The 72,089-nt window shown below is 36.8% G+C and overlaps 4 protein-coding genes across 11 annotated transcripts; 1 reads left to right on the top strand and 3 right to left on the bottom strand.

Moving 5' to 3' along the window:
• Positions 1-16,352: 16,352 nt before the first annotated feature.
• Positions 16,353-18,235, bottom strand: LOC145111947 (uncharacterized). The gene is made up of 3 exons (XM_079048183.1): positions 17,768-18,235; positions 16,551-16,985; positions 16,353-16,502 (listed from the first exon to the last, which is right to left on the bottom strand). The coding sequence occupies exons 1-3, from the start codon at positions 18,233-18,235 to the stop codon at positions 16,353-16,355; spliced, it is 1,053 nt and encodes a 350-aa protein (XP_078904309.1).
• Positions 18,236-32,616: 14,381 nt separating this feature from the next.
• LOC145111946 (protein FAR-RED ELONGATED HYPOCOTYL 3-like) lies at positions 32,617-34,039 on the bottom strand. Its single transcript, XM_079048182.1, has 3 exons — positions 33,539-34,039; positions 32,980-33,243; positions 32,617-32,931 (listed from the first exon to the last, which is right to left on the bottom strand). The coding sequence occupies exons 1-3, from the start codon at positions 34,037-34,039 to the stop codon at positions 32,617-32,619; spliced, it is 1,080 nt and encodes a 359-aa protein (XP_078904308.1).
• Positions 34,040-34,092: 53 nt separating this feature from the next.
• Positions 34,093-35,996, bottom strand: LOC145111945 (protein FAR1-RELATED SEQUENCE 5-like). Its single transcript, XM_079048181.1, has 5 exons — positions 35,909-35,996; positions 35,419-35,545; positions 34,739-35,365; positions 34,286-34,544; positions 34,093-34,107 (listed from the first exon to the last, which is right to left on the bottom strand). Exons 1-5 carry the CDS (start codon positions 35,994-35,996, stop codon positions 34,093-34,095), a joined length of 1,116 nt encoding a protein of 371 aa, XP_078904307.1.
• Positions 35,997-36,862: 866 nt separating this feature from the next.
• Positions 36,863-40,155, top strand: LOC145111231 (uncharacterized). Of its 8 annotated transcripts, none has more exons than XM_079047527.1 (10): positions 36,863-37,442; positions 37,524-37,678; positions 37,846-38,102; positions 38,199-38,419; positions 38,547-38,622; positions 39,175-39,234; positions 39,353-39,413; positions 39,508-39,573; positions 39,652-39,720; positions 39,838-40,155. In XM_079047527.1, the coding sequence occupies exons 6-10, from the start codon at positions 39,219-39,221 to the stop codon at positions 39,941-39,943; spliced, it is 318 nt and encodes a 105-aa protein (XP_078903653.1). In that variant the 5' UTR covers positions 36,863-37,442; positions 37,524-37,678; positions 37,846-38,102; positions 38,199-38,419; positions 38,547-38,622; positions 39,175-39,218; the 3' UTR covers positions 39,944-40,155. The 8 variants fall into 8 exon arrangements, 4 of the variants coding, with proteins under 4 accessions (XP_078903653.1, XP_078903654.1, XP_078903651.1 ...); XM_079047528.1 differs by having other exon boundaries at positions 38,188-38,415; XM_079047525.1 differs by having other exon boundaries at positions 38,188-38,419.
• Positions 40,156-72,089: the final 31,934 nt, after the last annotated feature.

The following is a 72,089-nucleotide window of genomic DNA, read 5'->3' as shown; positions in this document are numbered from 1 at the left end:
TCAAGTTTGTGACTGGGATGCCGAGGATCACAAACAAGGTGTGAATAACCATACAAATTGACTTGGTACCCTCAACAATATTACCTAATCGATGTGCCGGTTAACCACACACGCTCCACCGATCTATAATAAAGTCAAGTTACCCTTTGCCACACTTACTAGTCCATGTTAGTGTGCCGGTTAACCACACACGCTCCACTAACGACTTGGTAAGGTACAAAGTGTAATTTTATGGGCTAGCACCAATTTCACATTTTCCTAAAGTAACTAAGATTGGGAATTTATAATGTATAGTTACTTTATAATTCATTATACTTTTAATGAGTATTTAAAGTCGTATCCTACCCGTTCGGCTAACGACCCTCCACCGATCAAGGAAGCGGTGGGTGAGAGTGGACACCCATTAAGTCACCATTTTATAGGCAACAACCTTATACCCCCCTTATAGACCGGCTTCATGAATGAGGCATACTAACGGTAAGAATGACATATTCTTATACATATCTATATAATAAAATTATAATAATAGTATAAGTGTTGATTTTTAAACTTTTTAAAAATCTAAGGTTCAATTTGGAATTAAAGTATTAAAGTGTAAGACTTTTCAAATTCCAAAACTTGAGGGCAAGATTTGAAACTATTCCAAGTGTCTTCAATTTGTAACTTATGAGTTTTTAATGGTTCATAAAATGAAGACTCTTCATTTTATGAAACCTCTTTAGTTCTTTAATCACAATTTAAAGAAGTGACTTTTGGTTATCCATAACTTGAGGACAAGTTATGGACACCATCATTGCCATTAAGATCATGAATTAAACACACATGGAGGTTACACATAATTCCTATGATCTTCTAAAACTCATAAGAACACAAATTCATGTCAAGCAATTTCAAGAAATCATATAAACATATACAATACTTGAAAATTGATAAAAGTCATGTAAAATGGGTTAACATAATCATTATCCTTTTGAAAAACAGATTTTACAAATCCAAAACAGATTGGGATAATGATTTTAATCCATTTCCAGCAACAAAACTCGAAAAAAAAAACTGCCCAGCACGCTCCTACTCGTCGAGTGCGTGATCCTACTCGACGAGTAGGACGAATTTGTTCATGGACTCAGCGAGTCCTCCCCATGAACTCGGCGAGTCCAGTCGTCAGAGTGTAGAATTTTCGATTTTTAAGCAGTTTTGCATCAAGTATACAGAAAACAATCCTAGGCTCTGATACCACTGATGGGTTTTGAGCATTCTAACACTTCCTAAGTGTACATGCAACCCTAATAACCTTGAATCTATGTTTTCTCTATATACATGCAAATTTCGTTTTCAAGGTTATTTCCTAACTAGCATGGCATGGGGATTACATAAAACATAATACTAGTAGAAATACATACCTTGTTGTTGCTTGGATTCCTTCAAGACTTTTGAGCCTAGTCCATGGACTAACCATGGAGCTCCATATGGTTATAACCAAACCCATAAACCATGGATCATTAATCCACCATAAAAGAATTGATGATTGTCATAATCAACCCTATATATTTAATTAGTCTCACTTTGATCACCAAATTAATACTAGATTAATACTTGATCAATACTAATTAAATAATACTATTATTAATATATTAGAACTTATAATATATTAATAATCACAAGTGTACTTTCTCTCATTTTGTCTATCCAAGTATTGCAATGCCATGCAACCCAAATAGACCATGCCGGGTCGGGTCAAGTACATACCAAATAAAGTTATGGACTTAGACACTATATCACCTAGCCCAATCTTCTCATTCACACTTCAGTCCACATGTACAACTATTGGTAGCCCAATTATGTTATTCCAAAGACTCCAATGATGGTCCAATGCTTCTTTAATCCTCCTCAACTCGAGTCTTCGTCCAAAATAAAATCTAACGTGCATCCCGCTTGTACTGACACCGAGGCCAATCGCCACACTTCAAGTCCACGAAAAAATTGCAAGCCTCTAATATTCCCGCACTCCTTCCATACCTCCAATGACAAATAGTCTTCGATAAATCCTGCAAATAAGCTCAAAAGACTGGAAAGCACCCGGTAAAGGAGAAAAATAACAAAAAGAGAAAATATGCAAGAAGATTAACTAAAATGAGATGGAATGTGCTAAAATAAACTATAAAAAGAAGTAAATAAAATGAAACTATCAAATCACCCCAAGCTTAAACCTTACTTGTCCTCAAGTAAGACAAGACTAAAATGAACTTGGGATGAACTATCCTAGAAAGAAAAAAAAAGAATGAACATCTTAGGTGGAAATCCACAACACGCCCTTAAAATAAAAAAATATAATCCATTTTTAGGGATAAGAATCACTTTGAGGGACGAGCCTTTGTTACCTTTCTAGCAAGGGATACATGTTGATCAAGATGCAAAACGAGCATGCATACTTCACTAGTATGGTTTATGTGACATTGTTTCGTGGTCCGATCTAGCCCACTAGCCATAAGAAAGTGTCCCTCGGTTAGAATGTTCCTCACTCCTCACAACTTCAACCCCATGTCAAGAAATAAAACCTAGAAAAAAGATAACTCGGGCCAAAAATGGCAAGAAGCGAGCTATGTACAAAAGTTGGCAAACTACAATCATCTAGAAGAGTAAGTGCTTCCACCAAAATATGATCCATGTAGAGCAAAGAGTCGAGCACGTGATGAGTGAAGGGCGCCATCGTAGTTGCCAACAAAAAATGATATCTAACTAGAAAAACATCAAACTAGAAACTAATTACATGAGCTAGAATCCGAAAAACTAAACATTTACAAAAGCAAACAAATAGATACAACTCCGTGGCCCAGCCATTTTTTTTATTATTTTATTATTTTATTATTATTTTTATTATTTTTATTATTATTTTTTTTGGACAACAAAACCCCAAAGACATGTTACAAAAACAAATACAAATACTTAAGACACAAAGAGGAAAACACTAAAAATATATAACTACACTCGCATTTTATGATTGCAATAATATCCGACTTTTCAAAACTATATATATATATATATATATATATATATATATATATATATATATATATATATATATATATATATATATATATATATATATATATATATATATATATATATATATATATATATATATATATATATATATATATATATATATTAGACTTCTAAAGACTAGAACCAACAAACATAAGGTTCAAATTTCACGAAATATCAAAAATTTGACTTCTCCAAACAACTTGGTTACATATGAAATTTCAAGTGCACAAACTAAATACTAGACTTTATTCTCAATTTTTTTTATTTTTTTTTTATTATTTTTTTTAGTAAATTGACGCAAAACTTTTTGAACGATACTTTTGAAACAGTTTACTTTTGACTCATAAAACAAAACAAAACTGGAAAAGGGGGTAGTTGTCTCTCCTTTTTTTATTATTTTTTATTATTTTTTATTATTTTTAGGCTCACTTTTTTGGTTTACCACAGGAGTTTTACAAGAATAGCCTGAAAGTAAAAATACAAAACTATATACAACTATAAGTAGAATCTAAGTCTAACCCAAACAAGAGGCCAAACGAGCACAACTATACTAAGGCTAATTCGAGATCAAGTGGGAAAAATGTGTCTAAATCATAAAGTAATGAGATATGATATGAATTTTAGCTGTTAGACACTAAGGATCTCAAAATAGCATAATCTAGTTTTTATTCCTTTCTTTGGGGTTTGATTGTCGCTTGTGAGAAAAATGCAAGTGAGGGACTAGTCGGCTCGAGGCTAAGTTGTCCCCCTACTTATGCCACACTTGACATGAGTCGATTTATATGCATAACTACATGCACTCTCTCCCCACATATATATAAGAGAAGAAGCAACAAGTGAAAGTCCCTAAGAACGATTCTTATTTGTTATGTGAGTTTCCAAAAGAATTGTATTTAAGGTGTGTCGTGTCTTTCAAGTAAAGATGTTCGGAGATGAGAACAAAGAGATAACAAAAATTCATGAATGCTTATGCCCTAGACTAAATGCCATGCAAAAATAAAAGTGGAAAAGAAGAAAATAAAATCTTTTTGGAATTTTTATAAAAATAAAAAAAATGAATGCAAGTTAGGGCTAAAATGCTATGCAACCTAATTAAAATGCATGAGAAATCAAAAAGAAAAAGGGAATACCCCACCCCAAGCTTAGAAATAAGCATTGTCCTCAATGTTTGGGGCGAGGCGAAAGTACCTAAACCGGGGGATCTGGAGGAGTGTATGGGTATTGGGGGTAAGGGTAGGGGTAAGGTGGAGGTGGATAAGGGTGGGTGGGTGGTGGCTATGGTTAGGGAGGAGGAAGTGGGACGTTCTGGAAATGGTTTTGGGATTAGTGCCACCCCCACATATGGTGCATCTGCTGGGACATGATTTGGTTGGAGACGCAAAGAGTCTCGAACCGTTCGGCAAAATTGGAGGGAAGCGGGTAATATCCGGGTGGTGCTTGGGGCTGGGCGTGCTGTGGACCATGGGTGGGCTCATCGTCGGGCTCGTCATCCATATGTATCTCGTCATCATCTTGATCCTGGAGCGCATCCTCATTGACTGACTGAGTGATGGTCCTCGCGAGTTTCCACTGAGTGCGACCCCTTGAGGACAATACCATGTGAAACTGCTCCTGTTCCTACGACGGATGTGATGCATGTTTGTGAGAACACGCTCATCCAAAAGAGTTTTATTGTCAACAGGTTGGTATTCGTCTGGGAGCTCGATGTCAAGACTGCGGGCTAAAAGGGTGACAAATCCACCAACGCAAATATCACCGGACGCTTTGGTTCTCATGAATGCACATTTATGGAAAAAGAACGAAGCAAAGTCCGGGATTGGTGGGTTTTCACGTCGTGTCATGCACCAAAGGAAGAAAAGCTCATTTTTTGTGACCTGACCGGCTTCTTTTCGGGCAAAGACAGTGCACACCAAGATGCGATGGGCAATACGGAGGCACGGATGAATGATGGATGTTGCTTTATCCTGACCGGCACATGAAAAGATACCCCCAATGATCTCCGTACAAAAGGTCTCATGTTTGAACTCGGCAGGTAAGATGTCGAAAACCGTGGATGTGTTCGAAGAAGGCAAGCCCAAGATGTCGTTTATTGTTACGAAATCAATCTACCTTCGGTCCCCCAGAAGTTGGAATGCGACTTTTTTCTTTTCGCTATAGTACCCGCAATCGGCAAGAAACTCTCTGGTTAGGAGCTCGTAAGTGTGCGCCATGAGATTGAGAAGGTTTTCCCACCCGATGTTACAGAACAATTAGGTGACCCCCTCAAGAACCCCTAATGAGATAAGCGTGGATTTGCACAAAAATTTGGTGGATGCAACCTTTCTAGGCAGGCTTTTCATGTAGTTTTCGGCCGCCTTGGCATCCCGAAATCTTGGAATGTCGGGTGCATCATTTTGATTTCTATCTGGGGCTTTGCCTCGGGCGGCAGCCGGACGTTTTCTAGACGTGGACATGGCCTACCTTCAAGAAGAACAACAACTACATGAATCTAATCCCAACAAAAGATGTTTTCAATTCAATTTTCCAACCGACTCCCTATAGACTTCTAAAACAATTCAAGAAAAATCAATGCAAGAAACATTTCCTAGACTCAATAGATGCAATACCATACAAATTGTTGTTCTAAAACATGCATATAAGTCAAGGAAAGAATGTACCCGTGTTGGGTCAAAAATATGGTTTATACTTTACTTTTCTAGGCATTAATAGTTTTTAGTCGTGTAATATATTTTTGCAGTTGTATTTACGGCCCAATGGGTGTTTACGGCCGTAAACCCATTTACGGTCGTAAACCCTTTTATGGCCCATATTCCCCAAGTATATATATAGGTGCTAGGTGGTTGAGGAGGGATTGATGAACAGGAAAGAATAGAGGAGCTTAAGTGTGTGCATTTGAAGGTGTTCTAGAGAGAGAGAAAAGAGAGTGTGTGTTAGTGTGTGTGAATCTTGTATCCGGATCTTCATTCATATCAATACATACAAGATTCATCATCTTCTTCTTCTCCTTCTCTTCTATTTGATCTCGCATCATCCGTTTGATTGGGATTCCGCACCATCAAACGGATCTGATTGATACACAAGCAGATTAGGACCTTACAATTGGTATCAGAGCAAAAACCGGTGTCAAAGCTTCATTCAATCGAGTTTTCGGTTGTTTAGACAGACATTCTCTATTGTTCGAGATTGGTTTTAGTGTTTTCGTGGTTAAAGGGATTGAATCTACTCCAAAAACGTGTTTTTGAAGAACTTCTGGGAGTTTACTGCCGACCGTAAACTCAGTTTACGGCTGTAAACTCAAGAACTTAATCAACCGTAAACTGTGAATCTTCATTAACCGTAAACACTTAAACCGTAAACATCCAAACCGTAAACACAGTTTACGGTCGTAAACACTTCAACCGTAAACCTAGTTTACGGTCGTAAACACTTCAACCATAAATCCAGTTTACGGTCGTAAACTCATTAACCGTAAACGCAGTTTACGGTCGTAATCTCATCAACCGTAAACTCTTTTCTGACTTTATTTCGCTTTAATTTCTAATGGAATCTCAAAGTCAAACTCATTTTCACGAACTTGATACTGTCATGGGCACTACTACGCGTATTCCACGATTAATGTCTGCAGATGGTTTTCCTGAGTGGAAATACAGGATTGAAAAATATATTAAAATGAAGGACTTTAAAGTCTGGAGAAACATTCTTAGAGGCCCTGTTAGAATCACTATGACGGTTGGAGGACAAGTGATTGACAAAGCTGTTGAAAACTACACAGATGAAGAGTTTGAAAAGGTGGAAGAACAGGAAAGGGCTTTACCCACTCTAACCATGGCATTATCTCCTGATATTGCTCAAGGTTTCCGAGAGTACACTTCAGCTAAGGATTTGTGGGAAGCCCTAATTGAGGTATATGAAGGCAATGAAGATATGAAGGAGAGTCGCCAGGACATGTTGCGACAAAAGTTCAATATGTTCAACTACATTCCCGGAGAGACTCTTGAGGCGCAGCTGCAGCGGTTCACAACTCTCACCACTGACATGAATATATCTGGGATTTTCTTGACCAAGTCAGAGATTAACAAGAAGCTTCTGAATGCTCTTCCTAGATCATGGGACATGAATGTTGCTGTGATTAAGAAGACCAAGGATCTAAATCGCCTCACTCTTGCTGAAATCATGGCGATCATCAAAGCTTGTGATATTGATGAAAAACAGAGAGAAATTAACCATGTGAACTCGTACTCTACTGAAAATCTTGGAATCTCATCCAACAATGCTCTCTCATCAATCATGACTTCCTCAGGTCAAGTATTTGCTGCTCAACAACCTCAGATTCAGACCTTCGCTGCTGCATCATCCATTCCTCATTCTCAAAGCCAGCCATTTGTCACTCCACAAGCTGTTCCCCCTTCAAATGTGCCAGTTGTAGCCTCTTCCTCAAACACAAAAGACACTGATGAAAATCTGGCTCTAGCCACTGGACTTGTTAACTGCTACAATGTTTTTGTAGCTGGAGAGCTTCCACCTAAGCTGTCATTTGCTGACCTGGATCAGATTCATCCAGAAGACGTGGCAAAGATGGACATTACATGGCAGATTGCTATGGTTGTTTTCAGGGCCAAGCAGTTTGCTAAGAAGACAGTGAAGAACAACTGGGGCATGAATGCTGACAAGAAGGTGGGATTCAACAAGGGCATGCTGCGATGTTTCAACTGCCAAGAGCCGGGTCACTTTGCTCGTGAGTGTCCAAAACTAGATCGTAGGACGAACAACAACAGGACAATGGTTGCGGTGGGAAACAACCGTGCAGGTGCTGCGGTTAATGGTGAGACTGCTATGGTCGCTCAGTTATTTGACTGGGAGGACCAGATTCAGGCGCTGAATATTTCAGGGCCAGAAAACGCTCACCTAGCTCAAATTGATGATGCTCCTCTGAAGAATGATGCAACTGATCCTGAAGCAGAAATGATGGAGCTGCAGTTTGCTCTGATGGTGTCTTCTACTTCCGAGCCTAGGAAGAATGAGGTAAATCTACCTTCTTGCTCTCAGGCATGTAATGAATATGTTAAACTTCTTCATGATGAAATTCAATTATTATGTAGAGAAGTAGAGGACCTTAGATATGAGGGCTATCAGCTTAGTAAAGGACAAAAACCCCTTAAAGGCCCAGTTAGAAACAAAAATAAAGGACTTTAAGAGAATTCAGACAGAATACAATGAAAAATGTGAACTTTATGATTATATTAAGAGACAGAATGATGAGTTAATTACTGAGCTTGATACATTAAAGAGACAATATGAAACTGCAAATTTTGATTTTAGAAAATTTGATGGATCAAGCAAGGTAGTTGCCAATATGATTGACCATTGCCTGCAGTTCAAACGAAACCAGCAAAAGGGTTTAGGATACGATAGTGTACCTCCTCCTTTTAATCATACATATCAGTATCAACCCTTGTCTAAAGAGGAGATTGCCAACGAACCATTCATGGTTTATGGCAAGCCATCTGGTTTTGTTTCAGGAGGATTTATTAATGTTGAAAGTTCTAACCCTTCTACTTCCCCTGTAGAGCAATCCTTAGATCAGTCAAAGTACGATGTTGAAGGATCTGTTTCTGATAACAAAACTGAGTCTGAACCTGATGTTTCTGTTTCAAATGATAACTCTTTTGTTTCCGATGTTAAAATTGATGATACATCTTGTGATGCTTATGCATCGGATCATGTTGAGTTAAATTTTTTTGACATATTTGATGATTTGTTTGAAGATACTGATGTTCCTGTTTCTAGAACATCTACTTCATGTGCATGTAAAGTAGTAAAGGATGAGGATAAGGAGAACAGAACTAATTCTAGTTCTGCAAATTCTGATGATTCTGTGTCAAAGACTGATAACTCAAATTTCTTTGATGTGTTTGATTTTTTGTTTGACAATTCTGATGTTCCTGATTCAAGCACATCCACTTCACCTCCACCCTCACCAGTCACACAACCTGCTGTTGGTAAATACAGGCCACCAAAACAAGCAAATCAGAGTGCATGTTGCAAGTGTGCTTGTGGGAACAACAAGCGACAAGGCAAGGATACGCCACCCGGGGCAGGAAGAAACAACTCCTACGTGAAGAAGCATACGTGCTTTCACTGTGGAACACCTGGACACATTGGCAGAAATTGTCCTAATCGCGCATACGTTCCCTACTATGCACAAGGCTGGCAGAACGTGCCAAGAGGGAGATACTCCAAAAGAAACCCCTCAAGGTCACGTTCAGACCATGGTGACTGGAATGCGCAGAAGGCCAAGAATCAAACCCACAAGGCCAAGAATCCGAATCCCAAGGGCAAGAAGGGAATGTCGGCCAAGAAGCCCAATCCAAGAGATGCTCCAGTGAAACAAAGACCGGTTAGGTCAAAGTCATCTCAACGGCCGACATCAAGATCAAAAGCAAGTACTGAGCCACCCATCAGATCGAAAAAGAAATGGGTTAAACCCAACTACAGATGGGTACCAAAGGTTCAAACTCCCAAATCATCTAATGATTCTAATATTTCTACATCTTCTGTTTGTGATAAACATGATATGTCATGGGAGCGAGTACCATGCGTTAATGAAAAAGGTCAACCCAGTTTCAAAATGGACTGGGTTCTAAAGACCAACTAATCATGCCTGTGTCGGAGCAACTATGGAGGCATATCATCAGACTTTGGTTTGTTGGTAGTGGCTGTTCCAGGCACATGATAGGGGACATCTCTCAACTGTACAACATTCATAACTTTGTTTGGGAGTATGTGTCCTTTGCGGGAAAGGAAGAAAAGAAGGGATCACACATGGGGTTAGTGCTTAATGACATGAAGAATTTTCGGATCTGTTCTGAGATTATGCATGCTGTTCTCAGACCTTCTGGATGGAAATTCAATCTGTGAATTACAGTTTGCATTTTCTTCTCTATACTCCTGAGCTTATCTTACTCTGATTCGTTTTAAAGACAACTTTTAATTTTCTTATAGTTTTTCGTTAGTAGGTATTGTTTGGGAAGTGATATGAAGTCTAGTGCTAAAGAGCAACATGCAATTCGTGTAATGCACTAAAGCCGAATTGTCTAGACTCTGTATTCAATGTGCTGGTAGGCACAAAGGATTCAAATGGACTAGACATTGATTGACCATGAAAGGACTAGACAATATAAACTTAGATAGTTTCATTTGGACTGATCATACGACGCTTGGGTGGATTGAGCAGTGAGATAAACATTGGAACCTGCGAGATACACTAAAAGTTAATTATCTAGAACTGTGGCTTAACTCTTCCTTAATGTACGGACTCATGTCCTTAATTCCGGTATTGATAGGGCAACTGGGGGGTTCTGATAAAGTAGGTATGTAGGAAATTATTTTCTTGCTTTCTATCTGTCGGTCATATGTTGCTTCCTTTGCATGATTGGAACATATCTGACCTAGATTGCAACATATGCAACTCTAATTTTATGCACCTCCTTATCTATGAAATTCTTTCTATCTGTTAGCCATATGCTGTCCCCTCTGCGTGATCGGAAGATCCGACCTGGGACACAGCATATGCACTCTACTATCTCTCTAAACCCCTATCTATGTTAGTCATATGTTGTTCCCTCTGTGTGATTGGAAGACATCCGACCTGGGATACAACATATGCACTTCTATATCTGACTTCTTTCTTAATGATTGAATACTCACCTAAAGTAAGGAGTTCTTTGGAAGTTCTTGATTACCGGGGTATATCAGGAAGTGGGAAACATGTTCTAGTACATCTAAAATTGAACCATTTAATAGGTTGTTTGTAGATCTTGCTGCTTAATTTAAGTGGACAACAATATCCTTGGTCGTCGTCAGCTAAATTTCCATTTAGGAATATATATCACAATGTCTTGTCACTTATAATTTGTCCAAATTATCAACATCCTTTGTGTTTAAGTGGACCACAATACTGGTGATTGACCAGATCTAGACATGTAGGCGTGTGCTGATAAACGATATTGGATTGCTTGACAACTTTAATCCTAAATATTTTTGTTTTTGTTAAATTTGTTCATAGTTTTCCTCTATGCACAAATTTAGGAGGAGAATTAAAAAAAATTCAAAAATCAGACAAAAATCAGAAAATTCAAAATCCAAAAATAGTGTTATTTCTGTTTTATTTCTTGTTCAGAAAAATCAAAAAATCCAAAAATATTTTTGTTTCTGTTTTTTTTTTCAGAACATATGAAAAACCCAAAAATATTGTGTGCTAAATTTTCTTTTAGTTTTGTTTTGTCTTGAAAAGTGAATTCAGGTGAAAATGAAACTCATGAAGTTTGGAAGATTTCTGAGCCAAGGCCTCATCCGTGATCATCGAAGAATTCTCATTCGAAGGAGCAAGAAATGAAGATTATTCTTTCGACATTCAATCTTTTCAACCCCAGAAGCAAGGTGAAGCTGCATTTGAAGATTAGGTGACGGATTGCATTGAAGCCTCCTCAATCAGTTTGCTGCTATCTATGAACCTGCTGAAGTGATCCAGAAGATTTGTTCTCTCTGATGTTTTCTCTGAAGATTCTCAAGCTGAAAGCGCTATCTTTCAAGAATCTTATCAAGAAGCCTCATCATCCAATGTGCGTTCAATGCCAAAACTCTGAAGAAATGCCCAACTGCTCAAGATGAAGTCAATTATTGAAGATTCATCATGTTCATCTTGAAGCTGTGAAGAATTCGAAGATTAAAGCTGAAGGCCAAAGCTCCCAATGAAGGTTATCAAGAAAAGCCAGCTACTTTTTAGGGGGAGCTTGTTGGGTCATTTAAGAAAAGAAAGCTATAAACCAAGGGGGAGATTCTTGGGTCAAAAATATGGTTTATACTTTACTTTTCTAGGCATTTATAGTTTTTGGCCGTGTAATATATTTTTGCAGTTGTATTTACGGCCCAATGGGTGTTTACGGCCGTAAACCCATTTACGGTCGTAAACCCTTTTATGGCCCATATTCCCCAAGTATATATATATGTGCTAGGTGGTTGAGGAGAGATTGATGAACAGGAAAGAACAGAGGAGCTTAAGTGTGTGCATTTGAAGGTGTTCTAGAGAGAGAGAAAAGAGAGTGTGTGTTAGTGTGTGTGAATCTTGTATCCGGATCTTCATTCATATCAATACATACAAGATTCATCATCTTCTTCTTCTCCTTCTCTTCTATTTGATCTGACATCATCCATTTGATTGGGATTCCGCACCATCAAACGGATCTGATTGATACACAAGCAGATTAGGGACTTACAACCCGTTCTTTGAAAATTGAAAATTTTGCGCGCGAAAATTCGGGACTTGAAAATCTTGCAACTCTCCACCCCAAGCTTAAAGCTTTGTTCAATATCCCGTGAGAAGCAATTTACCGCGAAAACGCGAGAAATCCGGCAACGGCTTGAAATTCCGGTGAAATTTTCTTGCGAGCTTTGAGAGATATTTTTAATGGGGTTTGTAGCCTTGTCCAAGAGGAGCACAATGGTGGTGTCGGAATCGCGAGAGGTGGCCGGAGTTGGCCGGAAAACAGCCGGAAAGTGGCGGTGGAGTGGTGGTGGCGCCCGGAATTGCAGCAACAGATCGGACCGGATTTTTGGTGCAGTTTGTAGAGCTCGAAAAATGGGAGAGAATGGCGGTGGTTTCAAGAAATTCCGACCGGTGGTTTGACGGGAAACTGAGTTTTAGTGGTGGAGATGGAGGTGCTCTAATGGAGGTTAAGGGAAAGGAAGAAGAAGAAGTGGGAAGGAAGAAGGGCCGACTGGGGGTTCAGGGCGGGTTAAGTTGCGGTCAAACCTGGTCAAAACGCGGTCAACGAAAGTCAACATCTCACACGGATGCATCTGCGAGTACACGCGGTCCGTGTGAATAAATTCAGAACTATTCTGCTTTGCTCTATATACACGCAGACGAACTGGGGGGTAGCACGCGGTCCGTTTTAATAACCCACGCGGACGGATTTGCGAGTACACGCGGTCCGCGTGGATTAGACTGAACTCCTTTTGTTTTTTGAAGATGGACGTGGACACTCTAGGGGACCACACATGGACCGTTTGTTTATTAACGCAGACATGCCCTCAAGTATATGCGGTCCGCGTGAATTCTGTTGCAATTTTTCTCACTTTTTTTTTGCTCTTGACCAAAACGAAAACCGGGCCTTGAAATCCGACACTCTCTTAATGCAAGAAAGAAGAAGAAGAAGTGTGAAGTGCAAAAAGGATCTATCTACGACTTTTATTCGGGATTAGAAAACGATGAAAACTTTAAGTTCTCCAAAAATGCCCTTCTTTAACGTCTTTGGCGAGACGTCCTTCCCTTTCGATTTCAGTATATCGGGGCATCCAATTGGATGACATCTAAGACATTTGCATTAAAACCTTCATAGAAAGGTTTCAAACGATGTCCATTGACTTTATAGATTTGCCCAGTTTCTTCACTCTGGATATCAACCGCTCCGTGCTCAAAGACTTTTAGCACAACAAATGGACCCATCCATCTTGACCTCAACTTTCCGGGAAATAATTTCAACCTCGAGTGGTAAAGCAAAACTCTATGTCCCGGCTCAAAATGCTTGCGGGTAATGGACTTGTCATGGAAAAGCTTCGTTTTCTCCTTGTAAATTCTTGAGTTCTCATAGGAGTCATTTCTTAACTCCTCCAACTCTTGAAGTTGAAGCTTCCTATTCCTTCCCGCCTCATCGATGTTGAAGTTGCATTGCTTGACCGCCCAAAATGCACGGTGTTCCAATTCCACGGGAAGATGACATGGTTTTCCAAAAGCCAACCTAAATGGAGACATTCCTATTGGGGTCTTATACGCGGTCTGATAGGCCCACAAGTCATCATCAAGCCTTGACCTCCAATCTTTTCTTGAAGGATTCATGGTTTTCTCAAGAATACTCTTCACCTCGCGATTTGAAACTTCCGCTTGACCATTCGTTTGGGGGTGGTAGGCGGTTGAGAAACGATGGGTCATGTTGTACTTCTTCAATAAAGCCTGCATCATCTTGTTGCAAAAATGTGTCCCCCTATCACTGATCAAGGCCCTAGGCACACCAAATCTCACAAAAGCATTAGATTTTAAAAAGTCAATAACTGTTTTGGCATCATCCGATCTTGTGGCTTTGGCCTCAACCCACTTAGAAATATAGTCAACCGCGAACAAGATGTAAATGTTGCCAAACGAAACGGGAAATGGGCCCATGAAATCAATCCCCCATACGTCAAAAATTTCACAAACAAGGATTGGATTTTGTGGCATTTGGTTCTTTTGCGAAATGTTTCCCGTCCTTTGGCACCGTTCACAACTTTTATAAAACATATAGCAATCGCGTGACATGGTTGGCCAAAATAGTCCACATTCAAGGACCTTTCTCAGGGTCCGGCTAGGTCCGAAGTGTCCCCCACAAGCAAATTCATGACAGATTTGTAAAATGGATTGATGCTCTTGTTGGGGCACACATCGCCTAATGATTTCATCGGGACAATGTTTCCACAAATAAGGTTCATCCCACACATAGTATTTTGCATCACTTTTGAGCTTGTCTTTTTGAGCACGTGAAAATGTGTCGGGATACCTCTTTGTGACCAAAAAGTTAACCATATCTGCATACCAAGGAGTAGATTGAATAAGGGAAAAGAGATGCTCATCCGGAAACTCGTCCCTCAACTGGAAAGATGTTTCATTTGAAGTGATCCGGCTTAGGTGGTCGACAACAAGATTCTCACATCCACTCTTGTCCCGGATTTCCAAATCAAATTCTTGTAACAATAAAATCCAACGGATGAGTCTAGGCTTTGCATCTTTCTTCGTCATCAAGTACTTAAGAGCTGCGTGATACGAATACACAATGACCTTGGTACCAAGTAGGTATTGTCTAAATTTATCCAAGGCGAACACTATGGCCAATAGCTCCTTCTCCATAGTAGAGTAGTTGCTTTGAGAATTGCCTAGTTTTCTCGATGCATAGTAGATCACATGAGAGTCTCGTCCATTCTTTTGACCCAAGACGGTGCCTATTGCATAGTTGCTTGCATCACACATGATCTCAAAGGGGAGATCCCAATTTGGTGCTTGCATGATTGGGGCGGATGTAAGCAACTATTTGAGCTTGTCGAAAGATTCTTTGCACGCCTCATTGAACTCGAAATCAACATCCTTTTGCAAGAGTTGGCACATTGGTCTTGTTATCTTTGAAAAATCTTTGATGAATCTCTAGTAGAAACCTGCATGGCCCAAAAAAGAACGAACTTCCCGAACACAAGTCGAGTAAGGTAAGCTTTGAATAACATCAATTTTGGCCTTATCTACCTCAATTCCTTTTTTAGACACAATGTGACCCAAAATGAGACCTTGACTCACCGTAAAATGACATTTTTCAAAGTTTAAAACCAAATTTGTTTCAATACATCTTTTCAAAAATTTTGTGAGATTGGTCAAACACTCTTGAAAGGAGTTTCCATATACCGTAAAATCGTCCATGAAAACTTCAATTATATTCTCGACATATTCCGAAAAGATACTAACCTTGCATCGTTGGAAAGTAGCCGGGGCGTTACACAATCCGAATGGCATTCTCCGGTATGCAAAAGTGCCAAATGGACATGTAAATGTTGCCTTTTCTTGGTCTTCCGGTGCCACCGGGATTTGTTGAAAACCGGAGTACCCCTCTAGACGACAATAATGGGATTTCCCTGCCAACCTTTCTAACATTTGATCAATGAAAGGCAATGGGAAATGATATTTTCGTGTGCTAGCATTGAGTTTGCGGTAGTCAATACATACTCTCCACCCGTTTTACACGCGGGTGGGGACCATCATACCTTTGTTGTTTTCAACTACCGTGATTCCCGTCTTCTTTGGAACGACTTGTACCGGGCTCACCCACTTGCTATCCGAGATTGGATAGATCATTCCCGCATCTAGGAGCTTCAAAATCTCTTTCTTGACCACTTCCATCATTGGCGGATTCAACCTTCTTTGCGCGTCTCGGCTCGGCTTGCATTCATCTTCCATCAAAATTTTGTGCATGCAAGTGGAGGGGATCAATCCTTTGATATCCGCAATCGTCCAACCCATGGCTTCTTTATGCTCATTCAACACCTTGAGAAGTTGCTCTTCTTCACATTCGGTTAAGTGAGTTGAAATGATGACCGAAAGAGTCTCGTTGTTTCTCAAGTACGCATACTTCAAAATGTTGAGGAAGGACCTTCAATTCTAATTACGGTGGTTGAACAAGGGAGGGTGGCAATCTCGTGTGAGTTTGAGGTAATTCAATTTGCTTCACACTAAATTAAGTGGTTTTCTTGATCTCCAAATTGTTGACCAATCTTTCAACTTCGGGGTCTAGTGAGTAGAGCTTTAACTTCTTGGCTAATTTACCACAATCAAATCCTTTGCTCAATATCATCTCCAACACGTCACCATCAGACAACTCGAACAACTATTGGGTTAATGGTTCAATAACATCAACAAAACACAAAGATGAAACATCACTAGGATATCTCATAGCATCGTAGATGTTAAAACTTATTGTCTCCCCATCAAACTCCATCGTTAAGCTTCCCGCATATACATCAATATTTGTTCTAGCCGTCTTCAAGAATGGCCTCCCAAGTGGAATTATACCCGACTTTGAGGACACTTGTTCAACTAGATTAATCACGTAGAAATCCGCCGGGAAGACTAATTGGTTTACTTGTACTAGGACATCTTCCAAAACACCTCTAGGAAAGACACTTGATTTATCCGCAAGAGAGATTATGACACCGGTTTCACTTAGAGGACCAACATTCAATGATTCATACACTGAATAGGGCATGACATTAATAGAAGCACCAAGGTCAAGCATGGAACTACTAAAAGTGACATCTCCGATCTTGCAAGGAACCGTAAACATTCCCGGATCTTTACACTTAGGTGGAAGCTGTTGGATTAATGTCTAATTCCATAACTATAATTGGTAAGACTTGACCCGACCCGGCATGGTCCATTTGGCTTGCATGGCATCATGCATTTGGATAGACTATAATGAGAGAAATAACACTTAAGGTTGGTTAATATATTATAAGTTCTAATATATTAATAAGGTTATTTAATTAGTATTGATCAAGAATTAATTTGGAATTAATTAAGTGATCAAAAGGAGACTAATTAAATATATGGGTTGATTGTGTAAATCATTCATTCTTATATATGTGGGCTTGTGATCCAAGATTCCTTATGTTGGACTAAGTCCATGGGGTGACCCATGGATACTCCATGGAGGTTAAAATCCATGGAGCATAAGGAATGGGTAAAGTTATGAGTTACATGGTGTAACCCTAATAGCCACCATATAAAAGAATCCCATGGCTCAAGAAATCGTGCACTAATGTGTGAATATGAGGGCTAGACGATTTCAAGGAGTGTTCCATTTCTCTCAAGTCATTCCATGTGCATTTGGTGTTGTGTGAACCATTTGAGGTGTCACACTTGGGGCACTAGGCACTCAAGCTTCATGGAGACAAGCTACATCAAACAAAGGTATGTATTCTATCCATTTGATTACCCAAGTATCAAGTATTGTATGCTAGATAGGGTAATACCTTGGAAAGTTCATAATTGCATGTATAATAGAGAAAACATAGATCCAAGGTATTTAGGGTTGCATGTACACTTATGAGTGTTAGAATGTTCAAAACCCATCAGAAGCTTCCTTTGTAAAACCGCGGATGCATTTTCGTTCATAGAAATTTTCTCATTTCCCTTCAACTTCCTCTTGTTGGTACAAAGTTCTTTCAAAAACTTTGCATACCTAGGAATTTGTTTGATTACATCAAGCAAGGGAATGTTTACTTCCACCTTTCGAAAAGTGTCCAAAATCTCTTTCTCCTCCATTTTCTTCTTTGAAGTTGCAAGTCGAGAGGGGAACGGCGGTTGAGTAGCTATTGGAGTCACTAGAGGGGTAGTCTTCTTTGGAATTCCGGCTTGCGTGGCATTCTTGACAATGGGGTCTTCAATGGGAATGACCTCTATTTCTTCCTCTTCATCCCTTGGCTTCTTCTTTGTACTACTTTCTCCGGCTTGTTTACCATTTCTCAAGGTCACCACAATGACATTTGGGTTCTTTTCGGTTTGAGAAGGCAACTTTCCACGGGACTCCAACTTGCTTATGGATGTAACTATATCTCCCATTTGTGCTTCAAGGTTGGAGATACTAGTTCTTGTCTCTTTTTGGAATTGTTGGGTACTAGTGGCTAGGGATTTGACAATGTCTTCAAGGGACATTCCGGAGCTACTTGGTTGGGATTGAGGAGGTTGTTGGTGGTGTGGAGGGTGTGGTTTGGATTGATAGTGTGGTTGTGGATGTTGGTAATGAGGTTGTGGTGGTGGATAGGAAGGTCTAACCAATGCATTTTGAGGCAATGGTCTTGGGTTGTAGCTCATGTTGGGATTTGGCTTCCAACTTGAATTGTAAGCATTTTGGTAACCGGATGGCTTGTTGTGGTAATTTTGGAACTCTCCCATGGTATTTACATGTTCCGCATCTTTTTGAAGAATGGGACACATATCCGTAGGATGTCCCATCGTTGCACATATCCCACAAACCATCACTTGTGGAGTTTGTCCCATGGCTAGCTTTTGGACAACGGAGGTTAAATCTTTGATTTGAGACTCGAGATTTGATGATCCCACTTCATTGACATTGTGTTGTGTGTCTCTTTTCATATCTTGGCGCGGGCGAAAATGTTGAGAATTCGCGGCTATGGTGTTGAAAAGTTGTCTTGTTTGTTATGGAGTTTTACTAAAGACATCACCACCACTTGAGGCATCAACTAGTCTTCTCTCCATCGGTAAAAATCACTCATAGAAGTGTTGAATGAGGAGTTGTTCCGGAATTTGGTGTTGTGGGCAACTATATCATAAGTTGTTGAACCTCTCCCAATAATCATGAAAAGTCTCATTTTGACCTTGGCGGATTCCACAAATCTCATTTATGAGAATTGAGACTCTTGAAGCGGGATAGAACTTGTCAAGAAAAGCTCTTGCCATGTCGGTCCATGAGTTGATCGACCCCCGTGGGAATATAGAATAACCAATCCTTTGCTCTATCGGCCAATGAAAAGGGGAATGCCCTTAGCTTGATTTGGTCATCGGTTGACCCTTGTGGCTTCATACTAGTGCAAATAATGTGGAACATCTTCAAATGTTTATGAGGGTCTTCATTCTCCAATCCATGAAAAGTTGGGAGGTGATGGACTGAACTTGACTTCAACTCTGAGCCTCCTTCTAAAACCGGGTAATTGATACCGGTTGGAGTTTGTGTAACATCGGTTTCCATCATTTGCCTCAAAGTTCTTTCGGGAACTTCTCCTCCGTCCGCCATTTCAATTAGTTCAATAATGGGTGGATTTTGTTGTAGGGGTGGTGTTTCGGGAATTTCTTGGCGAGGGTCGGGACTAGAATCGGGTTCCGTTTCACTTGATGAAGCGGTTTCAACTTCCGGGTCCCCGTGAGGGTTGGAAGTTTGACCACGTTCAACTCGCTTTTCCTTCGCCAAACGTCGTGCTTCTCTTTCAAGTTTTGGGTTGTAAATCAAGTCACCTGTACGCTGAGATCTGGGCATAGAGAAACAAATTGATTAAAAATAAACCAATCCCCGGCAACGACGCCAAAATTTGGTGGTTGTCGAGGCCAACAATATATATACCCTAAATATTACACACTAAAATAGTGTATAGTGGTAAAGGGATCTTATCCACGGAGATTAGCTCAATTTAAATCTCTATGTAAATCACTTGTTCAAGTGCTTGTAAAACAAAAGTAAAAGTAAAATGGGGGGTTTAGTTTTTTTTTTTATTGTTTGACAAAATTAAAACTAACTAGAATGTAAATATGACAAGTAAACAAGTAAAAGATTTGATTAAATTTAATGAAGTGAAATTGGTTGATTTTGGGTACACCACATGGATGACATGGTTGACTTATCATTAGACTAAATAGAATAACACTTGTGAATTAATTTAACTTGGCTATAGCAATCCATAAGCACAAATTACCTCAACTCTTCATTGTTATCAAAATTGTTAGAGGAGTTCTTAACACATTTCCTTAATTAAAGTCACAAAATCAATGAAGCATATAATCTTGTGAAAATCAATTAGCTTTAAGTTCTAAGAGTTACCAAGTCCAAAAGATAATCAAATGCTTACATTATCATTATGGAGGAAACATTTCCATGGTCTAAATGAAATGAAAACAAACATATAAACCATGTGTTGCTTACTAATTTGAGGTCCATTACTTAACCAAGAAATTAGTCAACAAAAATAAGCATTCATTCATCTAAGCTCATGATCAAAGATAAATAAACACAACAAGATGTTTAACTAGAAAACATTTCCATAAACTTCAAACACAAGGTAATAATAGTCTTCAAAACAACCAATCATCCATGGGATTAAACCCTAATCAACCAAGTGAAAATCTAGCCAAGCATGGCCAAAGTAAAGGAAATACAAGAAAGTTTAGTGATACCAAACATTGTTCTAGTTGCAAGATGGAAATAAAATAACACCAATCTTCAATTCTTCAATTTCTTCTTAAATGTTCTTGAGAGCAAAAGAGTGGTTTTCTCCAAGAGGTGATAATGAAAAATGCTCCAAAACTCCAGCAGATAAGGCTCATTTTCGGATTCAAAAAGTTGCACAAAAGCTACCCACCAACTTTCCACAAGTAGAGTCAACAAGTCAAAACTCTGGATCAAGTCAGCACAATTCACGCGGACCGCGTATGGGTCCACGCGGACCGCGTGGGTCAGCTGATTGTGGGACTTAGGCCATTTAAAATACAACCTAGCCCAATCTTCTCATTCACACTTCAGCCCACATGTACAACTCTTGGTAGCCCAATTATGTTATTCCAAAGCCTCCAATGATGGTCCAATGCTTCTTTAATCCTCCTCAACTCGAGTCCTCGTCCAAAATAAAATCCAACGCGCATCCCGCTTGTACTGACACGGAGCCCAATCGCCACACTTCAAGTCCACGAACAAATTGCAAGCCCCTAATAGTCCCGTACTCCTTCCATACCTCCAATGACAAATAGTCTTCGATAAATCCTGCAAATAAGCTCAAAAGACTGGAAAGCACCCGGTAAAGGAGAAAAATAACAAAAAGAGAAAATATGCATGAAGATTAACTAAAATGAGATGGAATGTGCTAAAATAAACTATAAAAAGAAGTAAATAAAATGAAACTATCAAATGCCATAATGATGCTTTATCCAAGTTATTATCATTAGTAGAATCAATACACAACACATTATTTCCTAAATTATCTACAACAGACACAGCTTCATACACACCATCACAAGGTAATTCTTTAAAATAAAACACATTATTAAAGAAAGCATTTATTCCACCAATTTCATTATCAAAAGAAAAGGTAAACCCTTGTTTGTACAAAGCATGAAAGGAAATAACATTTCTTGCCATTTCAGGCGAATAACAACATTTATTCAAATCTAAAGTAAACCCACTACTTAGCAACAAAGTATAAACTCCAATCTTGGTGACAGGTGAAACTTTCCTATTCCCCATGATCAAGTTTATCTTTCCATGCTCCACATTCTCACTTCTTCTTAGTCCCTGCAAATCATAACAAATATGAATACCACAGCCGGTATCAAGGACCCAAGAGTTAGAATAGGGTGAGTTATTAGATAATATAGTGTAAATACTTGCATGGTTGGGTTTCACTTTCCCATCCTTCAAATCTTGCTGGTACTTTGGGCAGTTCCGCTTCCACTGCGCCTTTTCATGGCAATAGAAGCATTCAGCCTCTTTTGGGTCAGCAGAAGGAGTGACGAAACCTTTCTTGGTTCCATTTGAAGAGGAGCCATCAAGGGTCTTACCCTTGGTACCCTTTGAAGGGTTCTTCCTCTTTTTCCCTCTACCTTTCCCGATTGCCAGGACAGGTGCGGAGTTTGGAGTAGGAGTAGGAGTGGTAACAACCGAATTACCTTTAAGACCTGATTCTGCGGTCTTTAGGAGTCCTTGAAGTTTGCTGAGGGTGACTTCTTCCTTCTTCATGTGGTATGTCATGCGGAATTGATCATAACACGATGGTAAGGAGTGAAAAATGATATCTATTGCTAACTCCTCGGGGAAGTTCACATTCAGCTTCATCAAACGGTCCACATACCTTTGCATGTTCTGCATGTGGCCTGTGATGGGTTCACCATCTTTCATTCGGGTTATTATCATGGAGGAGATGATTTCATATCGCTCTTGACGAGCACTCTGATGGTAGCGGTCCATCAAATCCTGGTGCATCTCAAAAGGATAGTAGTCCTCATAGGACTTTTAGAGCTCGGTTGTCATAGTGGCCATCATGATGCATGCTACCTTGGTAGCATCTCTTTCATGTGCCTCATATTCAGCAAACTTCTCAGGAGTAGCAGTTGGCTCGGGAACCTTAAGCTCCTTGTCGAGAACATATTCTTTGTTCTCATACCGAGTGACCATCCTGATGTTCCTGATCCAATCTGTAAAGTTGGATCCATCAAAGATGACTCTCCCACAAAGGTTCATGAGACAGAAGGAGCCAGTAGGGTTTGAGCCAGAAGCAGCATTGTTGGAAGACATCTGAAAAGAAGAAAAGACAAGTTTAGTTGAGATATAAAGATAGTCCTTAATAAAACACCCAAATGTAATATTAAGGCTTGGATCCAATCACAATATATTATAACTTAGAAGAGGGATGCCGTAATCTAAGCTAAAACATATTTGAAAGGTAGGTGAATGACGATTCACCAATTTCCACCATGAAAACGCAATATATAAATTATTAGGTTTTATTTGGTTTTTTAGAAACTCCTAGATTCTTTTGAGATTCATTGAACTTTTCAATGGCATGTTGCAATCTCGAGTGCGCCCTTCATGTTTTGTGACTGGGATACCGAGGATCACAAAACAAGGTGTGAAGTAACCATGCAAATTACTTGGTACCCTTAATGTTTTTTCACTTAATCGATGTGCCGGTTAACCACACGCGCTCCACCGACCTATGAAAAACCTTAAGTCACCCTTTTCCTACCTTGTTAAGTCCAAGTTAGTGTACCGGTTAACCACACACGCTCCACCAACGACTTAATCAAAGTGCAAAGTGTAATTTCATGGGTTAGCACCTTATTCACATTTTCCTAAAGTAACTAAGATTGGGAATTTATAAAACATTTAGTTACTTTATATAAATCATTATACTTTTAATGAGAATTTTAAGTCATTGTTCTACCCGTTCGGCTAACGACCCTCCACCAGTCAGGGAAGCGGTGGGTGAGAGTGGACACCCATTAAGCTGCCATTTTATAGGCAACAACCTTATACCCCCCTTGTGGACCGGCTTCGTGAATGAGACCTACTAACGGTAAAACGACTTGATCTTATACATATATATATATATATATATATATATATATATATATATATATATATATATATTATTAAACTTATAATATTATAAAGTATAAGGGTTGAATTTTAACTTTTAAAATTCTAGGGGTTGGAACTAAAGTTTATTAAGATGACTTTACATGTTCCAAAACTTGAGGGCAAGTTTTGTTACTTTACAAAACCTTTCAATTCATAACTTATGAATCATTAAAATGAAGACTCTTCATTTTTTGTAACTTATGTGTTCTTTTAATGGATTTAATACAAAGTGACTTTTGGTTATCCATAACTTGAGGACAAGTTATGGACTCCGTTAAAACACATAAGGATCATGAATTAAGCATTAAACAAGTAATTCCTATGATCTATCAAGAACTCATAAGAACATGAACAATCATATCAAAATTTCAAGAACATATGAACACATATAATCATGTAATTTATATATTAGCCATTGTAAATGGATTAGAACAAACATTACACCATCTAAAACAAGTTTTAAAACACCAAAACAGTTTAGGGTAATGCTTCTAGTCCATTTCCAGCAGCAAAACTCGAAAAACTGCACTCAGGGGCTTCTACTCGTCGAGTGCAAGAACCTACTCGACGAGTAAGATGAGTTTACTCATGGAATCGTCGAGTCCCCCCATGGAATCGGCGAGTTCATGCTTCAAAATGCATAAAAACAAGTTTTTTCACAATTTTGCATCAAGTATCAAACAAACAAACCTGGCTCTGATACCACTGAAGGGTTTTGAGCATTCTAACACTCCTAAGTGTACATGCAACCCTAGAAAAACCTTGGATCTATGTTTGTCTAAAATACATGCAAAATACTTTTTCCAAGGTTCATTATCCTATCTAGCATACATGGGGAACTTTAATCATAATAGATGGCTAGAATTACATACCTTGTTGTTGTTTTGATTCCTGGAAAACCTTGAGAGCCTAGCACCCCAAGTGTGATGCCTCAAATGTTTCACACAACGCCAAATGCTCTTGGAATAAACTTTGAGAGAATTATCTAACACTTGAAATCGGCCTTGCCCTCTTGTCTCACTAGTGTAGCCGATTTTGGTTGCTAGAAGCATGCTTATATAGTGTGCTGCATTAGGGTTACACCATGTAAACCCCAATGTAACATGGCTCTTAATTTCCATGACCCATGTGTTTATAACTCCCATGGAGCATCCATGGAGCATCTTATAGACCTTAGCCCAACTAGATAATCCATGGAGCATCTAGCCCACTATACAAGCATGGATGATTTACACAATCAACCCATATATTTAATTAGTCTCCTTTTTGATCACTTAAATAATTCTAGATTAATTCTTGATCAAAACTAATTAAATAATATTATTAATATATTAAAACTTATAATATTTTAATAAACCACAAGTGTTATTTCTCTCATTTAGTCTATCCAATTGCATGATGCCTGCAACCCAAATGATGCCGGGTCGGGTCACGTACATACCAGAAATAGTTATGGACTTAGACACCTTATCCAACAGGAAGATGCAACCTGTTTCCTTTGAGTTTTATTTCAATAAAAACAGATATCATCAACATAGACTGGTGGAGCTATGTTTTGGATTGTCTTGTCAGAACAAAGAACTCATATATACCATACTCAGATAATAGCTACTTTGTTGGACCTTCAGCTTTCTCGGTGGTAAGTTATTATAATGTTTATACTCAATTTTTAATAATATTAATTATTCATAACTGAATAGCATAAATTCATATATGAATAAGAAAAATATACTTGTTCACATGTAATGCTTTACATTACTTATTCATTTATGAATAAGTAAAAAATAATATTACTTGTTCATATATGAATATATATATATATATATATATATATATATATATATATATATATATGAATAAGTAATGGTTTGATTTACTTATTCATATATGAATATCAATTAGTTATCATTTATGTGCAGTTGTTCTATGCTGATAACATCCACTCAGAAGCTTTAACGGTAACACGTAAACGTCCAAGAATTTGTTATTGGAGTTCAGAGAAGATTAGATATCGAGAGACATTTGAACAAGAAGAAGGTAGATTTGGACTTGGAGAATTAAATGAAGAATTTGTTAATGAACAAGATGAAGGAGATACATATCTCGAAGACAGTGATTCTGATAAAGATGAAGATCATTCTGTTGAGGTAATTAGCTTGAACATGTTAATAATATATGATTACAATAAATTATTATATTAAATTCTAATCATAATTCTTTTTATTACATAGGCATATGAATCAAAAATATCTAAAATGCTTAATAGTTTTGAGAGAATGAAGGAAAAGCTGAATTCAAAACTCAATGATGCGATAACAAAGTTCCCTGAAAAGGAAAGTTTTAGGATTTTCAAAGAAAAGATGACAAATATAATTGTTGAAGAAAAAACTGAAAGCACAACACTTTTTGAATTTCCAAGTAATGAAACTGGAGTTGAAGGAATCAATTTGACACCAATAATGGGTCAGAAAACAAATGATCAAACAGAAAATGAAGATAAAAAGGGAAATAGTGAAGAAGACAATGATAATGATGAAAGTCAACCAGAAGTAGATTATTTGCTTGATTCAAATGAAGCAGACAATGAAGGAAAAAAGAATGATGGATATAAGAATCAAAAAGAAGGTGAAACTGAAGTAAAAGAGAAAGATGGAAAGAACAATGAAAATGACAATGATGAAGAGAAAAAAGATGATGATGCTGAACAAACAAATAATCATGAAGAGACTATTCAACATGTTAGTCTATATATTATTAGCCCACTTGTTTATGGGCCCTTTAGTATTTAGCCCATTAGGGTTTCTGTCTAGCTAGTATTTATACCCGCTTTATTCTTTGTAGTCTTTATGCTTTTCTTTGAGAACCATTGTATTTTCTCTTTATCATAATCATATGGCAATGTTGTCATGGTATCAGAGCGGAGGTTCGATACGTTGTTAGAAGTCTTTGTAGCAGTCATCTGTGGCGCGGATCGAACTGTTGATTCGTTGATGTGTTGATTCATTGCTGCTGTTGATTCGTTGATGCTGTTGATTCGTTGCTGCTGTTGATTCGTTATTGTTGTTGATTCGTTATCTGATTGATTGCTTCCGCTGGTTTGTTACTCCTTTCATTCTCAGATTGTTATATTGTCATTGTGGTTATTTATTCATTGTCAACATGACTGGAAAGGATGATTCCCTTCAGTCAATCAGTACTAGTCTGGATGGAAAGAATTATACGTATTGGAGTTACGTTATGAAGAACTTCCTTCGTGGGAAGAATATGCGGGCCTATGTCACTGGGACTAAAGCCAAACCCTCAGTGCCTCAAACTGAGAATTATGATTTGTTTCTTGATGCTTGGGAGACCGATAACTCCAAGGTCATTACTTGGATTAGTAACTCTGTTAATCAATCTATTGGTATGCAGTTGGCTAAATATGACACATCAAAAGAAGTTTGGAATCACTTGGAGAGACTGTATACTCAGTCCAACTTTGCTAAACAATACCAGTTAGAATATGATATTCGTGCCCTTCAACAGAATGACCACAATATTCAATACCTCTATGCTGTTATGTCTGATCTGTGGGATCAATTGGCTCTTACTGAATCTAAAAAGTTAAAAGATTTTGAGCCTTGCATTTCTAGGAGGGAAGAACAACGCTTGGTCCAGTTCTTGATGGCCTTGCGTTCTGATTTTGAAGGCCTACGTGGAACCATTCTTCATCGCTTTCCTCTTCCCTCAGTGGATTCTGTTGTTCATGAGTTAATTGCAGAAGAGACTCGTATCAAGTCTCATGCGGATAAAGGATTTAAAGCAACCTCTATTCCTACTCCCGAACCTGATGTGCTTGCTCTTTCCTCCAACCAGTCTCGACAAACTTTAAGGGTTGCTTATGATGAGTGTGCATTCTGCAAACAGAAAAATCATTGGAAAGCTCAATGTCCATTGTTAGTTAACAAGGGTAAATCTGGTCAACCTCAGTCAGGGCAACAAAATAGGTATGGTCAACAGAAGTTTCAGTCGCGTTCCTCTGGTACTCCTCCATGGACCCCTCATCCTCCATAGTTTGCTGCTGCTACTGTACCACCAGTTGACACATAATCTGTTTGCTACTGCTACTGTACCACCAGTTGACACAGTTTGCTGCTACTATTGAGTCTTTGAAGCATGATCTAGATCATCGATTTGCTATGAAGGATTTGGGCTTGCTGCTTTATTTCTTGGGTATTGAGGTTGCTCAGTCTAAGAAATGGTACCTTCTTTCCCAGACTATATATATATATATATATATATATATATATATATATATATATATATATATATATATATATATATATATATATATATATATATATATATATATCTGACTTGTTTACACGGGCGGGCCTCTCTGAAAATCGGACTGTTAATACTCCTCTTGAAACTGCACGATATTCTCCTACTGATGGTGTTCCTTTGTCCGATCTGAATCTTTATCGCACTGTTGTGGGAAGTTTGGTTTATCTCACAGTTACTCGTCCAGATATTGCTCATGCTGTTCATGTTGTCAGTCGGTTTGTTACTGCTCCTACCTCTGTTCATTGGGGAGATGTTCTTCGTATTCTGAGATATCTTCATGGCACTCAGTTTCAGACTCTCTTGTTTCCCTCGACGTCTTCTCTTGAGTTACGTGTCTATAGTGATGCTGATTGGGATGATGATCGTCATGATCGTAAGTCCACCACTGGATTTTGTGTATTTCTTGGAGAGTCTCTCATTTCATGGAAGAGCAAGAAACAGGACTTTGTCTCTAGATCTTCCACGGAGGATGAATATCGTGCTATGGGTGTAAGTACATGTGAGATTATTTGGTTACGGTGGCTGCTTCCGGATATGGGAGTTTACATTTCTTCAGCTACTCCCTTGAATTGTGATAACAAAATTGCAATACAAATTGCGAAGAATTCTGTTTTTCATGAGCGGACGAAGCACATTGAGATTGATTATCATTTTACTCGTCATCACCTGCAGCTCGGGACCATTTCGCTTCCATTTGTTTCATCAACCTTGCAGCTTGCGGATATTTTTATGAAGGCTTTATCGGCTTCTCGATTTCGGTTCTTATGTGACAAACTCTCAATGCTAATTACTGCGGCATTGTGAGTTTGAGGGGGAATGTTAGTCTATATATTATTAGGCCACTTGTTTATGGGCCCTTTAATCTTTAGCGCATTAGGGTTTCTGTCTAGCTAGTATTTATATCCGCTTTATTCTTTGTAGTCTTTATGCTTTTCTTTGAGAACCCTGGTATTTTCTCTTTATCATAATCATATGACAATGTTATCAGAACAAACTGAAAATGAAAATTTGTTGGATAAAGTTGTTGACAACATTGTGGATACTGTCGTTGGAATTGGATTTTCAAGTTTAAATAGTCAAGAAGATGAAATCTGGAATGACCCTGAAATGAAAACTATTTTGGATAATATTGATATAGGTGAATTTTGTCTTACTTTTATTTTAAAAAAATATATAAAAATATTAACACACAATAACAATTTTGTTTATTAAATTTTGACCAGGGTCACCAATGACTAGAAGTAAAACTAATACTCTGACCAGTCAAGTTATTCAAGGTATGTTACTATCAACTTATTATTTATTCACTTATTCATTAATTAATTATATTTAATATATAACATTAAATGGATCTTGCAGAAAAGGGAAAATCAGAAGGTGTACATAAACAAGGAAAAGAAGTTGAAAAAACAAAGGGAGATGATACAGGTAAATGAATGATTTAAAATATATTAAAATATTTATATTGATTTTTTAATAACATTGTTTATTCATAAGTGAATAATACACTATATAAATGAGTAAAAAATATAAAATATTCATATATGATGTATATGTTTCAGGCAAGGAAAACTCTGAACATGGAAATAAAGGAGGAGCAGAAGCTAAGAACACGAAAGATGGAGGTGCAGATAAACAAAAAGAAATTGAGAAAGGAAATGCAGAAGATAGATGTAAATAGTTGATTCACTAATAAATGAATATAATAAGTTTTATTATTCACAAATGAATAACACAATATACGAATAAATAAAAAATATAGTATTACTTATTCATAAATAATGATATGCATTACTTATTCATAAATGAATACATTACTTATTCACAAATGAATTACTTAATCAAAGTTCTTTATCTTTCACGAAAGAAAAGTCAGAAAATGAAAACAAAAAAGGAGAAAAAGCTGACAAGACAAAAGGAAATGAAGGAGGTAACAATTTGGAAAAACATTTCAAAATATAAAAAAAAACATTATAATTAACTTACAACTATTTATATGATAAATCTCTTGGAATGCAGATACTCATCCAAGCTTTAGTCTAGGTCTCAGTCAAGATTCAGATCAAACTTCAAGTAAAAAATCTAATGAATCTTTACCAAAAAAACCACTTACAAAGAAACAAATCAAAGACGACCATCAGAAGGTTGTTATCAGATTAGAAAACAAAAATGTTCTTAATCCAAATCCAATCTTTGTAGCAATTCCTACTGAAGTAGGACCATCAAAGCATGATCTGGATGAACCAAGAGAGAAGAAGCTTGTCGATGCTTTCAAATCACCTTTCAAATGCAGAATAATAGACACAAAACCTAAACTGACACATCAGGAGAGTATTGTCTGTGAGTGGTTATTCAACTTGCAAGGGAATACATCATAAGTAACTTTATTTTATAGACATTCATATATGATTATTATATAGATAATAATGTATGACATTTTGATTATATATTTTCAGAGATGTGGTTGTCCAGACAAAATATAGTCAGATAACAGAAAGAGCAATTATGGAAAGTCTATATGCAAGCACAAAGATTTTTGGAGAAGTTTTAGACACTTGGGCTGATTTACTTAACCACCAAAAGCTGGGAAGGGATTTTGGAAATTCACCATACAGACTCTTCTTGAAAGTTGCAGTTTCTATAAGTTTATATTCTAACCTTAATTTCTTCTTTATGATAAATGAATACACCAATATGATGTATTCATTTATGAATATTATATTTTTTTACAACTGAAATTCACATATGATTATACCAATATGATGTATTCTTTAATATAATTATGTATATTCAACTGAAATTCACATATGATTATGTATTCATCTTTGAATAAAAAAATCAAAAATAAATATCTTTAGTATATACATATGATTATTATACCAACATGATGTATTCATTTATGATTAACAATTTACTAATCCTTTAAAATTATATTGGTTACAGACTGCTTATCTAACTTCAACATTGTCTGATGAAAGAAAGTATGAAAATTTCAAGGAGAACTTTCATGACAGTACCGATGGGTACAAAAAAATCTTGAACATAAAAGATATTGACATGGTATGTTAATTAAACTTGTTTATATATATATATATATATATATATATATATATATATATATATATATATATATATATTATCAACAAAATACTTACCATTATATACATAAAAACAGGTATTCTTTCCAGTTGTTAGAAGTGCTTACATTTTTGTGATTGTCTTCAACTTAAAGAAACCATCAATTGAAATTCTGGACAACAGTGCAGTTGAAGGGGATTATGAAGGGAAATACGGAGTACCATTGAAACCTTTTGTATGTAACCAATTCACAACAACATAAAAGAACCAATTTATTACATATCTAACTTTTATTTTATTTAATGATCAGAAAAATTTGTTTGTGAGATACTTTAAAGAAATAAACCATCCAAGAGCAAATGCAATCTCAATAGAAAGTATCACACCCCAACGACTTGAAATGCCATGGGGAACAGTTAAAAACAAAGTTGATTGTGGGGTCTTTGCAATGAGACATATGGAGACCTATATGGGACAACTACTCTCAAAGTGGAAACCAGGTCTTCATAAAGAAAGTGCAATTCAACAAATTACTTTAGAGAAGCTCAGGCAAAGGTATGCATACCGAATGCTAACTTCTGAAATTAACATGTTGAAGGCTAAGGTGTTGGATCTTGCTGAAAAATATCAAAAAGTTGAATTCAAAGTGCGGACTACTCATGCATACAAGGCTATGCAAATAATTCAAAAAAGGTTAAAAGAATATTGATGATTGCTTGTGATGAAGTGTGATGGTATAGAACAATTTGTGTTGAAGATGAATGAATTTGAAGTAAATGTAAGATGATTATGCGAAACAAGTTTTAGATGGTTTGTTAAATGTTATTGAACATCATTTAAATGGTTTGTGAAATGCTTATGAACAGGTTTTATTATCTTGTGTTGAATGATTATGTAATAGAAACAACTTTGCTTATTTCTGTCAGTTTTTTATATTCAAATATTTTCAAAGTTTATTTCTGTTTATTCATAAATGAATACGAATATGATATATTCATTTATGATTAAGTTAGGAGTACTATGTTAGTATAACAAAGTTCATATATGAATATAACAAATTTCAGATATGAACATATAACTTATTTATTAGTAGAAACAAGTTTGCTTATCTCTGTCATTTTTTTATATTCAAATATTTTCAAAGTTTATTTCTGTTTATTCATAAATGAATACAAATATGATATATTCATTTATGATTAAGTTAGGAGTAATATGTTAGTATAACAAAGTTCATATATGAACATAAAAAAGTTCAGATATGAATATAACTTATTTATTAGTATAACAAAGTTTACATATTTGTATTCATTTATGCTAGTTTTCAATTTTATTTAAGTTTATTCATAATTGAATACCAACATTGTATATTCATTCACCTTTAATATGTAAATCATAACATCTTCAATGATAAATAAATCCACATATTATGTATTCATTTATGAATAATTTACAAATAATATGTGTATTTCACATATAAATTTACCATATCAATATAACTTATTTAAAAAACAAATATGATATATTCATTTTAAAAGAACATATATTTCAAATCTCAATTTACCATATCAATATAAATATGTATTATTCATACATGAATATTATTTTTTATGGTTATTATCTGCATATATTCATAAATGAATAAAACCAAAAAACATAAAAAAAAACAAAAACAAAAACCCTAAATTTCTTTTGTTGATTGAGCAGCTGCAATTCTTACTGGACATGTACATAAATTGTGAGGAACCCGTTTTCCACATCCTGAACACATTCTATGTTCTTTTTTAGAATTTTCATATACTACTTCACCTGGACTTGGAATTCTTTTCTTGATTCCAGAGCCTTTATTTCTTCGAACTTGAGGAACATGAATATTGATCTCTTTTGGAATAGGAATAGAAACACCCATAAGCTTGCATACGACTTCACCATCCGTCTTGCTTTTCAATCCAACAGATGTATAATCACCCTCACTCTCAAATTCCTTCAACAGTATCTGTTATTTCTCAGCAAACAAAACCAATTTCTTTTTGTCATCTCTTACAATATCCAAACATGATTCAAAATTATAATATGAATCATTGACTAGCTTCACATTCTCACAATCCCCTGAATCAGACTGAAGAGAACTAAAACGATAATTTCTTGATATCACATCCTTTCTCCATCTTTTCAGAATGTACCTTTCAGAAATTTCTTTCACACCACATCTCATCATTATTGTAAAAGCATGTCTGCATAAAACACCCATACGCTTGAAATGTTCACAACTGTAATTTATTTCTTTCTCTTCAGCTTTTTTTTCAACCTGATACAAAAACATAATAAAAAAAATGAAAAAACAATTTAAACAAAAATTACACATTTACATTCATATATGAACAATCATATATAAGTATTCATATATGAATATTACATTCTAATCATATACAATAATACATATTCATATATGAATAATAATAAATAAATATTCATATATGAAAATGTTCTAATTTTAAAATGATAAGAATATTCATTTATATGAATATTCTAATATTCATATATGAATATTCTCATATTCATATATAAACATTACATTTTTCATAAAAAACTATCAAAATTACCTTGAATTCATTTTTAAATTCGCTTTTAGTGTTGTTGTGTTGCACAATATAAACTTCCCACCCATCTTCAATACCAACATACGAGTATGTACAGAAAAAACTTGCTTTATATATTTCCTTTTGCACCTCAAAAAATAATGTACTTGTATAAACCTTTGATGCTTGTAGTTCTATTTCTCGAGGTGTTTGCATTTTATATGATGCTTTCTTTGATGCCTTATCAAGCTCTCGTTGAGTCTTCCTTTGGTTTTGAATGGCAGTGTCATAATTCATCATGATAATCAAAAGTAAATTACCACTTTCTGAGTAGGTATTAAAGAATGAATTCATACTCTCTGACCTCGACATAGTCTTCATCAACCCACACATTGCAATATCATTAAAATATCCAGGTATCCATGAATCACGTTTTGTAAACATGCCTTTAAACCATCTCGTGTCTTCCAGATTGAATTCCTTCATAAGCAAACCCCATTTCATCTCAAATACATTAGGTTTCATATTAATGTCCCAAACAAGCTTCGGGAATCTTTGCTAAAGTCTGTGTTCGTAAATTAATCATCTGATATCTGTATTAAAAGAAAAATAATATAAACTTCTATATTTATTCATAAATGAATAAATATGAATAAGTAAAATATCAATAAATATTCATAAATGAATAAACTAACATTTGAAAAAATTACTATATTCATCTATGAATAACTAAATACTATCATACATATTTGAAATATATTAAAATAATACCTTGTTTTTCAACTTCTTCATTATATGCCACATACATATTCGGTGCTTTGAATTAGGAAAAACATTCTCAATATCTTGTTTTATTGCAGCATCTTGATCGTTTAAAGCAAGTGCTGGTTCTTTCCCATGAGTTTTAAGAAATGCTTTAAGCAACCAAGAGTAGGACTCAATGCTTTCATTGCTTAGCAATCCCGCTCCAACAATAACTGATTTTTTATGATGGTCAATAGCAGTAAATGGAACAAAAACCATTCGATACCTAACACACACAAAAAAAGTGTTCATTAAAGTCAATTTGTGATGTATTCGTAAGTAAATATAAAAATATTCATGTATGAATACAATTACAATATATTATTAGAATAATTTCAACAATAAAAACTGAACATGAAACGTAAAAGTTAAAATATTCATATATGAATAAGCAATAAAAAGGTAGATAGAATAATTTACTTGTTTGTTTGGAAAGTCGCATCAAACGAGATAACATCACCAAATTCAGCATAATATGCATTCTCCATTTCATCAGCCCAAAACATACAGTCCAAAACATTATCTTGACAATTAAACTCAAATGAGTAATTTGGATAGTGAGCTCGACGGTCATTCATTGTGTTTACTATCATTTGGGCATCTTTATAACCTATAACCCTGTTGATATCTCTCCTTAAATTTTTATAGTCAACTACTTTGGGCTTTACAAACTCATACCCACCTCTCAAACATGCCCTCAACTTATGAGCCATAGTTGGGGCTATTTTTGATGTGGAAGCACACACTATAAACTTTTTTTTTCTGAATATGACATTTGCCTCGCTTTTTTTTAAATCGCTTCTCTTCTCAAGTGGATGGTTGTGAAGTTCATCAAACTGAAAAACTTTATAATCTGGAGTTCCATACAAAGATTCAAATATAATATTTGCTTGACAACCAATAATTCTTGAATTTGAATTTCGTTTCCTCCTAACACCACTTGTACGCAATGTGTCACAAGATTTCTTTTTCTGTTTGCCACCACGATTACATATAACATGTTTCTTCTTTATAATCTTGTTATCAAACCTTGATTGCGTGCTCAGTCTCACATCAAACCACCAATTTCAACATACTCAGAATACATATTGATGGCCAACTTTAATGATTTGAAGATTAAACCTTTAAATGGAATAAGTTGAACAGGTACATCTGGCTTATAGACATGTTCTCCAATTATATCACCACAATATTGCGCATCATCTACTGAACTTGAAGATTCACCACCTAAAAAATTATAAATCTAAATCAATCTAATAATGCATGAATAAAACAATCATATATGAATAAAACAATCATATATGAATACATGAAATTCATATGAATAAAACAAAAAACAATGTTTATTGATGGATTAATAAAACATTCATATATGAATACATAAAATTAATGAGGATTCAAAATATATAAAATAAACATAATTTATTCATATATGAATAAAACGAAAATAATAATAAATTCAAAATTACAATTATCACACGTTTATTCATATATGAATAAGACAACAATTTATTAATATCAACATATTCATATGTCAATAAATGATAATCAACAAAATTAAAAACAACAAAATAATTCAATAACTGATACCTTCAAAAAATGAGTTCTGAACATCATCTTCTTCACTCTCACACATAGAAGAATACAAATCACCATCAATAACACTAGAATTTGACATAATAAACTAAATGAAAACCTGGTTAATTTCGAATATATCTCACCTCAACGTACAAAATATCTGAAAGAAACTTAAATCAGCTCGATCAGATGATGCAATTAAGCAATCTCTCTCGGTTTAGAGCGTAAAAACTACAACGATATATCCGATTGAAAATTAAATCAGCTCCGATTTGAAATAAAGATCTCAAACTACATAACAAAAATCCGATAAAACAACTCCAATACATATTCGAAACTTCAGCAAAAACGAAAATAATAAGCGTAATTCCAAACAAATTATATAAAGCAATAATCTTGATAATTAACTCCGATATATCCGATTCAAATGATACACATACCTGATCAAATCGGAAACTGAATACGAAGAAGAAAACTGAAACACAGATGCAAAACTTCACGATTAACGGATAAAATACGTATAATTGCTAACGAGTTATATAAAGAAAAGAATATTGATAATGAATTCCTCATATCCGATTCAAACGAGCTAAAGATATCATCAAATTGGAAACTGATAACAACGAACAGGTAAGTTCAATATAAAAAAGTGGCTATTTTACAAATATACCCTTAATGAAAAATGACACGCGCATTTTTTTTAAGGTGTAAATGTTAGATAAATGATTGACTAAAAATGAATCCCCCATTCTCAATCTTTTTTATTTTTTCAATGGAACTTACATATATATATATATATATATATATATATATATATATATATATATATATATATATATATAAAACCATATGTTCTAAAAATAAAGCAAAGTGGGTGTTAGAGAATTAATAGGGATTTTTGGATGATTTATGCTGGAATTATGGTGATTTTTTTTGGAGTTCCACCTCAGCATCAAGACAAAAGTGGATCCTTGTTCAGTCGGGTCTTGGTTACATGTTCCACCATGGAATTCTTCATGATACGTGTCGGTTTCTTGGACATCTACCTACACGTGCGCACTATGTTGTCTTCCCAAGACCAGGCTTCTTGCCCAAGATATGCCACCATTAATTTCTCACATCTCCATTAAGTTAATCCACCACCGTTATCATATCTCTCTTTTTCATAGCACACAACGATTGCTTGCCTACTTCAACCTCCCCTCATCCCTACCTCAGAGTGAAGTAATACTAGGTTCAAACGAACATAGTCGTTCACCGTCCGGCTGAGTGGTAACTGTCTGCTTGCTTCCGGTCATCCTGACCTCATGCTGAAGCAGAAAACTTGATGATCGGTTTTCCTTCTTGTTGGTGGGGTTTCCCCCTAAAGCTCCACTCCTACATCCCCTTTTACTGCCACATATGGTTGATCGAGGCTGAGTCGCCCCTTCAAACCTTGGATAACGACACGTTTATGGCATGCGTCTTACAACTGGGTGAGATTAGATAATTTATGCCTGCCTTCACATCCTCAAATCTCTTCATTCATCACTTGTATTTTATTTAGGTCTTCTTTTCTCTCTTCCTCTTTCATTTCTTGTTTCATTTAATTTTTGTCATTTGATAATTTAGAGGCTTTTTTAATTAGGTTAAAGAAGTTGAAGCCGTTGGATAGATGTTGTCATGTTGATCGATCAAGAGTGTCAATATGAACAGGGTTCTTGGGTTCTGCTATTGCTCACAATCGATGGTCCATTATCCTCCTACGTTTTGTTGGTATCGTATTCAGAGAAATTCACCAAGGTTCTTTTATACTTCTGGAGTTTAGTCTCCCTTTCACTACCGACTTTCAATTTTAACTGATTGTCTTCTGATTTTTGACCTGATTTTTGGTTGTTTGTTTTGAGCGCTTTTATATCTGCAAATGATAGTATCTATTTTGTAATGGTTTTGAAATTTTCTACTTTCAGTTTGCGGACACCAACTGTTTGATATAATGTCTAAGTGAAGGTTTTAACTTCTTCATGAAAATTTAACAGGTTGGAGATATGTTAGGGTTTTATTATAGCATGTGATAAACACACTTACTAATTTTTGTATTTCATGTTTGAATCTCAACAATCTGAGAATTGATAACTGGATTGTCTATCAAGAGTTTTATGGAGAAGAGGTCGTGAGTGGCGACATGAATTTTTTTTCCCACAACTGGTTATTCTTCAACTCTGGGGTAATAAAGTTGTAAGGATTATAAAGTAAATCGACATCCATTTCTCTGATAGAATTTCCCTTCCTTTAACATCTGTTGATGGCAGTTGCTCTTCAGGCCTTGGTGGATCTTCATTCATAAGGCTAATCATTGTCCCCTATAGTCATTGATCCTATACCCATTAACAAACCATGATTAGGAATTCATAATACATTGGTAGCAGTCTTTTCTGAAGGTTCTTTTTTGACAATACCATGGAAGAATCCTGAATTACTCGATGATGTCCATTCTAAAGAGAAAACAAAGTGCTGACCAAAACAAGATCTTTCCTTCTGTAGGTAAATGGTCTTTTTTTTTTTTGCCATTTTTAAACAATTTTCATTATGGGTTTTTTTAATTTTTATTTGTCTTTCATGGGTTTAATTTCTCTGATAGAATTTCCCTTCCTTTAAACAATTTTCATAGGAATGAGAACCTTCTCCAATCAGAAGCCCTTTAGCACCTTCTGTTGATGTCATTCCGGGACAACTGACCTGCCTCTGTAAGAAGTTTATTTGTATTTATTGATATTGAATGAGTTGTTATGTGTTTTAAACCTTAAACCCTATGTTTTTATCTATTTTTTTAGTTGTCCGAGTTTTTGTTAACGATTGTTGGTCATAAAGAGTTTGTGAAGGCAAATAACTTTTTTTTTAACTTATTACAAGATTTCAATTCATGAATCAGATCATTTGTCTACATTTATTTTCTGATTTTTGGAAATAGTATCCAACTCCTTGTCTCCTATTCAATTGCTTTTATGCAAATGACCGAACAAATTAGTTGCATAATGTCTTATCTTGTATTAATATAACAAAAATATCATTTAATATTAATTTACGTTTTCCTGATACACGTCCATGCTTTGTCAATAGATGCTAATCAATATGTTGCTAATGAAGATGAAAATACTTACAGTTGTGTTTCTGTATGCATTCACTCATTTGCAATCCCTTTTTATCTTGTTTTTTCATCATTTACTATTTTAAAAGTGACCATTATTTCCACATGCTTTCTTTTGTTGGTGGAAATTGTAATTTCTTGTGCAACCAAGGGAGTTTACGTGATATTAAAGGCTTCTAAACAATGATTGGATGAATGTCAGCAGTAAGAGGTGAAAGGCTGTGCTGATTAGTGGAGTGGTTAATATTTTCTGTATGATATTATCCATTTAACTCCTTAAATTCTAATTTACCAATACTAATCTTTATTTGGGAAATTAATTTTGGCAGACGAGAGAAGCTACACTTTTTTGTTGTGTTATCTGTATAAAAACAATTGTTTGAAGTTGAGGTTGGTACATTTTTTTTAGTTTGATGGAGTTTATTATTAATAAATTATATATATCATAATAAAGTGTATATGTTTATAACTTATTCTCTCTCAGGTTTATGGGTATTCGGGGATCAATTTGGGAAACCTCTTGGAGCAAACTTTTACAGAAGACATGGCAGTAGGTAGAGTTTTAGTTAATTATCTTGACTCATTTCTTTTATATCGTTAACATTCTTAATCTAATCACTATTTGTAGTGCGGGTGTACATGAGTTTCCCTTTCTTTATGCTCGTATGTTTCGTCAATTGCTAACTCCTCATCTTTGGTAAATACCAATATTCACCTATCGTGTTTCCATAATTAAACCACAAATACCAAGTGTTAGTTTCCATTATATCATCACTTGTTTCTACGTTAACATGTATAGTGATCAATTAAATAGGTTATTCATTTTTAAGGGAAGACAAAGGATCACAAGTATTTATGTACGAGTGCAAAAGGAGCCCACATGCCATTGTATAGAAAAGTGTCGGATAATAAAAATTTGAATATCACAGTGAATGAGAAATCATGTTATATTTACATAGGTGTTGTTTGGAAGTGGTTAAATGTCTTTTGTCTTTTTCCATGTTTGCGGAAGAAGACGTGCACTTGAGAAACGTCTACCCGCCAGAAGGGAAAAGTGCTCAAAAAGTACTTTTGTAGAAAAACAAACGAGGCCATAGTTTTGGTAATTGTAATATAATATTACTTGGAAGGTCGTAATCTATGCATTTTTTTTATTTTAAAAACAATCCAACCATAAAACGGTACTTAAATGTCAATTGTCACTGTGGTGTCCAGCTTGAACTAAAATTATTAAAAAAAAACCACTTGAATAATGCAGAAGTTCTTCAATCAAGTTAAAGAAATGAGAGTAATATTGACTAATTTTAATTTTTTTTGATCAAAACGATATGGAAAATCTTACATTTAATCGTTGAAAACTATTACATTTTTAAAGTACAATGCTATAAAATAAACTGAAATGGAAGTAGTGAGCTGTAATTGGTAGAAAATGATTATATAAAGTGTCATAACCCAAAGTATCGAAAAGCTTATGTGCACCACAGGTATGAGCTTGGACAAAATCAACAGAATTCAACTTTCGACAAAATCAATAGAATTCAACTTATTTGAAAGCCTTTAAAACCAAATATTGCATGTCGTTTTTAAAATACCAAATATACCCTCCATGGCCGTGCTTAGCACGGACCTTTTCATTTCACTAGTATATATATATATATATATATATATATATATATATATATATATATATATATATATTGTTTGTAAGATGCTCTACTTTCTATCTACATTACGTGGCATTGAATGCCCTTAAAATCAGAGTCAAAGAGGAAGTGTCAAGGGGAAATGATTTACCATTTCGATCTTGCCATGACCCAATACAAACTATAACAAAAAATTCGTTCATATTGCTAAATTTTAATTTTCTTTCAAACAATTTTTTTTTAAATATATTATACTATTTTATGATAAAAAAAATTCGTTCATATTGCTAAATTCTAATTTTCTTTCAAACAATTTTTTTAAATATATTATACTATTTTATGATAAAATAAAGAGAGTTATTGTGACTATAGATAAATTCATTTTTTTTAATCTATTTTACTATTTTATGATAAAATAAAGAGAGTTATTGTGACTATAGATGAATTCGTAGTATGAACCCTAAGTTGGTAATACAAAACCTAAGTCTCAGTACGAAACCTATGAATTCACAGTACGATCGACGGATTGAAACCTCCCTAACTTTGATGCCAAATTAGTAGTACGGAAGGCGAGTCTGCGGAGGACCCTCTGTGGGAACTTGTTGCTCATTATGGAAAATGATTAGTTTTTGTTCATTTTTTGGCAATTAGGTTTATAATCTGTCATGTTTGGCGAAATCTCTTAAAATTGATTTTTAACCAAATAAATGTGTTTTAAAAGATATTTATTGAAACTGTGTATTTTCAAATATATTCACCAAAATAATATGGTAGTTAATATGTTTATTATAAAATGTTTTTCTTGTAATAATTTTTCTGAAATTTTCAGCAATTGTTTTAATTTTCACTTGTTTTTTAATATAATTTTTGAACTTCTTTTAAAATCTTTACTTTTAACTTTTATAAAAAAGGGAGGGATTTCCATCTCTTGGCTGTGAAGCCATCCTTGCCGGCGAACGGGTCAACTTCGGTCCTCCTCCTTCTCCTGATTGCAAACACATGATACATGCATACATGTATTTTCATTTTGTTTCTTTTTTTATTTTCTTGCCCTCGAAAACAAGGGTTTGATGGAGAAGTTAAGAAAGTGGCCACCACCTTCTTCGTTTCTAACATTCTGGAAGGTTGGAGAGAAGAAAAATTGTGGCAAATTTTCTCAGACTATGGCAAATCTAGTGCATGTTTTCCTCACTAAACAGAAAGACAAAACAAGTCCATCTTTTGCTTTTGTAAGATATCTTAAAAGGGAAAAACTGTGAAGGGATCTTGAAAATACTTTGTGAAACAAAGATTGCTTGCTTAGTTTTTAATATGAATCTTGCAAAAGTATGATCAAAACAATAACCGGAAAGATCAACTGGAATTGCCCTCAGCAAATGTAAAATATCCTAAAGAAACAGTATCAGCTACATAGATCTTATTTCGATTATGTGAAATGTACTAACATTTTTCTCAATAATTTTCCTTACAATAAAAAGATCGTCAGGTGAGCATAGTTCCAAAATCAAAGAAGATTTATAGGAAATTAAAGCTCGCTGACATCTATTATGCTTGAAGAGGATTTGTCGGCGTCTTTTGTGGGTGGAATCGGACTAGCTGACATCGGTTGTGTCCGAAATCGAAGAAGGCGATGGGAGAAGATCTCAGCATCTCAGACGACGTGGTCTGGTCGAGACGTGGCCATTCTATTTTTTTTTATTTGCCTTCTACTTTTGACTTGTTATTAAACTTTCACCTACCGAAGGACTTCTAGCCCAGCGGTATCCGGTGTTGCCCTCCCTCCTTGAGGTCGAGGGTTCAAGTCCCATTGTGGATATAAGTGAAATAATTTAGGAGTAGTTTAATATATATTTATATTTGTCGTTCAAAAAAAAAAATAGATTTTCACCTTAAATGGTATATATTTTCAAAACCACACCTATTTTACCTAATTGGTAAATATATATTTTTTTAAAAACATCATTTTGGTAAAAAGCTCCTTAAAAACTAATCGATTGGATTTGAGTTTTTTTATTTCCAAAATTGTCTTTTAAAAACATATTAACCAAATGGATGTAAGTTTAAAAGTATTTACCATTTAGGTTTAAATTCTATACCATAAAAGTTAGAAGAAAAATAAAAAGTTCAACGCGAACAGAACGACCAAAGACGACATCATTGCGTTCTTCGGTTCCTAATCACATTGTGAGCCATCACCTTCTTCGATTCCAACCTCAAGTGACACCGACAAGTCCGATTCCAGATAGAGAAGACATCGACAAGTCCTACTCCTCCACACATGATGCCAACTAACCTACTATGATTTTCTCTTAACCCCAATATCAACCCTAGTGTGATTTTCAACTTCAACTCAACTTTTATTTTATTATGCATTTAGTATATTGATGTTGTTATAGTATATTGATATTGGGGTTAGAAAACTTGTGATCGTCCATATGATATAAGTTATAGTAAACAAACAACATTAAGGATAAAATACAATTTGATGAATTGGTTAACATATTGTATATATCATGCTACAACTTTTGATAAACAAAAACATCACATCAACTTAACTTATAGATATCCATCGGTTAATATTGGAAATGTTATAAACTATGTTCCTCTTCCCATAAAAAATAATGATGACATTAGCATAATGCTTGATGTGCTTTGGCTCCATCAATAATTAGGTAACCTTAATCTATATTTAGAGGTTGAAGACAATGTTCAAATTCAACACACAAAGATGACGTCTAGGTATAAACATTTTTGGTTTACATGATTTACAAGTTTTTATTTATTTTATATGTGATAACCTAGTTTTTAATTTTTGTAACAGAAATAACAAATTTGTTGTGTTAGAAGAGGAAAGGAATAATCAATTTCTATTACCTAATACAAGTCATGCTACTATCATATCAGACATGATTCATAATGGAGATTTCTATGAAATTTCTCAAGTTGCTGTCGAGAACAACATAAATTACTGACAACGAAATTAATGAAAATGATGTGTTACAAGAAGATGGCATTGGAGAAGAAGATGATAAAGAAGATATGAGTGATGCATCTTTTGAAAACAACTTTCAGGTATGTGACAATTGCCTAAATTAGGTCCATTATCGCTATTATAATCAAGCATAATTTAATCTAAACAAATATGTGCTAGACCTAATGTAATATATTTAAGTCATTTTCATGAAAATAAAGTTATACACATTGAGATGCATGCGGGATATCACAAAAATCTTCGATATGTGTAAATCGTCGATAAACAACACAAAACATGTGTTATTATATATAAGTAATAATAGGATATATATGATTTGAGTTGATATATTAAGTATTATTATGTATAGATGAAACGCTAAACAAAGAGTACACATAACTACAAAACCATGGATATAAAGAACGTCGAAAACGGAGCTCGTATGAGAAAGTTACAATTATCCAAAGAAACGAGAAAATAAGCGTAGAACACAAGAACCATGATTGTAAATTTAAAACTTCAAGTCGTCCGTTAGACCTACTATGCTGCGAATTTGAGGTTGTGAATTGGTTCTCGTAAGAAGTAATATAAGTAAGCGATTGAATTATTTTTCTTTTTCGCAAAAACCAAAACCCGACACTGCGTCACTTGGATACAAACGAAACACCCAGTCCACGATCCCGCCGTTGATCGAGATTTGATCGTAGCCATTGATTCTAACTAACCTCACTTATTAAAGAAACATCCCTCTCATCTCATTCCCATCACTCTCATCTCTCTCTCTCTCTCTCTCTCTCTCTCTCTCTCTCTCTCATCTCTCTCCCTATTTATCTTCCATTTATGCCGACTATCACCCCTTTCTGCCGCCTACAGCCGCCGCAAACCGCCTCCTGCCACCGCCAAGCCATCTCCACCCTCCACCAAATGCCACCTTCCAACTGTCGATCGTCGCCAACAACCTCCCACCACTTCAGCAGCAACTCCGTCCATTTTCCAGAAATTTTATAGCGATCCCTTGGCGAAATTTTGGCAGAACTACGACGACTTTTCCAAAAAATTTTATGGCCACTATTCACTTTCCTGCAAAACACTATTTATCTTCCAACAAAGCACTATTCCAACAATTTTTTTTCCAACGACCGTTCCGACACCGTTTCAAGCTACTTTCCGTAGTCTAGTTTAAAGTTACATGAACATCACCGTGAGTTTCACGACCTATTTTCTTACGTTTTAAACTTACCCGGGGGGGGGGGGGGGGGAGGGGGATACATGTTAAATTGTTTATAAATTCATGCATAAAAATTTATGACCCTTTGTTTACAAACTTATACTCAATAAATCATGCCGAAGAACATATGTTTACAGACTTATCTTGATAAACTCCCGCCTATATATATATATATATATATATATATATATATATATATATATATATATATATATATATATATATATATATATATATATATATAAAATTGAAACTTATGCCTAGGAACTTTTATGTACAAGTTTAGGCTTATGAACTTATAGAACTTATCACTCAATGGTTACATGAGACAAATTCATTACCTAAGTCCCCTGACTTATAAAAGTTAATCTTCATGAGCGAGGAAATTATGTGTAGATCTATACAATTTGACAACCCCACCTACGTTTTCTAGCTACAACCTTGATGGTCGACTCACTATAGGTGATAATTGTCATTACATTTTACAACTTCCAATGAAGAGTCGGGAGGGGCACATCTACATAGTCACAACTCATTTATAAGGACTCATTGTGATGTTGATAGTGTAATTAATTCATTAATAATATATAGGATGGGAAACCTCTTATACCTTGAGAAACTACTTTTGATTTGAAAATAGTAAAATACTATTATTCAAATAATTCAAACCTGTGAACTTAGCAACATTATGTTGACACTCTTCAAAATAACATGTATTGTCCATGAAATAAGAGCTGAAAGTTTACACTCATGGAATAAGTCGTGGAATCACATTCTTCTTGGTTTAACAATGTAGTTTTATAGAATTCCCTATTGTTAGGGGCATGTTTATGTACTTTCAAGTTCATGTATTTCTAGACTAGTAGCTATGTAATTTTCTTTTCAGAAATAAGAATTTACAATTTTATGTTGTTTGTTGTATTTATTCTATGAATTCAATGATTGTGATCCATGACATCGTCTTACCGCCTGGCGATTCTGCCGCCGGTCGGGGGTGTGACAAAGTACCTTCAACTTTTATCGATATGGAGAAAAAAAAATTGTTGGTAGATATCCTCAAGAATGATCGAAAACTATATTTCCAATTACATATGATCATAAATGGTTACACCAATAATAAGTAAACTATACTTAATCATTTGAAAGAATTTGATTATTGTTAAGTGATTTAAGCTCTTGAATTAACTATAATTAAAAGTTTATTATTTTGTGGAAGTAATAATGTTTCTAAATATAACAAATTAAATTAAATCATAAAGTATGAAATATATATAAATGGGAAATGTACAAACTTTAAAAAATTAAGGGTTAATTTTGTAAAAATTAAGAGATGTAATGTGGGAGCCATAAGATAGTGTATCATACTCTCTCATCCCCTCCCCCCCTCTCTCACTCATATTTGGCCGAATCCTTATTGAGAGGTTTGGGTTTGCTTACACACTTATCCATAATTATATATTATCTTGATTTGCTTGTTGAGTTTTTATTCAAAAATTGTTTCAAAAACATAAATATAGCAACGTAAGACTTACGATTTAAACAAAATAAAACTAGTTTTATTCCCACCAAAAGATCATTTTGCAAGACTTAGAAAGATTAAAAAAACCATAAAAGGAAAACATTACAACCTTTGAATACTTTGGTTCCTGTTGGTAATTAGGAAGTTGATGAAGATGGCTTTAAGCTCCAAAGAAGAAGCTCTCTAGAAGTATCCACCAAAATTTAGCGAACTTGATAAGATGCTAGTTTTCATCTTGTAATAAAAGAATCTCTTAAGCCTTTGAGAACAAAACAAAGCTTTTGTTCTAAATGAGAGTTCAAGTAAAATATCAATTTCTTCCTACTTTGATCTTAATACTTTAAGAGACAAAACTAGAGAGAATATGGAGATGAGAAGCTTAATATTTCATGGTTTTCACTTATGAAAAGAATGGAGAAAACTAGTTCTTTTAAGTCCTTACTTTAAGCCTTTATCCCATGGGTCTTAGAACTTTAAGACCTATGGTTTATCAAATCAAATAGCCATGCTTTGTAAGATCATGGTGTGTTAGAATAAATTAATCAAAATCAAGTCTTTTTTCTTTTTTATGGTCTCCTTGAATATTTTATAAAAAGAAGAAGCTAGTTTTTCTATCAAAACTCTTCTAATTTTTATAACTTATAAAACATATTAATCCATATAATACAAAAACATCTTTTGGTCCAAAAGGATGTACATGACATAATAAATTATACCTTATGATATATTATGATATGTTTTGATACTTAACATTTAAAATTAATATTTCCATGAAATAAATAATATCCAATTAATTACAAAAATTATATTTATTTATCAAGGATCCAATTCTTATAAATAATATATTTGCATCAATTTGTTGTTATTTTGACCCTTTAGAATCATATATTATCTAGCAATATCATTCTATAATGACTTTTGGTCATATAGATCTTTCAATCTCCCACTTGCATAAGACTCATCATAGATTGATATATATAGTGGTGAACGTCTAGCAACATTTCACTTCCCCTAGTAATATATGACTTAGTGCCATTCTATCAACATCCAATTCCTAAAAGCTCAAAGCTTCAATTGATGTATATGGTAAGTTTATCACTTATCCCTTTGTTACAAACATCATGTTGAACATGAGACTTGGATCGCAATCAATCTCATTGGGTGTTCAACTTTGGGTAACACGCGTTAGATGTCTAACTCTCAACACATAAGAGGAAAAAAATTCCCATCTTGACTACATAAACCTCCTGTATAGTTGACACCATACCTGAAAATAGAATTTATAACTGCCCGATTAAGGATCAACATTTGACCATATCAAAGCACACCACTCCCTACACTTAAGTCCCACTATGGATGTCAGGTGTTAAGGATACAAAGATAGTACCTCTTAATCAAGTACCACTCATAACTGCGATATATGAGATGATCTTGATGTGGGTCTATTTAATACTAATTCTCTGACAAGTACTTATGAAACTTGGTTACAACTACTTGCCTTGTTTCATTCAGTGAAAGTTAACCAATCCAATTCATATTAGTCTTACTTTATAATTGTTCCCACAATCATGACCAACTAGGAACTTTTAGAATAATGAAATTATTCATGGATTAAACATGTTAATATAGAACACAACAAGTATTGATGTGTTGATCATATCACAATATATCAAAACAATATAATAGTTTTTATCTTAATGTTCCAATGTCTAAATACTAAATTCAAATCAAAATCCCATTTCTATAATAATGAAGTGCTTAGTTGAAGTGTGACCATTCATAATTAGCTTAAAAGAAGGACTTTATTAATGAGTCTGACTAAATTTAATTTGTGTGAATTATGTGAATACTATCATCTCCATATTTGAATTTACTTTAAGTATATTTTAATATTTTGGAGAATGTGATTGGTGCTATGATGTGACATAGAGTTTCTTAGCTTGATTAAGTATACTCTCGAAGTCAAAAAGATCTTTACGTGATCATTGAGTGTAAGAAATCAACATAGTTTTTCAATGAACTCATTTATACAATCATATTTGATTCCAACCTCTAAAGTAGTAATGTATTTTTATTTAATGGATCGTGCAATTTTTTTTGCTTTGACCTCATACCTATAAAACTTACCCTTCATCCCACAAAGAGGCCATAATCCAATTATAATTCATAATTATACATATCAGTTTTGAGGTTAGCATCTTATGTAGCTCTTTATATAAAGATCTTCTTCTAAACTGATTATCTCATGAACATTCTCTTACTTCTTCTTAAGTACTTTTAGAGTGTTCTTATAGTCATCCAATGATTTAACCATGTATTCAATTTGTATCTTATGATATGTTCATAGCATAATCATATACTGTAACGCCCCGATTTTCAGGTATTGGTTCATGGAAGAATCTTCTTGGTTTCAAGGTCTACTCGACGAGTTGGCTGCCCCACTCGTCGAGTAGCAGCGGGTTGGTCCGCGTGTTTTAGTGACCTACTTGCCGAGTCCAAGAAGGGACTCGACGAGTAGGAGCTGGCAGATGAAACCCTAAATCTCGGGGTATTGCACCCTATTTAAAGGATCATTGGCCTTCCCCAGCCTCCCCTTTACAGTTCCTTGGCACCCTTAAACCCTAAATCGTGTGTGTGTGTTTCTTTGGTGTGATAGAGCTTGGAAGAGAGATCTTGGTGAGGAACACTTGGGGGAAACAAGTAAAATCAAGCTAGGAACTTGTGGGAAGCAAAGATATACATCATTTGACACTCTCTGGAAGGTATTAAGCTGTCTCTTTGGCTAATCTCATCTTTAACCTCTTTTTGGGTGGGTTTTAGGAAAAGCTTTTGGGTTTGAGCCAAGATCTGAAGTTGCAACTTCAGATTTGGACTCCCTTTGGTCTCTAGATCCATAAAGGTAGCAGCTTTGGCAAGTATGAGCCTTCCCTCAAGTGTTAGACTTCATTTCAAGCTTAGTTTTGTCATTTTGAAGGCCTTAAAGCTTTGCATGCACGTAAAGTTTGCAACTTTACGTGATAAGCAAGCCTTGGAAGGTTGGATCTGCAATTTGGAGCCTTTGCATGGCTAAAAAAGCATATGTATGGATGAAGGACTAAAGGGACTCGGCGGGTCGTATGAACGACTCAGCGAGTCAGATGAAGATTGTCGTAGACTCGACGAGTCGGTAGAGTGACTCGGCGGGTCCGTTGAAGATTGCCCTGGACTCGGCGAGTCGGTGAGTGACTTGGAAAGTAGTCGAGGGTGCTCGACGATTTGAGGTTAACATGGACTGTTGACCTTGCCAGTTGACTTTGACTTTAACCAAGGGTTGACCAGTTGACTTCTGGGGGTATCTCAAGAATTTATGAACCTTGGGATGTGTTGGATATAGGTGGTGGAGTTGGTGGCGGTGATCCGGGAGTTGAGCCTTCTATTTCCAGTCGGCAGTTGCGAGGTGAGTTATCCTCACTATACTCAAGGGTCTAAGGCACCAAGGTCGGCCCTTTGAATTGTTATTGGTTATGTTATGCCAGTATGATCTGTTAGATCGGTATCCTAGAGGGTAGGATGATAATATGTGATATGTGGTATGACCTGTTAGTTTGGTATCCTAGAGGGTAGGATGATATTATGTGATATGATCCGTTAGATCAGTTGTGTCTACACACTTTTATGTGATTATCTGTTATATGTGCACATGTTTGTTTGGCGGTTGAGGCTTATCTGCTTTGTGCGAAAGCCAATAGGCCTGGGCATTCCAACCTGTGGGTTGTGAGCCATCAGTATTCCATCCCGAGGATGACTGGACTCATAGTATGTGAGCATTCCAACCTGTTGGTTGTGGGCCTGGGGTATTCCATCCCGAGGATGATTGGACCCATAGTATGTTGGCATTCCAACCGGATGGTTGAGGGCCTGGGGTATTCCAACCCGATGGTTGACTGGACCCATAGTATGTTGTTTACGATTATATGTGTATTATTGTCGGTATGGGTATTTTGGGGGAACTCACTAAGCTTCCGGGCTTACAATTTCAGTTTATTGTTTCAGGTACCTGAGGGGATCGCGACAAGGCGAAGGCATGATCGTACAGCTCCTCATGATTTGTTTATGTTTCTGGGAAACTTTGATATTATACATTTTGAAAACAAAGTTGTAATGATTTTTAATGGTTTGAAACGTTTTTAAAGGTTTAAATTTGGCATGATTTTTATGGGTGTTACAAGTTGGTATCAGAGCCTTGGTTTGAGTGAATTAGAGGAACACTCTTGTGACTCCAGTCTCAAATCAAGGAAAAGATTTTCAAATGGTTTTCAAAATAAGTAAGGGAGGATGCAGGGTGTACGATCAGCCGAAGCCAATAAGTTAACCCCAAAATACCATACAGTTATTTGATTATGTGATATGTTAGAACAACATGCTAGTGCTAGGCTAAGGATCTTCAGGAATTGCATGATAGAATTGCCTGATTACATGATGCCTGGTAGCCTAGGGTTTTCCTAAATATGAGATTAACATCATTACTGTAGTTGCTTAGTGTATGCATCACGGTCGTACATAACTAAGATCTTACAGCCTGAGAATGTTTGGTTTGGCCTTATTTCCTTTTCTTGTTTGATGAAGGGCTTAGGGTAGGATCAGGTATTCGAAAGTCTATATGGTCCAGCGTTATGTATGACTAGCATACACTAGTGCTGCAGGGTTGGTGGAAGTTTCATGGATGGGTGGGTTGTGTGAGACCGGTAGGTCAGTTGTGAGACAATTAGCCTTCCTCTAGGAGTGAGGATGAGCGACCACCAGGTGTGTGTATAGTGTTAGGGTGTTGTGGTGATACTTGAGACAAATATGGGTAGGTGTGGAAGGTAGTAGGGGCCCATACTACTGAAAGCACAGGACCCATACGCGTAGCAAGGAAGTCACAACCCCTAGGGTTTAGTCGGGAGTTGGTTCCTGGTTATTTATGCGGATTGCTGATATCTTCTTGTTATATTTTCAGTATGGTGGTTACGAGGCGTTTCGTGACAGGATTCGGATCGGGATCAGGGCAGGGTGATCAGGAGGCCCCTGTAGCACCTGAGGTTATCGGCCAGGAGGGGCCATTGTTGACAGAGGATCGAGTCAGGGAGATCATCCGCGATGAGGTGGTCTAGATTGTCCGGGGTCAGATTCTGGAGTTATTTGGGACTATCAAGTCCGCTATGATGGAGTACTTTGATGACCACTATGCAGCCCTTACTGAGACAGCTGTCGTTGCAGCCACCGCGGCTGTAACAGTGGCAGGAAGGGGAGCGGGCTGAGTTTTTCTGTACCGGGACTTCGATAACACGAAGCCCGCGACTTTTGATGGTACTCAGGATCCCATTGTAGCCATGAGGTGGCTGTCGGATGTGGAGGGGTGTTTCTTTACATGTTCATGTCCTACTGACCAGAAGGTCAGATGTGCCCTGAACCTCTTGAGGTCCGGGGAAAAGGACTGGTGGAGATTGATGACGGGGTCGTATGCGGATGACCAGAGAGCTGCTGTTACTTGGGAGCAGTTCAGGGACATGTTCCGTGCTCGCTACATTCCGAGGGTCGAGTGTGAGCGGTTATCTCAGGAGTTTTTGGAGCTGAGACAGGGTACTGAGATGGTGACGGAGATCACCCATATGTTAACTGAGAGGGCGATGTTTTGCCCGGAGTTTTCCTCGGAGCAGGCTCAGATGACACGCTATCTGAGTATGCTTAAGACTGACATCCGTCAGTTTGTTTCCACTCAGAGATGCGATACTCTGCTAGAGTTACAGGAGGCCGCAAGGCGGCGTGAGTTAGAGATTGAGCTGCAGTTGAGGGAGCAACGACATGCCCCGACGCAGTCGCAGCCGGCACCGAAGTGGTCCAAGACCGCTGATACCAGGACTGGGGGACAACCAGGTCGCACTTGTGGGAAGTGCGGAAAGGCTCATTCAGGGACATGCCGAGCAGGGAGTGGGTGCCACGGATGTGGCAAATAGGGCCATCTGGCCAGGGATTGCAGGCAGCCGACTCTGAATTCCGGAGTCAGGCTTTGCTATCATTGTGAGCAGGTGGGCCATATGAAGGCCTAATGTCCTCTACTAGCCGCCAAGCCGGCGCAGGCTACCTTGAGGATCACGGATGGGAGACCAGTCAGGGCAGAGCCTCCGAAGGCTCAGGGTCGTGCCTTCCAGCTTACAGCCGAGGAGGCCAGGACAACACCAGATGTGGTTGCTGGTATGTTTCTATCCTTACTCTCATTTGTTATATCTGTTATATGCTTATCTGTTGTACCTGTGATTAGGTACGTTTTTAGTAAATTCCTTACCCGCATTGGTGTTATTTGACTCGGGGGCGAGTCGGTCGTTTGTATCTCATACTTTCAGTAGGGAGTTCAGTATGCCAGTAGGTGAGCTAGAGTGTCTGTTGCGAGTCTCCATCGCCAACGAACACGGGATTTCTGCTTCTTCGGTCTACCTTGATGTGAGTTGGAGATTTTCGGAGTGTCCTTTCCGATAGACTTGATACCGATTCCCATGGGGGAGGTGTGCGTGATCGTAGGGATGGATTGGCTTAGTCGGTTCGGTGCTATGATAGATTGTGAGGGCCAGCGGGTGGTAGTTCGCACCCCAAGTGGGGGAGAACTGATTGTATATGGCGAGGGCACCAGAGTCGGATCAGGGTTCTATTCAGCTCCCAGGTCTCGGCAGTATATTTAGCACGGGTGTGCGAGTTATCTAGCGTATCTGGTGGATACGCGGGTTAGGGATCCGACTCCAGTTTTAGAGGTTCCAGTGGTTAGAGAGTGTGCTGACGTGTTCCCGGAGGAGTTACCAGGAGTACCTCCGGAGAGGCAGGTCAAGTTCCGGATCGACCTGGTACTGGGTGTGGCTCCTATCACCAAGGCTCCGTACCGATTAGCGCCACCAGAGATGCAGGAGCTGTCATCACAGCTGCACGAACTGCTGGGCAAGCAATTAATTCGACCTACAAGTTCTCCATGGGGAGCACCGATCCTCTTCGTCAGGAAGAAGGACGGCTCACACCGGATGTGCATTGATTATAGGGAGTTGAACAAGTTGACAGTGAAGAACCGTTATCCACTCCCGAGGATAGATGATCTCTTTGATCAGTTTCAAGGGGGCATCTTGGTTCTCCAAGATAGATTTGAGGTCGGGGTATCATCAGGTCCGGGTCAGAGAGGAGGACGTGGAGAAGACCGCATTTCAGACTCGTTATGGTCATTACGAGTTCATGGTGATACCGTTTGGGCTCACCAACGCCCCGACAATATTTATGGACCTGATGAATCGGGTCTGCAGACCGATGCTGGATCGCTCGGTCATCGTGTTTATAGATGATATCTTGGTGTATTCCAAAACTCGTGAGCAGCACGAGGAGCACCTCAGGGAGTTGTTGGGAGTTCTGAGACGAGAGCGGCTATATGCCAAGTTCTCGAAGTGATTGTTTTGGTTACGGGAGGTCCAGTTCCTCAGCCACCTCGTTAACCAGGATGGGATTTTGGTCGACCCGGCCAAAATCGAGGCAGTCATGCAGTGGGAGGTTCCGAAATCTCCCTCAGATATTAGGAGTTTTATGGGATTGGCAGGGTACTACCAGAGATTCATACGAGATTTCTCCAAGATTGCAGTACCCCTCACTCGTCTAACGAGGAAGGGGGTGGATTTACGGTGGGGCCCTGAGCAGCAGAGGGCGTTTGAGACCCTCCATCAGCGTTTGTGTGAGGCCCCAGTTTTGACACTTCCAGAGGGAGTTGAGGATTTTGTGGTGTACTGTGATGCATCCATCACAGGTTTAGGGGCGGTTCTCATGTAGAGGGGACGAGTGATGGCCTACGTATCGCGGCAGCTGAAGCCGCATGAGACGAGATATCCTACTCATGATTTAGAGCGGGGAGCGGTGGTGTTCGCTCTCAATATATGGAGACATTACCTGTACGGGGTCTGCTGTACCATATATACGGACCACAAGAGCTTGAGACACATCATGGATCAGCCGAACCTGAATATCAGACAGCACAGGTGGCTGGACGTAGTCAAGGACTACGATTGCGAGATCCTTTACCACCTCGGTAAAGCGAATGTGGTTGCGGTTGCTTTGAGCCGCAAGTCATTTGGGTCTTCCACCCCAGCGATATGTATGAGGATAGCGGTGGATTCTCCGCTTGTGAGTTTGATCAGAGATGCTCAGGTCGAGGGCATCTGGCCAGAGAATTGGAAGCTGGAGAGGATCAGGGGTGAGAACACCCGGTTTGTGCAGGATAGCCGGGGATTATTAAACCGATGCGGTCGGGTATGGGTTCCGATGTCTGGTGGGGTCAGACAGACAGTCATGGAGGAGGCTCATAAGTCTCACTTCTCTATTCACCCGGGGCCCACCAAGATGTACCGGGATTTGAGTTTGAGCTACTGGTGGTCGTGCATGAAGCGAGAAATCGCTTGGTACGTCGAGAGGTGCATGACTTGTAGGATGGTCAAGGCCGAGCATCAGAGGCCGCATGGCAAGCTGCAGCCCCCGGAGATTCCCATGTGGAAATGGGAACAAATCACGATGGACTTTATTACCAAGCTGCCGAGGACGGCGAAGGGGTTTGATGCCATATGGGTCATCGTGGATCGATTCACCAAGAGTGCCCATTTCTTGGCCATACGGGAGAGCTCATCAGCCGAGAAGTTGGCCGACGTGTACGTCCGCGAGATGTGGCTCGCCATGGGGTTCCGGTCTCCATTGTCTCCGATCGGGATGTTAGGTTTACTTCCCGTTTCTAGCAGAAGTTCCAGGAGGAGCTGGGCATGCGGTTGCACTTCAGCACAGCATTCCATTCGCAGACTGACGGTCAGAGCGAACGGACCATTCAGACCCTCGAGGATATGTTGAGGGCGTGTGTCATTGATTTCAGTGGGATCTGGGATTCCCACCTACCGCTTGCAGAGTTCGCCTACAACAAAAACTATCATTCCAACATTGGCGCCCCGCCTTTCGAGCTGTTGTAAGGGCGGAGATGTCGCACCCCGGTTTGTTGGGGGTGAGGTCGGACACAGGGTGATGGGACGGATGGAAGTAGTCTTGCAGACTACCGAGAAGATTCAGCAGATTAGGCAGCGATTGCAGACCGCTCAGAGTCGGCAGAAGAGTTACGCCGATAGACGCCGATCTGAGCTAGAATTTCAGGTGGGTGATATGGTGCTCCTGAAGGTCTCACCCTGGAAGGGTGTGATCCGCTTCAGGAAGAGAGGGAAATTGGGTCCCCGTTACATTGGGCCGTTTAGGATCATTGCCAGGGTTGGCAAGGTGGCTTACAGACTAGAGCTAACAGAGGAGCTTAGTCGGATCCACAGTAGTTTCAACGTTTCGCAGTTACGAAAGTGCATTATGGATCAGGAGGCAGTGGTGTCGCTGGATGATATTCAGGTCGATGAAGGCCTGAATTACGTGGAGAGGCCTGTGGCCATATTCGAGAGGAAGATGAAAGTTGTGAGGAACAAGGAGATACCTTTGGTGAAGGTTCAATGGGAGCATCGTAGGGCGTCCGAGCGGACGTGGGAGCCAGAGGAAGAGATGCGGGAGAACTATCCAGAGCTGTTCGCCGCGGCAGACTTCGAGGACGAAGTCTAGTTCAAGTGCGGGAGACTTGTAATGCCCCGATTTTCAGGTATTGGTTCATGTAAGAATCTTCTTGGTTTCAAGGTCTACTCGACGAGTTGGCTGCCCCACTCGTCGCGTAGCAGCGGGTTGGTCCGCGTGTTTTAGTGACCTACTCGCCGAGTCCAAGAAGGGACTCGACGAGTAGGAGCTGGCAGATGAAACCCTAAATCTCGGGGTATTGCACCCTATTTAAAGGATCATTGGCCTTCCCCAGCCTCCCCTTTACAGTTCCTTGGCACCCTTAAACCCTAAATCGTGTGTGTGTGTTTCTTTGGTGTGATAGAGCCTGGAAGAGAGATCTTGGTGAGGAACACTTGGGGGAAACAAGTAAAATCAAGCTAGGAACTTGTGGGAAGCAAAGATATACATCATTTGACACTCTCTGGAAGGTATTAAGCTGTCTCTTTGGCACATCTCATCTTTAACCTCTTTTTGGGTGGGTTTTAGGAAAAGCTTTTGGGTTTGAGCCAAGATCTGAAGTTGCAACTTCAGATCTGGACTCCCTTTGGTCTCTAGATCCATAAAGGTAGCAGCTTTGGCAAGTATGAGCCTTCCCTCAAGTGTTGTACTTCATTTCAAGCTTAGTTTTGTCATTTTAGGGCCTTAAAGCTTTGCATGCACATAAAGTTTGCAACTTTACGTGATAAGCAGGCCTTGGAAGGTTGGATCTGCAATTTGGAGCCTTTGCATGGCTTAAAAAGCATCTGTATGGATGAAGGACTGAAGGGACCCGGCGAGTCGTATGAACGACTCGGCGAGTCAGATGAAGATTGTCGTAGACTCGGCCAGTCGGTAGAGTGACTCAGCGGGGCCGTTGAAGATTGCCCTGGACTCGGCGAGTCGGTGAGTGACTCAGCGAGTAGTCGAGGGTGCTCGACGATTTGAGGTTAACATGGACTGTTGACCTTGCCAGTTGACTTTGACTTTGACCAAGGGTTGACCAGTTGACTTCTGGGGGTATCTCAGGAATTTATGAACCTTGTGATGTGTTGGATATAGGTGGTGGAGTTGGTGGCGGTGATCCGGGAGTTGAGCCTTCTATTTCCAGTCGGCAGTTGCGAGGTGAGTTATCCTCACTATACTCAAGGGTCTAAGGCACCAAGGTCGGCCCTTTGAATTGTTATTGGTTATGTTATGCTAGTATAATCTGTTAGATCGGTATCCTAGAGGGTAGGATGATAATATGTGATATGTGGTATGACCTGTTAGTTTGGTATCCTAGAGGGTAGGATGATATTATGTGATATGATCCGTTAGATCAGTTGTGTCTACAGACTTTTATGTGATTATCTGTTATATGTGCACATGTTTGTTTGGTGGTTGAGGCTTATCTGCTTTGTGCGAAAGCCAATAGGCCTGGGCATTCCAACCTGTGGGTTGTGGGCCATGAGTATTCCATCCCGAGGATGACTGGACTCATAGTATGTGAGCATTTCAACCTGTTGGTTGTGGGCCTGGGGTATTCCATCCCGAGGATGATTGGACCCATAGTATGTTGGCATTCCAACCGGATGGTTGAGGGTCTGGGGTATTCCAAGCCGATGGTTGACTGGACCCATAGTATGTTGTTTACGATTATATGTGTATTATTGTGGGTATGGGTATTTTGGGGGAACTCACTAAGTTTCCAGGCTTACAGTTTCAGTTTATTATTTTAGGTACATCAGGGGATCGCGGCAAGGCGAAGGCATGATCGTACAGCTCCTCATGATTTGTTTATGTTTCTGGGAAACTCTGATATTATACATTTTGAAAACAAAGTTGTAATGATTTTTAATGGTTTGAAACGTTTTTAAAGGTTTAAATTTGGCATGATTTTTATGGGTGTTACATATACCCATTCTTTTGTATAACATGACATAAATGATGGATTTATTTTGCCATGAAAATAGAATATAAATCATTTTGTCTAACTCAAACCTATGAGCTAGGTCCTTTTTAGACAGACTCAAAATGGTGTGTGTGACAATGCCAAGAATCCTCCAAATGAATCCTGGATCTTAAACTCTTTCAAGATATTGCTAATTCATGCAAAAGAATTTAAAACTTTCATTATTCATCTTTATGTATCTCTATAGATTTTACATTCCAAGAATATATCTTGTCATTCCTAAGTCTTTCATTTTAGAAATACTTTTCGAGTCAACGTGAAACGACCTTGCATAATCGGAATGTCATTTCAAATGATTAAGTATGTCTCATTTGTACAAGATTAGGAATGTCACTATCCTCCCACTAGTTCTTAGTAAACACACATGTTCTTTTCATTTTGATATAAAAACATACATTGTATCTTCATATTAAAACGACCATTCCAACCTTGAGATATATGATTTATATATGCAAGTGGATCTTAAGGCTTACACTTTTTGTTAAGATACCATGGATTAAGAAGCCCTCCAGGTTAAACTATATATATATATATATATATATTCTAGTAGATGTCTATTAAGAAAAGCCGTCTTTCTTGAAATCTATTTGCTATATCTCATATTAAGAATATGAAGTTATACTAAATAATATCATTCTTGATTTAATCATAGCTATTTTTAAAAGGTTTGATAATAGTCAATTTCATGAGTATAATAAGGACCATAGTCAATGACACGAGTATGATAAAATCCGTTTATAACAAGCCTTGCTAAATGTGTATGATATCCATGTATGTATTCTTTCTAAAAGAATCTCTTACTCCTTCTATCCTTTCTAGAAAGAGGAAGATTAATCAAGCTCATACTTGATTATTAGACATGGATTACATCTCAATGTTCATGAATCTAAGTTATTTATCAAATTCAAGATTTGATATAGCATCTTGGTAGTTGAAGGATTTTCCAGAAACCATCAAGAAGAATTCATCAATTAGAGATTTCACATTTCTCAAGTCAAAGATGATTTCTACCATAATGCGAATAGTTTGTGTTTGTGAATAGCTATTATTCAAGATTAACAATTCCTTGTTGAAACTAGTGCCAATAATTTCCACATCAGGCTATGGTTCTTGAGCTGCTTCAATTCCATGTGCCTCTCACTTGCTTTGTTATTGGAAGCTTGCTTTCTGCTGACTCAATATTCTGAAGAACATGAGAACTTATTCTTTGTGGGTTTGTATATAATAATCTAAATACCCTTGTAGAATATTCTACATACATGTATTTTGTTGGTGTTTGTATTCAAGATACAGTTAATAGTGATTAAGGCATAATCCCCAGAGTATAAAGGAAGATAATTTCTACCGATTAGAAAGTAAACTTTACCCGACAAGGTCGAATTCATCATTTATTATTATTTAAAGCTTTAGATCATGTTACTAGATTGTATCTCAATGTTATATTTAAAAGATTCAACCAAGATTTCACAATTATATTACTGTTATAGTTGTCAATAAATTTGATTGGTATCTTGCATTAAGTCTTAGACATTCATTAGAAAGAAAGTCATACATCACATTGTATAGTTTCTTAATAATTATTTCCTCTATAGATTAGTGAAAATATGATTATGAATCATTTATATACAAATAAGATTCACATATGTCAAATAAACAACATTATTTTCCTTCAAAGATCCATTTATTGAAGTTGGAATATGTGTATTTTATTTATATAATAAAGATAACAATGTCATAGATAACTTTGATTCAAAACAAGTTTAATTTAAAAGTGTTTCCATATAGAACTTAATTTTATTTATTAAAATTTTTATATTTAGTTTTTAATTCTATTAAGAGATCTAGTCTCATAAATAGAAGTTAATCATTTATGAATATGAATATTATCGTTATAAAAACGATCAAGTAAATAATCAAACATTTAACTAAAATATTTGAGACATATATATTTAGACATGCTAAATTTAAAAGATACATTGTTCCAAAACAAACATTGTTTTATAATACAAGTAATTTATGTTCTAAGCATAAATAATAAACTAAACTCCGTGAGTGTAGTTCCAACATGATTGTGCTAAGCTGCTTACTCTTCTGTAAATATATGCAAGCAAGTTACAAATATTAGATTAACATTTAAGTACCAAGTACTTGAGTGTTATATGAAAAGTAAGAGTTCTATCTAGTAGATATCTGAAGTACTAGTCTCTTCCAAACTTTCTTTTCAGATAAGAGGAGCAGTTCCTCTTCCAGTGTCCAATTTCTACACAAAAGAAACAAGATCCATTGATGTGGGCATTCTTGGATTTTTGTGCTGAAAGGTGTTCAGTACATAAAACATGAGCTTCTTAGTCCACACAAAGTGACTCTTTTCAGCCTTGCATTATTCCATTGTTCGAACTAGTTTAAAACAAAAAATATCACTGTATCTGTTGGAATATTGTTTAACCTGTTATATCATCATATATATCTAAATTATCTAAGACTTCCTAGAAGTCAGGAATAACTATTCCTAGTATGATATTAGAAGCATCTTGAGCATCAAAGTGATGCCTTTACTAGGTACCATGTTCAGGTCTATTGCTTAAAGCAAGTTGTTTAGGACTATGCCCTTTAAGTGTATACAATTTCACATCTGTCACGAGATTGTCTCTCAAGACATGAACCCATTCATTAAAGTTGTATCTATTGAATGTTGTTTCATTAAGACATTAAAGAAAATGAAAATTCATGGTTATGAGAGTGGATTATATATATCTACAAAATTTTAACAAAATTCATTTAGTATTTTCAATGTTTAATCTTTAATAATTAATACCCTTTTAGTTTCCAAAACATTAATTATCAAACTCTAGGATCCAAGTTGCTAAAAAAATAAATGATTAGATATCGTTTATCCCATTCATTTGAATCCGACCCGGTAGATATTTATTATCAATTATATTCTACTATATAATTCCTAGATTTATGGGATCGCTAATAACAAAGTTAATTAGACATGTTTGATCTCATCTATGCCTTAGAACTTTCTTGCTTTGGTATCCTTTATCACAAAAGATTTCCAATAAAATCATCCAATTTGAAAACCTTGTGTAATCGACCTATAACTTGCTTATAGAAATCGAGAAAACACCCCGAACATCAAAATATAACACTAAGCGGTTAGATATCCTTTATCCCACTGGTTCATACAAGAGATGTGCGAGTGTTCTTAAAAAAGGATTGCATAGATTTGAGGTTTGTAAAGGGTCTTTGATGTTTTTTATAATTCTAGTTTTAAAAAAATATTATATCATGGTTATTGCATGCATCCAATAAATCATGGTATACTTAAAAATCACATTTTAACAATGTTCTTTTATAAAACCCAGTTTTATAAATTTGATGCGATCAAATTTTAATAACTAGTATTAAGTACGACGTTTGAACGCTTTAGAACATTTGTAAACATTTTAATAAAACTTCCTTTTATAAAACAACCTTTGGAGTTTGATAAGTTTACAAATATCTATTTAAGCTTATATAATTTTAATCATGAAATTTTACCAGTTACTAGTTTTAACGATAAATCTTGTTTTGTTTTAAAACTACTTTTACCATCTTATCTTAAAAGGGTAAATTTCATTAAAACCAAACTCCTTTTTGATGTTTATTTATGTTCAAATATTATTTTGCATTTGAATAACTAATTTATCAACCATAACATAATAATAATAACATAAATATAAAACAACACAAGCATGTTATAAACATATGTGCATAAACAAAACCATAGACTAGTAATATTTTTTGTGAGTCATCACAAAAATATTAAGTCCATTCCTAAAGGGGCATAAGGGACCTTCATCTTTTAAAGTCTTCATGTGCTCTCACTTGCTTCAACACCATGTAGCAAGTTTATACAAATAATTTTATAAAGTTTGAGAAATTTTAGTAAAATCAAGTTTTTAAAATTTTGATCTTCAAAATGGTCATCATCTCCATTATTGTTACATTTTTATAAAAATATAAATTATTTCTAAAACTAATCTATTACTTACAAAAATTAACAAATGAAAATGATCTATTTAATTATTATATACCATATGAATAAATAAAAAAATGCAACCATTTTAAATAAATCAACACATGCAACAACACAAAGGTCCATGACTGGTTTATGCACATCATACACATTTATATATCCAAAATTATAAAAAACAACTCTTTTTTTTGTAAGACAACTTTATGACTAAAAAGATGCATGTAAACTTTTAGTCATAAAAAATAATAATTATAAACATTTTAAAGTTGTCATAGAAAATATGTATGATTTTTTCTTGTAAATAGAAAACCATCTATGTTTTCTAAAAACAAAGATTCCATCAACTTAACAAATAATCTAACTAATCTTGCAAAAATACGTCTGATACGAATTGTTGTCTTTTTATTCAAAAATTGTTTCAAAAACATAAACATAGCAACGAAAGACTTACGATTTGAACAAAATAATTGTTTTATTCCCAACAAAAGATCATTTTGCTAGACCTAGAAAGATTAAAACAACCATAGAAGGAAAGCATTACAAACTTTGAAGACTTTGGTTCCTTTTGGAAATTAGGAAGTTGATGAAGATAGCTTTAAGCTCCAAAGATGAAGCTCTCTAACAGTATCTACCAACATTTAGCAAACATGATAAGATGCTAGTCTTCATCTTGTAATAAAAGAATCTCTTAACCCTTTAAGAACAAAACAAAGCTTTTGTTCTAAAGGAGAGTTCAAGTAAAGTATCAACTTCTTCCTACTTAGATCTAAACACTTTAAGAGACAAAACTAAAGACGATATGGAGATGATAAGCTTAAAATTTCAAGGTTTGAACTTATGAAAAGACGGGATAAAACTAGTTCTTTTAAGTCCTTACTTTAAGCCTTTATCCCTTGTGTCTTAGCACTTTAAGACCCACCCTTTATCAAATCAACTATCCATGCTTTCTATGAGCATGGTGTGTTGAATAAATAAATCAAAAGCAAGTCTTCTTTCTTCTTTATGGTGTCCTTGACTATTTTATAAAAAAGAAGAAGCTAGTTTTTCTATAAAAACTCTTCTAATTTTTATAACTTATAAACCATGTTAATCCATATAAGAGAAAAACCTCTTTTGGTCCAAAAGGATATACATGACATAATAAATCATAACTTATGATATATTATGATATGTTTTGATACTTAACATTTAAAATCAATATTTCAATGGAATAAATAATTTCCAATTAATTACAAAAATTATATTTATTTATCAATGATCAAATTCTTATAAATAATATATTTGCATCAAGTTGTTGTTAGTGTGACCCTTTAGGATCATATATTATCTAGCAATATCATTCTATAATGACTGTTGGGCATATAGATCTTTCAATGCTTTTGCATGGTGTAACGCTCGCAGATTCGAGCTAGTCAATTTAAGGACAATGAGCGTCAAAAATGACTTTTTGATGGAAGATTATTTAGAAGGATTAATCTTAACCAAGTTGTAGTATATGTTACAAGGATTCCGTACATATAAAGAACGCTGAAATATGAGTTATAACGAAGAAGTTATGACCCGCCGAAGTTTCGCGACAGAACCGACACGACACAGCGCGTCGTAAATAGTGAATTTACGATAGAGAGATATTTGGCCTTATAGATCTAAACGAAAGTCGTAGAATACGTTAAAACGAGAGCGTGCATAAAAAGAACGCCCAAATCTGACTTCGTATGAGGAAGTTATGATTTTTCGAAGTTTCGGCTTAGTAGTATGCAGCCCGAAATTCGAATAATAGATTGAGCGGTTTTTAGCCGACACAACCTAAACGAGAATCGGAGATCTTGTTAATAGTAGCATAACAATAAAAAGACAGACGAAAACGGACATCAGATGAAGAAGCTATCAAATTTTAACGGACTTTTCCTGTCCCGGCCCGTTAAAAATATAATATAATATAATATTAAAAATAAATTTAAATTTAGCTGACGGAGTCTAAATGAAAGTTGTAGAGCATAATCTCACCTACGCGTGGATATAAATAACTTCAAAAACGGAACTCGTATGCGAAAGATATGGATTTTTTAAGTTCGGAGCACAAACTTCGAGAATTTGACTGCATTCACGACGTGAACACAGTGTTCAGGACGTGAACTCAGTGAATGACGCGTTTTGAGACTAGAAGACACACGGCAAGCCTAGGGGATGACCAGGATCAAAGTCACGAGGTGAACATACCTGCTTCACGACGTGAGAGTCGATTTTTCAGCCTATAAATAGAAATCGAGCCCTCCGGGTTTATGTTACCAATTCTCATTTCTCTTTCACTTTAAACACTTTTTTAGCCTACTTTTAACCCCCCGAAGTCCCAGTATCATCCGTAACACTCGAGGCAAGTCCCGACGCCCCGAAGTTTCCGAGAAAAAGAGTTTTTCGAGCCGAAGCTCTGCCCGCGTGAAGCCCGGTTTTTGAGAAAACATCCCGGTTTCATCGAAGAATATTATTTTTAGAGCCGAAGTATTGTCCAATTGTGTTCTTAACAAGTGAGTGCATATTATTTTCATCTTACACATAGATATGAAGTATTTTATATAAATTACGTGCTATGTGCGCATATTATCTGTATACTTGTTATTTATGTTAGATGAACACTATTATACATGTTTTAAATGATTTAAATTGTATATGTATTTTATATCTACAAATATGTTGGGGGTAAACTATGGGTAGATGAATTAGATGATGTGTGATGAAATAAAAATTGATGAGAGGTATCGATGTTTAAGATGATTTAGTCATCTAGCAGAGTATAGACAACGACCACAGACTATTCTAAATAGTCCAATGGAACGTTAGCAGACTCGTAACCTGTAGGTATTTTTGAACTAAGTGTTCATTAGGTGTTTTTGAACTAAGTGTTCATTAGGTGTTTTTGAACTATGTGTTCATTAGGTGTTTTTGAACTATGTGTTTGAAGGGTCTAAGTTATGGTTTGGGCTAGGCTAATTGATGTATAGGTCTTATTGTGTTTGGAGTCTTGTAATTGAAGTGTGTTGGTGTGTTTACGACCAGAGTATGTTTACAGCCGTAAACAGGTTTACGGCCGTAAACCTGTTTACGACCAAGTTTTTTCTACTATATATAGGGTGTGTCTGAGTCTGTTAGTAGTTGTTGATGGTCCTTTGTGTTTACGGTCATTGTGTCCAAGTTGTACTAGACGTTTTTCTGATATAAACGTGTGCAAGCTTTGGTTTAATCTTCTTCTACTCCATTATTATCTTGTTTGATTGTTAGATTTCTTGATCACTGGTTAAGATCCTGTTTCTAGGACCTTACAATTGGTATCAGAGCAAGTCCGGTGTCAAATCATCTTTCAATCACGTTCTCGGTGAAAGGAGCTTAGTTTCATCACTATTCGAGGCTTGATTTGGTGTTTTCGTGGCAAAAGGGGATCAGATCTGTTCAAAATTCGTGTTTTCATCAAGATTTGGGCATTTACGGTTAAGAGTTTACGAACGTAAACTCCTATTCGCGGCCGTAAACTAGCAATCTCAGTGACCGTAAACAGTGTATCTTCAATAACCGTAATCAGGCAATCTTCAAAGACCGTAAACTCCCCAACCGTGAACTCCCCAACCGTGAACTCCCCAACCGTGAACTCAACCATAAACTCCTCAACCGTGAACTCAACCGTAAACCCTGACCGAAAACCTCAACCGTAAATAGACAATCTTGACCGGAAACTCCAACCGATAATCTGACCGTAAACTCCTGTTTACGGCCGTAATCGTGTGACCGCAAACTTTTTGTTTATTTCTAATATATATATATATATATATATATATATATATATATATATATATATATATATATATATAAATTAAAAAAAATGGATTCTCAAAGCCCAACAATTCATCATGAACTAGATTCAATCATGGGACCAACCACTCGCATTCCACGCTTGTTGTCTGCAGAAGGGTTCCCGGAATGGAAATACCGCATAGATAAATATATCAAAATGAAAGACTTCAAAATTTGGAGAAGTATTTTAAGAGGACCAATTCGTATCACTACAACACTCGAAGATGAAACAGTTGTTGAGAAACCGATTGAGCATTACATCGATGCAGACTTCGAAAAGATTGAAGAGCAAGAAAGAGCATTGGCTACCCTCCCAATGACACTATCCCCTGAGATTGCACAAGGATTTAGAGAATACACTTCAGCAAAGGCTCTGTGGGAAGCTTTGATTGAAGTTTATGAGGGTAATGAAGATATGAAACAGAGTCGCCAAGACATGTTAAGGCAGAAATTCAATATGTATAATTATGTTCTTGGAGAAACTCTAGAAGCCCAATTGTAGCGTTTTACCACACTCACCACTGAAATGAGTTCAGCTGGGGTTTATGTGACTAAGTCTGAGATTAACAAAAATTTGCTGAATTCACTTCCGAAGACATGGGATATGAACGTGGCTGTCATCAAGAAGACGAAAGATCTCAATCGTCTCAGTCTTGCTGAAACTATGGCAATCATTAAAGCCTATGATCTTGATGATAAGCAAAGATAGATCAATCATGTGAATTCCTACTCTACTGCAAATCTTGGGATTTTTTCAAATAATGCTTTTTCATCATTTACCTCCTCTACAAGTCAAGCTTTTGCTGTTCAACAACCTCAGAATCAAACCTTTGTTGCTTCATCAGCTGCACCATTTGTTGCTTCATCATCTATGTCTAATCCACAAAATCAGTCCTTTGTTGTTCCACAAGTTGTTTCCTCCTCCAAAGCACCAGTTATAGTTCATGCTCCCAATCCCAAAGAAAGCGATGAAAACTTAGCTCTTGCCACTAGACTTGTAAATTGCTACAATGCTTTTGTAGCTGGAGAGCTTCCACCTCAACTCTCATTTGCTGATCTAGATCAAATTCATCCAGAAGATGTGGAATAAATGGATATTACTTCGCAGATAGCAATGGCAGTGTTCAGGGAAAAACAATTTGAAAAAAAGACAGGAAAGAACAACTGGGGGATGAATGCTGACAAGAAGGTAGGGTTTAACAAGAAAAAGTTGCGTTGTTACAATTGCCACGAGCCAGGTCATTTTGCTCGTGAGTGTCCAAAGCCAGACAGAAGGGTAAGCAGTGAATAGCAACATTCCTGAGCAAGTCACCTGCCTCTTTTCAAAAGTCTCATAACAAAATGCTATGTTGTGGCACCGACGACTCGGTCATGCGAACGCTAAGAATCTGAATCGTCTTGCTAAAAAGGAAATGGTGCGTGGCCTGCCTGTCAGAGACTTCATAACATTTGAAAAGTGTGTGTCATGTGCCCAGGGAAAGCATCACAGGAAACCACACTTGCCAAAACAGTTCAATTCAATCAGTCAGGTGCTCCAATTATTGCACATGGACTTATTTGGTTCGGTCAATGTCCTAAGCATCAACAGGAATTCATACTGCCTAGTTGTGATTGATGACTTCTCGTATTTCACGTGGGTTTTCTTCTTATCCAACAAAGTTGGGGTATCTGATCTGATCAAGAAGTTCATCGTAATGATAGAGAACCAAACCAATAACCGGGTGAAGGCACTTCGTACTGATAATGGAACAGAATTCAAGAATGTGGTTCTTGATCATTTTTGCGCAGAAAAGGGAATTGTGCGTCAATATAGTTCAGTTCGCACGCCTCAGCAAAACGGTGTTGTTGAACGAAGGAATCGAACGTTGCAAGACGCTGCAAGGACGATGCTGTGTGACTCAAAGTTACCAGTTTTCTTTTGGGCTGAGGCGATCAACACTGCTTGCTATGTTCAGAATCGTGTTTTGATCAACAAAGCTCAGATGAAGACTCCGTACGAAATTCTATATGGTCACAAGCCATCTGTCAGCCATTTCCGTGTATTTGGCTGCCCTTGTACCCTTCTTCACCTGGAGTCCAACCCGAAGTTCAATGCCAAAGCTGATGACTGCTATTTTGTGGTGTATGCTGCTCGCACTGCAGGGTCTACAACAAAAGAACAAAGCAAATTGTAGAATCCTTCGATGTGCGCTGGTTAGAGGAGAATGAAACGGATGCTAGAGTGGGTCCTGATTGGCTGTTTGATTACACATCTTTGTTTAAATCCTTCAATGTGTGTTCATATAGTTTATCTGATTCTACTTCTGGTTTGAATACTGTACCTGAAGATGAAGACGAATAATTTGTTTACAGACCGCCGATAGTGTCTTCTGCAATTCCTACGGTGGATTCATCTGTTCCAATTACTTGTCCAGAATCTCCAAGTCATCAACACGCTCCAGATGCTAATGCCACTCCTCTTACTCCTGATGAAAGAGAGTTCATGTCCCGAGATGCTTCCGCTGTTACTCAATCTTTTATGGAACTTCTCTTTCCTGAGCAAATTGCAAATGAGTTTGTGGCAGATCCTACTAATGAGACAGGTTCATCTGAAGTGGATCATTCGGCAAATGAAGGAGTTATCAACGTTCACAAGCTTCCCGTTTCACTCAATGACATCAGCCAGGAGATACCTTCCCGAATTCAACGCGATCATCCGATCGATAATGTCATTGGCCAGCTGGGTGATGGTGTTAGAACAAGAAGCCAGAGTGGAGATGTTAATACATGTCTCTATTCTTGCTTTATCTCTCAAATAGAGCCAAAGAACGTTGAAATGGCTTTGAATGAGCCCAGCTGGGTAGATGCTATGCACGAAGAGTTAAATCAAATTGAGAAACTTAGGGTTTGGACGCTGGTTGAACTTCCTAAGGGCAAAAAGTCTCTTGACACATGCCGGGTATACCACAATAAACAGGATGATTCCGGAGTCATAGTACGCAATAAGGCGAGATTGGTGGTTCGTAGGTTTAGACAGATCGAGGGTCTTGACTACACCGAGGTTTATGCTCCGGTAGCTCGCTTGGAGGCTATCCGTATCTTCCTTGCATACGCTTCCTACATGAACTTCACTGTTTATCAAATGGATGTCAAGACAGCCTTATTGTATGGCAAAGTGAAGGAAGAAATCTACGTTGATCAACCCCCTGGGTTTGTTAACTCGAAGTTTCCCAATCATTTCTACAAGTTGGACAAGGCGTTGTATGGGTTACATCATGCTCCTCGAGCGTGGTATGCAACTCTCACAAAGCACTTGCTCGAACATGGATATTCTCGCGGCACTATCGATCAAACTTTGTTCATCAAGCATGTGGGTAATGATCAGATTCTAGTCCAGATCTATGTTGACGACTTTATCTTCGGGTCTCCAAATCCATAACTTTGCAAAGATTTTGAAGGAGTGATGAAAAAGAGGTCTCAGATGAGTTCGTTAGGCGAAATGACCATGTTTTGGGGGCTTCAGGTCCAACAAAGATCAAATGGGATTCTGCTCCATCAAGCAAAGTATGTGGAGGATATACTTGAGAAGTTCGGGTTTCAAGACGCAAAACCTGCTTTGACGCCAATGGCCGAGAGACCCCTGCTGACTCCAGATACTGATGGGGAATCCGTAGATCAAACTCATTACAGATCAATGAGCGGTTCGTTGATGTATCTAACTGCAAGCGGACCAGACATCATGTTTGCAGTTTGTCAATGCGCATGCTATCAGGCTAATCCTAAACGTTCACATCGTATGGCTGTCAAAAGAATCTTTCGGTACCTCATAGGCAGCCCAAAATTGGGTCTTTGGTATCCGAAAAATTCTGAATTTGATTTATATGCATTTGCTGACAGTAATTATGGAGGCTGTGAGCTTGACATGAAATCTACGTCCGGAGGGTGTCATTTCCATGGTGACCGGCTAGTATCTTGGCAGTGCAAGAAACAGCACACCGTCTCAACCTCAACAACAGAAGCGGAATATGTTGCCGCCTCTGCTTGTTGCTCTAAAGTTATATGGATCCAACATCAGCTGTTGGATTACGGTTTGAATTATTTAGAAACCCCTATATTTTGTGATAATGAGGCTGCAATTCAGATTGCTAAAAAATCCAGTCCAACATTAAAAAACCAAGCACATTGACATCAAAATTCATTTCATCAGACATTGTTATGAGCTTTCGCTCATTCGGCTGGAACAGGTTCCTACTGCTACTAATGTAGCGGATTTGTTCACAAAGCCGTTTAACAAAGCTCGATTCAATGTGCTTGTGAGCTTTTTGAAAATGCTACGTTTTGAGGACTAATTTTTGCTTTAGGTTAGTTTAAATTTGCGCATTTTAATTTCATTCTCACCCATACACAAATTTAGGGGGAGAAATAAAAAAAAACCAAACAAAAATTAGAAAATTAAAAATCCAAAAATAGTGTTATTTCTGTTTTATTTTTTTTTTCAGAAAATATTCCAAAAATTAAAAAAAAAACCAGAAAATCAAAAATATGTTGCTGATAGTTTCTGTTTGTAGGTGATGTGCTGGGAAGTGATATAATCATGTGATAACAGACAATCTGAATCTGTGTAAGGTGCCAAAGTCGAATTGTCTAAGCTCTGTGTTCGATGCGTCGGTAGGCACGAAAGTTTTTAAACTGGACTTGACTAGGATCAGATGAACTTAAGGAATCTAGAGACCTGACAAATCTTGACCTAGATAGTTCCATTTGGTCTGACAATACGACGCTTGGGTAGGTTGAGCAGAGAGATATACATGAGAATCTGCGAATACATTAAATGATCTGTATCTAGAACTGTGGATGAACTTTTCCTCGATGTGCGGACTTTGTCCATAATTCCGGTATTGACGGGGCAACTGGGGAATTCCGATAAATTAGGTCTGTAGAAAATTATTTTCTTTCTTTCTATCTGTTAGTCATATGTTGCTTCCTCTGCTGATTGGAAGAGATCCGACCTGGAATGCAACATATGCAACTATATCTCTCTGCATCTTCTTCTATGCTATTCTTCCTACCTGTTAGCCACATGCTGTCTCCTTTGTGTGATTAACAATCCGACCTGGTACACAGCATATGCAACCTTCTTCTTCTCAATCCCTATAAATTCTAGTTAGTTATATGTTTCACTCTCTGCGTGATTAGAAGAGATCCGACCTGAGTGTACAACATATGCATTCTAAATCTGACTTCTTCCTTAATAATTGTCTGCTCATCTGAAGTAAGGAGTATTCTGGAAGACCTTGATTATTGGGGTATATCAGGAAGCGGGAAACACGTTCTAATACAATTAAAATTGAACATTTTATAGGTTGTCTGTAGATCTCGCTGCTCAATTTAAGTGGACAACAATACCTTTGGTCGTCGTCAGCTGAATGGTCTTTTAGGAATATTATCTAAGTTCATAAGATCTAATGACTTGTCACTTATAGTGTGTACAAAAATTTATCAAAACATTTCGTGTTTATGTGGATTAAGGCTGTCTAACAACTTTGATCCCAATATCACAAAATTATTATTAGTGTTAGAAAGAGGTGAAATTAGTTTAAATTCCTGTTAAAATTTAATTTCATTTCATATTTACTTTTATTTTTATTTTTATTTTTATTTTTATTTTTATTTTTATCCTCAAAATGTTCTATTTTCTTTTTGGGTATTGGACTCTATTTTTCTAAGGCTTTATGAGTTGCAGCCCAATTTTTTGGATAGAGTATATAAGGAAATGTGTACAGCCGGAAACCATTTTACTCCTCATTTTCCTATTCTCGGCCGCAAACTCCAAAATTCTCTCTCTCTCTCTATAAAATTTTCATGAAATTTTGTGAAATTGATCCGTTAACTTTGAAGGTACACTGATTCCGATCAAGGATATGTTCTTTTCACATCAAATCGACGTGTTTTGAGGGATTAATCGATGGAAATTCATTATCGGCGTTTACGGCCAGGCGTTTACGGCCAGGCAGTTTACGGCCAGGCAGTTTACGGCCGTGAATTTCTTTTGGTCAACAAAAATTGACTTTTCTTCGTGTATTTCACGTATAAGCCAAATTGAACTGCAAACATGAGTAAAACATAATTTTTAAATGTTTAAATAATTTGTTTTTCTCACTTGTCTTGGTTTAGTGCAGATTGAAATGACATAACTCAAATTCGCTGACAGTCACAACCTGGCTATTCTCTTGGCTGATACTCCTGCTGCTCTTGGAGAATTCAAATCAATGATGCATGGATTGCGAGAATGTTGTCTGTCTACTGCACTGTCTGTTAATCCTGCAATA

Source organism: Lactuca virosa, chromosome 5 (assembly GCF_052849685.1).
Source record: "Lactuca virosa cultivar CGN04683 chromosome 5, Lactuca_virosa_CGN04683_v6, whole genome shotgun sequence".
NCBI classification, from domain to species: domain Eukaryota; kingdom Viridiplantae; phylum Streptophyta; class Magnoliopsida; order Asterales; family Asteraceae; genus Lactuca; species Lactuca virosa.
Note: the sequence above shows the minus strand (reverse complement) of the source record. Positions and strands in the feature narration are given on the sequence as shown.

What these genes read in the sequence shown, in the direction of transcription:
- LOC145111947 (XM_079048183.1), bottom strand. Translation starts at nt 18,235, where the DNA reads ATGGGAGATATAGTTACATCCATAAGCAAGTTGGAGTCCCGTGGAAAG. An exon ending in TGAACGAAAATGCATCCGCG is followed by an intron (nt 16,986 to 17,767) that starts GTTTTACAAAGG and finishes TTAATCCAACAG; the next exon opens with CTTCCACCTAAGTGTAAAGA. An exon ending in CTATGAGATATCCTAGTGAT is followed by an intron (nt 16,503 to 16,550) that starts GTTTCATCTTTG and finishes TTAACCCAATAG; the next exon opens with TTGTTCGAGTTGTCTGATGG.
- LOC145111231 (XM_079047527.1), top strand. An exon ending in AACAATTGTTTGAAGTTGAG is followed by an intron (nt 39,414 to 39,507) that starts GTTGGTACATTT and finishes ATTCTCTCTCAG; the next exon opens with GTTTATGGGTATTCGGGGAT. An exon ending in TTGCTAACTCCTCATCTTTG is followed by an intron (nt 39,721 to 39,837) that starts GTAAATACCAAT and finishes TCAATTAAATAG; the next exon opens with GTTATTCATTTTTAAGGGAA.
- LOC145111945 (XM_079048181.1), bottom strand. Translation starts at nt 35,996, where the DNA reads ATGTCAAATTCTAGTGTTATTGATGGTGATTTGTATTCTTCTATGTGT. An exon ending in TTAATCTTCAAATCATTAAA is followed by an intron (nt 35,366 to 35,418) that starts GTTGGCCATCAA and finishes GTTTGATGTGAG; the next exon opens with ACTGAGCACGCAATCAAGGT. An exon ending in GCGACTTTCCAAACAAACAA is followed by an intron (nt 34,545 to 34,738) that starts GTAAATTATTCT and finishes TGTGTGTGTTAG; the next exon opens with GTATCGAATGGTTTTTGTTC.
- LOC145111946 (XM_079048182.1), bottom strand. Translation starts at nt 34,039, where the DNA reads ATGAAACCTAATGTATTTGAGATGAAATGGGGTTTGCTTATGAAGGAA. An exon ending in AATTTAAAAATGAATTCAAG is followed by an intron (nt 33,244 to 33,538) that starts GTAATTTTGATA and finishes TTTTTGTATCAG; the next exon opens with GTTGAAAAAAAAGCTGAAGA. An exon ending in TTGAATCATGTTTGGATATT is followed by an intron (nt 32,932 to 32,979) that starts GTAAGAGATGAC and finishes GAGAAATAACAG; the next exon opens with ATACTGTTGAAGGAATTTGA.